General features: G+C 31.3%; 1 protein-coding gene across 1 annotated transcript; it reads right to left on the minus strand.

Annotated features, from left to right (window-relative positions):
• Window positions 1–6,744: 6,744 nt before the first annotated feature.
• LOC119605128 (GATA zinc finger domain-containing protein 14-like) lies at window positions 6,745–37,856 on the minus strand (the record flags this gene model as incomplete). Its single annotated transcript, XM_037958089.1, has 4 exons — window positions 37,675–37,856; window positions 19,712–20,031; window positions 8,284–9,173; window positions 6,745–8,052 (listed from the first exon to the last, which is right to left on the minus strand). Coding segments are annotated over exons 3-4 (2,173 nt in total), but the record flags the coding sequence as incomplete, so codon positions are not given.
• Between the last annotated feature and the right edge of the window lie 27,050 nt (window positions 37,857–64,906).

The following is a 64,906-nucleotide window of genomic DNA, read 5'->3' on the forward strand; positions in this document are numbered from 1 at the left end:
CGCCAAGATAGATATTCCGAAGACGACCACGTCGGCGAATTCAACCTCGAAGGTACGGGTATCTCAAAAGAAGCCCCGAAAAGCGAGGAAAGAGAGGCTAGACAGTGGAAAAGGATAAGAGCCGCCATCTTACGCCAAATTTGCCAGAAGAAGACACCGGGACGATCTCTGCTATGCAGTTTACGATGCCGGCAATCCGACAGGCAAAATTCCAATAGACCAAGGTAGAAGATCTGGTGAACAATAACATAGTGGACCAGCAATCGCTTCAAAGGGCACACAACCAATAGAGAGAAATTGAGAGCTGTGAGTTCAGCATGGGCGTGATGTTGATGAGGTTGGCATCTTACCAATGTGTTAGCACCCTAAAGAACTTGGTGGAAAGTATCCCTCCTCCCTGGGATGGCGCTAAGCTAGGACTGGCAAAGAAGAACGAGCTTCAGGTGCTCTTAAAGTCCACTGTCTACATAAAAGGATGGGGCAGAAAACTGGGTAAAGAAAGTATGTATACTGGAAATTCTTGGTGGAAGACCATTTAAATAGATGACAATGATTGAGGTTATCCAAATAAACCTCATCGGAGCGAGACGGCTACCAACGCTCTGATGGCTAAAATGAACACAGGTAAGATACATATAGCTTTAATCCAGGAACCTTGGACGATTCGCAACAAGGTTTTTGGATTAAATCACGTAAATTTCCAACTTGTCTACGCTGATACAGGGTCTCGACCGAGAACATGTATCTTATGTCACAAGAACTTATGTTTTCTCCTCTCAACGGTGCTGAAGTAAGGTCGTAGCAACATATACCTGTTTACTTGCCTTTCGATTCTCCGACACTACCACCAACGTCGGAGCTGATGAAACTGGTCCAAAAGGCACAAAGGAAAAATAAGAAAATTGTAATAGGTTGTGATGCCAACTCCCACCATGTAGTTTGGGGTAGTACAAACATCAATCGCAGAGGACAAGCCCTCATGGATTTCCTTAATACTAAAGACTTGATCACATCGAACTTAGGTAATAAAGCTACCCTCGTCAATAGAATCAGAGAAGAAGTATAAGATATAACTATATGTTCAGAAAAGCTTAGAAACGAAATTCAGGATTGGAGAGTTTCGGACGAGCACTCCTTTTCTGACCATCGGTACATAAGATTCAAAATACTACGGCCGCCACCAAAGCCAATAAAGTTTCGGAATAAGTCTAAAACTAATTGGACAATGTTCGGTTCCTTACTAAAGAACCGTTTATGTCAGCACACTTTTCAATGTCGAAATAAAGGGGACATAGACTCCAAAGTAGTAGGAGGCTCTGAAAACGGCCTTGAGCTGGGCTCAACCGAGAGGCCTCAATGTTAACCCGGCAAAAACGGAAATCTGTCTTTTCACAAGAAAGACAAAAATTTCTACGTATGCTGAACCTTGTTTACTGGGCAAGAAGATACCAGTGACAGACAAAGTTAAGTACTTAGGTGTAATCTTCGAGTGGAAGTTAAAATGGAAACACCACATAGCAGAAAAGATCAACAAGGCACATCGGTGCTGGGATATATGTAGGAGAACAATAGGCATGAAATGGGGTCTTAGTCCTACTATGACAAATTGGCTTTATAAAAGTGTAATTAGACCAATTCTAGCTTATGCTTCAATAATCTGGTGGACTGCTTTAGACAAAAAGTGCAATATCAAACTACAACAGGGAGTTCAGCGTACATGCTGCTTGAGTATAAGTGGTGCCATGTGTACTACTTTAACCAAGGTTCTGGAAACAATGCTAGATATTACACCCATTGAAACATATTTAAGATATGAGGCGGCGCTTACAGCCAAACGGCTCCTTACTGGACACATTGGAAGGTTATACACAATCATCCGACGTGTCTGATCGTATAACAGACACAGAATATGTCGCAAACTTTCAAAAGCTGATCCCAGATAGAATGTCTTGGCCAAGCGGAACATTAGAGCAAATACCAGTAGAATCCGTTGTTATACGGATAGCTCTAAATTGGGGGACAAAGTGGGGCTGGGGTTCTATATTGAAGACCCAGAAACAGAAATATACCACCGTTTACCAAATCATAACACAAGCTTCTAGGCAGTAGTACGAGCAATAACGGAATGCGTAAATTGGATTAGAATAAGTATGGCGCCCACAGCGCTTAATATATTTGCCGACAGCCAGAAGGCAATTAGGGCGATATCAGGTGAGAGAACTAAATCTAAGACCGTATTGGATTGTAAGAAAGCTTTAACTGAATACTCTCCGAGAGGCAAGGTTTACATCATATGGGTACCAGCCCACTCGGGAGTAGTCGGCAACGAAAGGGCGTTAACCTGACAAACGCGAAACCAGTCGACCCAACAAAAGCTGAACTAAAAATATGGGTGAGAGAATCCCATAAGGCCTCTTAGAATAATGAAACAGTGGGTATAACTATGAAGATCCTATGGCGTGACCCTGATGAGAGCAAGACGAAAAATATCCTCAAAATGAGCAAGTCTGAAGTTAGTATGATGGTACGTATTCTAAGTGGACACACAGGATTACGAGTACATCTATGCAAAATAGAACGTGCGGATTCAGACGAATGTAGAGCATGTGGAGAGGACAGTGAAACTCTGGAGCACTTTCCTTGCCACTGCCAGGCATTCGTCGAAGTTAGATCCAAGTATCTTGCATGTGATGTTATTCCGGAAATAACATTCCTGACTAACACTGATTGGAAGATTCTTAGGAATTACGTTCCTGAGTTTATGAAGACTGAAAAATAATTCATTCAGTTCATTCATTTAGCTCGAGGCAGTTAACCTGACAAACGCGAAACCATTCAACGCAACAAAAACTGAACTAAAAATATGGGTGAGAGAATCCCATAAGGCCTCTTGGAATAATGAAACAGTGGGTAGAACCACGAAGATCCTATGGGGTGACCCTGATGAGAGCAAGACGAAAAATCTCCTCAAAATGAGCAAGTCTGAAGTTAGTATGATGGTATGTATTCTGAGTGGACACACAGGACTACGAGCACATTCAGACGAATGTAGAGCATGTGGAGAGGACAGCGAAACTCTGGAGCACTTTCTTTGCCACTGCCAGACATTCGTCGAAGTTAGATCCAAATCTTTGAAGTTAGTATGATGGTACGTATTCTAAGTGGACACACAGGATTATGAGTACATCTATGCAAAATAGAACATGCGGGTTCAGACGAATGTAGAGCATGTGGAGAGGACAGAGAAACTCTGGAGCACTTTCTTTGCCACTGCCAGACATTCGACGAAGTTAGATCCAAATATCTTGGAAGTGCTGTTATTCCGGAAATATTGGATTGTAAGAAAGCTTTAACTGAATACTCTCCCAGAGGCAAGGTTTACATCATATGGGTACCAGCCTACTCGGGAGTAGTCGGCAACGAAAGGGCGAATATAATAGCTTTAAAGGGAAGGGAGCTCGTGGCAGTTAACCTGACAAACGCGAAACCATTCGACGTAACAAAAGCTGAACTAAAAATATGGGTGAGAGAATCCCATAAGTACATCTATGCAAAATTGAACGTGCGGATTCAGACGAATGTAGAGCATGTGGAGAGGACAGTGAAACTCTGGAGCACTTTCTTTGCCACTGCCAGGCATTCGTCGAAGTTAGATCCAAATATCTTAGAAGTGATGTTATTCCGGAAATAACATTCCTGACTAACACTGATTGAAAGATTCTTAGGAATTACGTTCAGGAAACTGAGTTTCTGAACACTGAAAAATAATTAGTTTAGTTCCTTTTTTTCTTATGATAAGGAGCGCACAACAGGCCCGATAGTGGCCTAGGTGTATTCCTTCGGATTTGATGTAGTATACATCCTCCTATCAACCTAACCTAACCTAGAGATATCTTTTTGAAAAATATTTGGATCAGCCCATAATTGACCAAAGCTCTTTCATTAAGCCACCATATATTTCATTAACATACAAGTATATATGAACAAAATACGAAAGTATTTAGATGCGTTTCAAAAAGCTTACAGGTGGAGGGTATTTAAGATTCGGCATAGCCGAATATAGCACTCTAACTTGTTTTATTTTTTTATACGTAAATCAATTTTTTCCCGAAATAAACGGAGCGGATTTAAAATACGCCTTTAACATAAACTGTATATACTACTGAAACTATATTTAATGGAGAAAGACTGCTTTTTTAATGTCTCATTTCGTGATCCTGAGTCCTTTTTAAATGACTTCAAGGTTTTAAAAAAGTACATTTTTATAAGTAAAAAATGCAAAATATTTGCCAACTCTTCTTGTTGTTTTGTGGCATAGTAGGGTAAGCAGAAGTATTTATAAAATTGGTGTCTAATTTTTACAGTGGTCATCTTATAATTCTCTATTAGTTAATTTCTCTAAGACTAAGGCAATACTTTTTGGCAGTTCTGGACCTTTGTTGAATATTTTAATTGGTGGCGAGAGAATAACCTTTGTCGATAATATTAAATGCTTAGGTGTATATATTGACTATCTATTGAACTTTGAGTGTCAGGTTAATAATGTATTTGGTAGAGTTTTGGGAATTATGCGACGAATATATTATAATAGAATATATTTACCTTGTCAGATAAGGTATAAATTGGCTTACGCTCTCTTGATGCCACATATATTTTATGGTCTTGAGGTGGTGACTGGTACTGTACCTTGTGTAACAGCTAAGCTTAATCGTCAAGTTAATATTATAGTGCGTTATGTTTATAAAGTTCGTAGGTGGGTTCACATTTCGGAGTTTGTGAGAACTTTCTTGGGATGTTATTTTACACACTTTATGGATATACGTAGGTTACTCTTTTTTTTATAGAGTTATTAAAACTGGCTTGCATTATCGTCTTTGTTCGGAGTTTTCCTTCTCACACTCTACTAGAAATCCCCAGATTATTATACCTAGAATTTGGAATTATTTACCTTTGGATCTTCGAATTTTTTCTTATTCTAATAATGCCTTTCGCTTGAAACTGTTAATGATTTTTTCTCAAACTGGCTGAAATTTAGTTTCTACAATAGTCAACCTGAAGAATTATTATGGGTAAACGTTTTATTTGGATTTTAATAGACTTTTGTAATACTCTAAGCTGATATAATCTGTTATTTGATACTCTATGCAAAAATTTTATTTTAGACTCATTACTTTTATCTATTTTATAATGTAGAGATAAGTATGTAAATATATATTTATTTGGGTAGTATATCTGTAATATATAATTATTGGCCTTGAAGGCTTTTTATATTACTTTGAATAAATAAAATAAATAAATTTTAAGTGTTGAACGGTGTTATATACATACATATAAAGAGTATAGCCTATTTTGTTAATTCTACAATTTGCTGTTGATGTATTTGCTGATGATGCTTTTTTGCTATTTAAATTCACTTTGGATTTCGAAGATGTTTTGGTGAATAACACTAACTTTGGCTTAGAGCGGGTCCTGGAGTGGACCTCTTTTAACTCATTGAATATAAATCCTTCCAAAACCATTATGTTTGGCCCTACTAATCGCTTTTCTGTTGACATTAATTTGTATTTAGGTGGTTTGATTTGAATTGATTTGGAATTTTTCGCCGGATTTATTCGTTGAATATGTACTTACCATATCGAGTAAAAATTCGATTTTCATTGGCTCATGGGTTTTGAAGTTTTTACTGGTACGTGGTCTATGCATTTGAGAAAAGTTAATCGTTTGATTAATATGGTGGTACGTTTTATTTATAATGTTCGACGTCGTGACCATATTTCTCAATATTTTATTCGCTTACTTGGCTGCACTTTTGATAAATTTGTTAAGCATCGAAATTTACTATTGTTTTACAAAGTAATTAAGGTACGTAGACCGTTGCTTTATATAGTTCCTTTATATTTTTGCGATCTATAAGAAACCCGCAGCTTTATATACCGAGAATATCTTCGAATTTTTTTTTTTTGAAAAATCGTTGCACGTTGATGAAATCACTTGCTTTTTTTGATTTTGTGAATATTTTCGCATTCAAATAATCCTTTTCGATTGAAACTTTTAAGATTGTTTTCAAATCACTGATACTAATCAATACCTTAAATCGGCTCATATACTCTTTTGTTGCTGAATTGGAAGTTTGTACCTTTTCATACAAGTTATAAATTTCTATTCTGGCTGGGGAGCCAATTTGATCATTTTATTTATTTATTTATTTTCATAATATGTAATTATAGTTAATGCTAAGTAATATTTTAATTTTGGCATATTTGTCAATGAAATTAACATATAAAAGGGGACGTTTTACTTTTTTCACTCTTTGAATTTTCTATAATATTGAACCTAGAAACACACAATTGAGCATGTAGGGTCCCAAATAATTAACATATAAAAGGGGACGTTTTACTTTTTTCACTCTTTGAATTTTCTATAATATTGAACCTAGAAACACACAATTGAGCATGTAGGGTCCCAAATAAGTGAGAACGTATAAAAAGGGACTTGTTGGTACTTTTTCGTTCTTCGAAAGTTATTTTTTGAATTTTCTATAATATTGAACCTAGAAACATGAAATTAAGCATGTAGAGTCCGGAGTAAGTGAGAACCGATAAAAGGGTACTTTTTGGTATTTTCGTTCTTCAAAAAATACTTTTTGAAATGTTTACTTTTAAAAATATTGAATCTAGAAACATAAAATTACACATTCAAATCTATAAAAGGGGAATAAAAAATTATAAATGTTTTAGTACTTACCTTTATTTGCTTGTTTATTTGGATCGTCTTTAGTGGGCGGATTGTTGTCGGATTCATCATTACTATTTATATTATTTGAATTGTTAAAAAACCAACGGCTAAAACGTGAAGTTCCACCAACATCATTATTAGCAGGTATCGACTGATCATTAGTACTTCCAATCAATGTATTTTCAAGAGCTTCTATATTGAGAAAATTATCAAAGAAAAGTTCCGTAACATTCGTTCGACTTTTATCTGAATTTTCAAGATCTTCTGTCTTTGACTCAATTGGCGATTCGTTAGTAACATTGTTATCATTGTTTGGCATTATTGTACTACTACCATTGTCAATGTCCTTGTCGAATGTGTTTGCTGAATTGTTTTGTGAATTGTTGCTTGATAGTTCGTTGGATATATCAACATTTTCTTTGGTAGACGAATTGACATTGGTATTGCTATTGTGTGACAACAGAGAACTTTCCGAAGTTTTTCTTTCAATTATTGAATATTGACCAGAAGAGTTTTGATCTCGTTGCTGTTGCGATTCATCTGATTCTTCAAAGCCACGCAGTTCAATAGTATCATGCTGGGACGTAGGACCCTCACTAAACCATTCAGGTTCCTCTTTATGATCTCGATGAAGATTATGATGATCTGATCCTCTTTGTTCTTTATGATCTCGATTTTCACGTGCATCTTTGGTGTCACGAAAATCTCTAAAATCTCTATGATGATCCTTGTGGTCAGCATATTCACGACGCCTAAATGACATAGACCGCTGGCCCGAAAAATGTTGCATGGGTGCGTGATAGTTGGCATCAAAATTGTTTCTTTCTTCTCCAACACTTGTCGTTGTATACCTCTTATTTGTGTTACTAGTACCGCCAGTATTAGTATCGTCGTGATTCATAATACGTCGGTCGAAACTACGTCTATCTTGAGGTCTTGTCTCTGAGTATCGTGTTATGGAGGATGAATTTCGATTATTTAGTTTGTCCACTTCTCCAACAATAATATTATCCTTTTCTTTTTCATTATTGTTATTACTAATATTTGAATTGTTACTATTTTCTTTTTCGTTTTGTTTATTACCAGTTCTCATATCCCAATTAACTTCTCGTGGCACCAGGCGTCCACTACCTATGCGACGTTCATAAATTACCTTCTTGTTTGCACTACCGGCATTATTTGATTTATTGTTCGACGGGGAATACTCAGTGTTAACTTTCTTAACTATATTCATCCATCCGTATTGACTATCTAATAACTGATCATTCTTGTCAAGACGGTTATTAGTAGCTGATGATTTATACATGTGGAAATCATCTAAATGGTAAGACAACAATGTATAAAGAAAATAAAGTTAAACTCTAAAAATAGTATTTTTACTTTAATTAATTTTTTATTAAATATAGCCTCTATGCCATAACCGTAACAAAGGTAATTTACATAAAAAAAAATAAATTCAATAAATACACGGAGCCATAAGATTTAATTGAATCCCTAATCTATTATTTTAAATAAAAAATATTCAGCAAATATGAAATTTTTACTTACTTTGACTATTGGCCGACTTGGTTGTTGTATCTTTTCGAGATTTTAATGATGTGTCGAAATGTGTTGAACATTCACTAGATTCATCGTCATTTGATAAATGCTCTGGATTGTGTCCACTATTATTATTAAAATTGGAACTGCCATCTGATTGAGCATGCAAAGTATTAGCGTGACTCATGCGACGTTTCGCAAATGCTGGCATAAGATGTGATGATGAAATACTACGGTGATCAATAAAAGCGGGCTTTACTTGATGATTTAAATGATGTTGAATTGAACCATCAGCACCACTTGGTGATGTAGCTCGGATTAATTCAGTGTTAATACAACGCTGATAATTTAAGGAACGTTCACGTGATCGGACAGCTCGTCTACTGCTTAATGTTGGAGAAGAATTTGTTTGTACTGGCTGTAGTTGCTGGGTTTGCTGAACATTTCCATAACACATTTGAGAATTAACGGCGTTTAGTTGAGAACTTGATGGAGGATAAGACTGGCCATCACCGCAAGAATATGATTGACAGCTTCCATTACAGTTGCAATTGCCGTATAGGTTTCCCGTGTTCGGAATTTTCCACAAACCTAAATATTGAAGCTCACAACGCAAGCGACAAGTCCATATAGATAGTGCCTGCAAATCAGGCCGGAGGGCACAATGTGGATAATGTATAGATAGTTGGCCATTTCGTAGAGATAACAAGTCATACCTTGAGTAACGTTTTATCATATTACAAAAATTATTCTGTTGTATTTCACCATCTTCTTCTCCATACTGTATTTGATTACAATCGTCAATATTGCTTTTAATTTCACTTTTTTCATTCTCTTTTTGGCATATTTCTGTAATTTCTATGTGTCCCGCCATCTCAACAATGACAAACTAGATGTCGCTATAAAATAAGAAAGAAAGCATAAACAACATTAATTGGGAGACAATTCAATGAAATTTGTTATATGAAAAAAGTAGTCTACCCTGATATTTGAAAGTGCGTATTAGAGAAGCTCAAAAAAGACGATGTGAACCCATGCCGGAAATGGATTAAAAGTTGTAAATTTTAAATGATACATTTTATTTCTTCAAAACCAATGTATAAAGATCTGTATAATCAAAAACTTCTGCGACTGTTAAGGCAAATCAAGAAGACCGTGATTCCTTTAAGGCCACTATGGCTCAACTTCTTGCAGATTTTAAAAAAGAAGTATCAACTTGTGTCAATGAAATGAAAGCTGATATCTTAGCATGTAGCAAACTGATTAACAGCGTTGATTCCTCCAAAATTGCCGAGCTGAAAACCGAAAATGATATTCTACATCGCCGACTTAATCGTGGTGACATTATATTGAGTGGTATGCCGGCCGGGTTAGATGACCTTATGTCGAATATTGTCTCGTTATGCCTGTTTTTTGGTATTACTATTAATTCTCAAGATTTCTATCAAGTTTGCTACATGAATAATCAGAAACTTATTTTGGTTAAATTTAATAATGTTTCTATCCGGGACCGTATCATGAAAGAGTATTTTAAGACAAGGTCGCTAAAACTTTGTGATATAATGGGTGGTGAAGTCAGTAGTAGAGTATATTTTAATGACCATTATTCCCCTGCTGCTTCAGAGCTACATGTTTTATGTCGCAAATTGAAGAAACAAAATATAATTTCCAAATATTCTTAATGTGGATCGAGTCAAAGCTAAAATTACATTAGTTGATGGCAAGGATGTCATCTATAATGTTAATGAATGTGCTGCCTTATACAACAACAATATTAGTTCCTGATTGTAGTTCCATAACTTTTATTTTTTCTTAAATTTGTTTTAACGACATTATTTTCTTGAATATTTCTGCTTTTTTTTTAATTTTTGGCATAGTTTTGTTGTCGTTAAAGCTTATTTTCTTTTACCCTTACTCATAAACATCATTTTGTTTTGTGTAAGGTTTAAAAACAAAATTTCCATACGAAGTTTGATTTATAAACCGTTTATAAAATTGAATTTTGTTTATGAATAAGGCATTTTGGAAGTATTATATTTGTTATACTTAAAATAATTTCTGTTTACATACTATTATTTATCATCAAATTTTTAAATTTATCAGGCGTTACGGGCATAGTTTTGCATGGAGTTATTTAATAGGCCTTTGATCTTTTATATTATTATTTTTAATAGTGCTTTTTAATTTACATTAATTGTTTGCTCTTGTCAATTTTTATATTTATTGATGTCTACTTAAATAACTTCCATGCGGGATTTGTTCGTGAGTTATAGGTAGATTTGAGATTTGATTATGAATAGGATCTTTTTAGTTTTATATGATCTCATTTTATTGCTTTTGATAGCTGTGAATATTATGTGAATTTTTAAATATAATTTTTAGATTTATTTTTATTAAATTGTATATGCATTGTATTATATATTTTTACTTTTGGTTCCCCAGCTATCTTTTGAATGTATTTGACTATGTCTATAAGTAATAACATTGGTCCCGTTGTGAGTAGTAGCTCGTCCATTAAAGCGTCGTTGCAAAAGTTTGTGGGTCTGTTAAGAATTGCACATATTAATTGCCAAAGCATTAGACCATCTTTTAACTCGTCTAAATTTGATGAATTCAAGAGCATTGTTAACAATAACTTTGACTTAATTGCAATCTCAGAGACGTGGTTGAAGCCGTATGTTTCGAACCGATCTCTTAGTATACCTGGTTATTCCTTGGTTAGGAATGATAGAATACACGCTCGCGGAGGTGGTGTTGCTATTTATGTATCTAATTTACTAAGATACAAGATTGTTTTTAAGGTTTCTGAGCCTAATATTTGTGAATCGGTGTTTATTGAATTTATTAACTGTGGTATTAGAACGCTATTTGGTGTTATCTATTTGCCTCATGGTGACCTAGCTTTTTTTGAGGAATCTCATTTAGATCTATTTCTTAAATATGCTAGTATTATGATTGTAGGTGACTTCAATTGTAACATTTTAAAGTTACGAAGACTAGTTTGATTAGTTCAATGTGTTTAAGGTGTAATCTGTCGGTTTTTCATAACTCTAGACCAACATATTTTGACATTGCCCATCTTTCTACTTCGATGTTGGACTTCTGGCTAGTGAGCGATAGGTCTATGATAAGTTTTTCGGATCAGTTCTACTGTCCTTCTACATCCCATCATGCTTTAATTTATGTTGTGTTTGATATTAATATTATTTCTTCATCTCTGTTTTTTGAGTATAGGAATTACAATAACATTGACTGGGATGGTATACTGGCGTCTTTATTTGAATTTGACACTCTTTCGTTTTTTGAGTCCAACGATGTAGATTTTCAATGGCTTCTTTTGAGTTCACTTATTAAAACTTTGTTTGATTTTGTTCCGATTGTTCGAAAGCGTATTCCTAGTGGAGCTGACAATTGGATGAAGTCTCGTAACGTAATTTTGGCGACTTCTCTTCGAGATATTCCCTATTCAGCTTTTCGTCAATCTAGGTCTGATAGTGATTGGAAAGTATATTGCCGGTCTCGTAATAAAGCTAAAAATATTATTCGTAGGGAAAGGAAAAAATACTTTGTGAGATTCTTCTCTGGTTTAGATTCGTGTGCACTATGGAAGATTTTGAAGAAGAGTGGTTATTCTAGTAACAATGAGTTCTCATGTGAATTTGATGTTAATGATATTAATAACCATTTTGTTAATGTTACTCATACTGATATTGATTTTAATGTTGACTTTGACAATATTAGTGGTTCGTTTTCATTTAGGTGTGTGACGGAAGATGATATTTTGCTTGTGTCTGTAAGGTAAAATCTAAGTCTATGGGTACTGATGATATACCGATTACGTTTATCAAAACTATTTTTCCTTATATACCTCATTTACTAGTTTTTCACGTAAATACCATCTTGACCACTTCAGTTTTTCCTGCAGGCTGGAAGACTGAACGTGTTGTTCCTATTCCTAAATCTGACATTGTTAGGAATTTAGATGATATAAGACCTATTTCCATTTTGCCAGCCATATCAAAGGTCGTGGAACATATTATCAAAGATCAGATTCTAGCTTTTTTCTCCCTCCCAGTATGCCTTCCGGCGTGGTCACAATACCACTTCATTGCTGCTGAGCCTTACTGATGCTGTACGCGATAACGTAAATAAGAATTACTTATCTTCATTAAATTCACTGGACTTGGCGAAAGCATTTAATTCGGTTAATTTTGTGGTTTTGATTAGGAAGTTAATTGACTATTTTAACTTTTCGAGGTCGGCGTGTTTATTAATATATTCATATTTAACAGGTAGATATCAATTCGTTGATATTGGTGGTGTATTTTCGGATACTCTGCCTTTGTTTTCTGGTGTTCCCCAAGGATCGGTACTGGGACCTCTTCTTTTTATTATGTACGTTAATGACCTTCCTAATTACATTGCAAATAACCTATGTAGACCGTTTGTTTTTGCCGATGATGTGTTTCTTTTGTTTAGCTCTCACAAGGACAACATTGATGTCTTAGAATCTAATATCAATCACAGCCTGGTGCGTTTCCTGCAGTGGTCTTCTGCTAACGCATTATTGGTTAATTTCTCTAAAACTAAGGCAATGCTTTTTGGTAACCCCGGACATACTTTGAATATTTTTATTGAGGGTGAGAGAATTACCTTTGCGGATAAGCTTAAATATTTAGGTATATATATTGATAGTCAGCTTAACTTTGAGTCTCATATAAATCATTTATGTGGTCGAGTTTACGGTGCTTTACGCAAAATTTATTCTAATAACATGTATTTGCCTTGTCATATTAGATATAAATTAGCTTATGCTATTTTGATGCCTCATATATTTTATGGTCTTGAAGTTATAACTGGTACGGTGTCTTGTATATTAGCTAAACTTAATCGTATTGTTAATGTAATAGTCCGTTATGTTTATAATGTTCGGAGATGGGTCCATATTTCTGAATACGTCAAAACCTTTTTGGGTTCTTATTTTAGAGATTTTGTTGATATTCGTAAATTACTTCTTTTCTACAGGATTATTAATACGGGTATTCCTTACTATATTTGCTCTGAATTTTGCTTTTCTCATTCTACTAGGAATACCCAGATTATTATACCTAGGTTAAGGTGTTAAGGTGGCTAGAATTTGGAACTTTCTGCCCCTGGATCTTCGTATTTTTTCTCACTCCAATAATGCCTTTCGTTTGAAACTTCTAGCGTACTATTCTGATAATGCTTAGGTAATTTTACATTTTCACTTTTTATACTCTCCACCACCATCAGTGGTGATAGAGGGTATATATAACTTTGTCATTCCGTGTGTAACACCAAGAAATATTCATCTGAGACCCAACAAAGTATATATATTCTTGGACCTTATGAAATTCTGAGTCGATTTAGCTATGTCCGTCTGTCCGTCCGTCCGTCTGTCTGTCTGTATAAAACATTCTCACGTTAACACGAAGCAACAAAAATTAACGAAATTCACCCAAAATATTTATTATTGTCCTAGGCAGTTTGGTATTGAAAATGAGCAAAATCGATTCAAACTGGGAAAAGTTATGAATCAAAATTTGAAACAACCTCGAAAAAAATAAGCATTTTTTACACATTCTGATGTAATTTTCTCAAAAACTATGAAAGATAATTCCATGAAAATCAGCATATATTCGTCTACACAAGAGCTTGACTCCTGCTGAAAATTACCAGAATCATATACCTCCCATACAAAAGTACATATTCCCGGAAAATGGTTGTTCACAAAATTTTACAAATTAAAATCGTATGTCAATAGAATTCATTCAGAGAAAAAATTTTCTGGATCGGTCCATAATTGGACATAGCTACCATACAAGGACCCTTCCCGAAAATCACTTAAACGCGCATAACTCATTACTAAATAAAGATATCCATATAAAATTTGTTACAAGTATTGCTCATATGCACAGAAATATTACCGTGAAATTTTTTCCGATCGGTCCATAATTGGTCATAGCTCCCATACAAGGTCCCCTCCCGAAATAACTTAAACGCAAATAATTCATTTCTAAATCAAGTTATCTATATAAAATTTGGTACAAGTATTGCCCTCACATACAGAAGTATTACTGTGAAATTTTTTTCCGATCGGACCATTATTGGTCATAGCTCCCATACAAGGTCCCATCCCCAAAATCACTTAAACGCGCATAACTCATTACTGAATTAAGATATAAAATTTGGCACAAATATTAGTTTGGTATACAAAAATTCTATTTCAAGATTTTTTCACGATCGGTCCATAACATGGGTGCGGTCGGTCCCATGCAAGTGTACCTTCAGAAAATCACTTGAACACACATTAGTTATTACTCAATTACGATATAGATACAAAATTTCACTGAAATATAGCTTTTATGTACAGAAATTTAGCTTAAAGAATTTTTTACGATAGGTCTATAATTGGTCATATCTCCCATACTAGGTCCTGCCCCTAAAAGCAATGTAACCGTTTTTAACTAGTTGTATTATCAATTTGTGTAGAACAAAATTATATATGTATTTTGAAAATCCTTAAATCTTTCACACATATGCACACATGGACATTAAATATCGTTAAAACATATCTTAGGGCGCTATAAAAATATAAAAGTAAATGGGGTTTGTAATGTTCAATAAATCTTGGAATTGTAACAGATTTAAGCTGTTTAAATCTTGGGGGTTTTCTATTTAAGACATGAGAATACTTATTTCTACAAATATTTGATCAATTAAAAAAGTATTAATATAAAAGTAGCTGGTGGAGGGTATTTAAGATTCGGCTCAGCCGAATATAGCACTCTAACTTGTTCATTTTACACTTGTGGCTACTACTTTGGGAAAAGATATTATTTTTTCAAAAAACAAAAAAGTGACACATTTATTTATTAAAAACAATTATGATAATTATTATTTACTACTTTTTTTATTCAAATTTTGGTTCTTTGAGTTCTCATTTAAAGTGAATTTAAAAAGGTGCAAAATTTACGTCACAAAAGTAAGTATACAGATCATTTCAGTATATATTTGGTTTAATGATATTAACAAAATTTATGAAAATTTTACTTGTATTAATATAATTACTTTTTAATAAAATATTTTTTACACAATAACTTGGAAAACATCTACTTTTAGTTCCGAAATCTTGAAATTTGGGCCGATTGGCTCCGGAATTAATTAGTAGAACAGTTTTTTCTCATTTCTACGATTTTTTTACACTTTAGACACCGGATTTTGGATCTGGTGGTCATTGAACCCTCCAAATGATGCATTGGAAATAGAATTTTTAACTTTTGAAAAGAGTTGTTATTTCGAAATTAATGTTATGTGCATGGATTTGGCTATTTTGAACACAGTTCGTTCTTAAAAAACCGAAACTTAACTCCGATTTCTTAAGACTTATAACATAAACTTTAAAATTTGGATAATTCTATATATTTCCTTTAATTTAAACAGGTTTTCGAAATACTCCGATTTCCAAAGCACACAACAATGCTACCAATCATATCTTGATATAGTCGATACAATAACCATGTTTTAAGGATCGGACATTTTTATTTAGCAACAAATTAAGATGTATCCGTGTTCAAAATTGTCCAATTCGTATTCATACCACCAATTGAGCCTGATTTAATGTAAAAATCTTACTATTTTGGACAATAATCAATTTCAGAACCGATATGTAGTGTAAGTTATTGACATGGTCACCATTTGACGATTATTGGTAGTATTTAGGGGTGTGTAATGGATGATTGGAACCAAAAAACTTGTTTTAATTAATGGATACTAGTACAAATATTATTAATATCGCATTTTAAGATATATATTTTAGGAAATCGCCATTAAATATCGAATATGAACGCTATACTATGTTAAAAACGGCAATGTTCCGCAATAGATTGCAATTATTGTAAAGAAACAATTAATTTAAAAGTTAAAATATCGTCTTCTAATGTATCATAATGAACAAACGAGGGATGTTATTGAATACCCGATCCAAAACTCCGGGGATTTAAATAGTCAGATGTTTTTAAATAGGAAAAAATGCTCCTATAAATAATATTCAGATCAATTACCAAAAACTTCAATTTTTCGGAACAAAAAGTGAATTTTTTCCATGTTATAGTGTACAGAATATTTTATTATAAAATAATTACATTCAAACAAGTAAAATTTTCATGAATTTTGTTAATATCATTAAGCCAAATACATATTGAAATTATCTGTATACTTACTTTTGTGACGTAAATTTTGCACCTATTTAACTACACCTTAAATGAGAACTCAAGTAACCAAAATAACCCGGAAAAAAGTAGTGAATAATAATTATCATAATTGTTTTTAATAAATAAATGTGTTACTTTTTTGATTTTTGAAAAAATAATATCCTTTTTTAAATAAAACCAATTGTCAGTATTTCTGTATACTTATTTTTGAGATTAACTGTATATTTTTTTATATTATTTACATATTATTATAATTTTTTTTATATTGAATTGAAGTTTACAATACATAACAAAAATTGTAGTATTGCTAATTGGGCCCTGCAGAATATTTTTGGAAACAAAATAAATAAATTAAACAAGTAAGAAATTATAGTCGGGCGAGGCCGACCATATAATACCCTACACCTTTGACAAAAATATAATGTGATTTAGTTGCCATAATAAAGCATTTAAGTTGAATTGTACCTTGCCTTAGATATACATACTTAAGCCGTTTATTGTTGAATAAAATTGTGGACATTTAAGTGAAATTTTGATGGGGGCTTTTCATAGGGGCTAGGGTCATATGAGAACCTATTATTATGGAATTCGTGGGGGTCATCAAGTCTAGTATACAACTTGGTTATTGCAGCTTTTTGTCGTGCCATTTGTGCCAAATTTCATTGAATTATCTCAAAAATTGCGACCTGTAGTTTGATTACAAGTTTTAAAAGCCCTATTCGGGGGTTCAGTTGTAGGGGGCTAGGTGAAATAATGGACCGATGGTAACCATTTTCAATAGGCTTCGTCTACGGTACCATAAAAGATCATGTGCCAAATTTCATTGAATTATCTCCAAAATTGCGACCTGTAGTTTGATTAAAAGTTTTAAAAGCCCTATTCGGGGGTTCAGTTGTATGGGGGCTAGGTGAAATAATGGACCGATGTTAACCATTTTCAATAAGCTTCGTCTACGATACCATAAAATATCATGTGCCAAATTTCATTGAATTATCTCCAAAATTGCGACCTGTAGTTTGATTACAAAGTTTAAAAGCCCTATTCGGGGGGTTCAGTCGTATGGAGGCTAGGTGAAATAATGTACCGATGTTAACTATTTTCAATAGACTTTGTCTACGGTACCATAAACGAGCATGTGTCAAATTTCATTGAATTATCTCCAAAATTTCGACCTGTAGTGTGATTACAAAGTTTAAAAGCCCTATTCGAGGGGTTCAGTTGTATGGGGGCTAGGTGAAATAATGGACCGATGTAAACCATTTTCAACAGGCTTCATCTACGGTACCATAAAAGATCATGTGCCAAATTTCATTGAATTATCTCCAAAATTGCGACCTGTAGATTGATTACAAGTTTTAAAAGCCCTATTCGAGGGGTTCAGCTGTATGGGGGCTAGGTGAAATAATGGACCGATGTTAACCATTTTCAATAGGCTTCGTTCCTGGGACAATAAAAGATCATGTACCAAATTTCATTGAATTATCTTCAAAATTGCGACCTATAGTTTGATTACAAGGATTACAAGCCCTATTGGGGGGTTCAGTTGTATGGGGGCTAGGTGAAATAATGGACCGATCTTAACCATTTTCAATAGGCTTCGTCACTGGGACAATAGAAGATCATGTACCAAATTTCATTGAATTATCTTCAAAATTGCGACCTGTAGTTTGATTACAAGGTTTACATGGACGGACGGACGGACAGACGGACGGACAGACGGACGGACATAGCTAAATCGACTCAGAAAATGATTCTGAGCCGATTGGTATACTTTAAGGTGGGTATAGGACCAATATTATTGTGCGTTACAAACATCAGCACAAACCCAATATACCCTCCCCACTAAAGTGGTGTAGGGTATAATAAATAATTTATAAATCGTAAATTTTAAAGAAAATTTACTTTTTTAATTATCAAAATAAAATGCCAGAATTTGTTCGAAAATTCCAAAATCAAAAAACGAGTAAGCTCAGTGGAAACACCTTGAAGTGGCTTACGCAAATCTAGTACATTTAAAGGCAGTAGAAACATATCATTATTTCAAAAGTGATATGTGCGCTTGTTGAAAATAAATTCTGGCTTAAATGAAGTCAGAATGAATGCAAATGATTGATTAAAATTGTTTTCATTATCAATGTGGATCAAATTGAATGTTTTCATCGAAAAAGTGACATTTCTCTTCGAATTAAAAAAGAACAAATTATAAATTTCTAATTAGTGGCATTTAATAAATTCAAGTTCACATTTACAGCTTTAATTGATAAATCGTCATGTGTAATTTTAAAGAAAATTTTCATTTATAAAAATAAAATTACAGAATTTGTTCGAAAATTCTAACATCAAAAATAAGTAAGCTCAGTGGAAACACCTTGAAGTGGCTTACGCAAATCTTGTAGATTTAAAGGCAGTAGAAATACAGCATTATTTCTAAGTGATATGTGCGCTTCCTGAAAATAAATTCTTAATGAAGTCAGAAGTACAACGTCCCATAATCAAAAAGCTCATCTTCCTCATACTGTAAATACCGACGAATTGTTGAATATTTCCAATTGGCATTCTATCAAGAAATTTTATGACTAACAAACAAAAGCAAACAAACAAGACAAAAGCTATAATTTTTAGCCCTTTTGATAGATTTAATGTTAATTTGGACATTTTTATTGGAGGTGTGCGTATAGAAATAGTTGATCAAATTAAATTCTTGGGAATAATTTTGGATAGAAAACTTAATTTTGCTGCGCATATTGGTCAAACTGTCTATAGGGTTTTGCATACTTTACGTAGAATTCTATCTACTAATATACATTATCCTCACCATATTAGGTATAAGTTAGCATATTCCCTTCTAATGTCCCAAATTCTCTATGGACTCGAGGTTATTTCAGGTGTTAGTTCCATCGATTTATCTAAAATCAATCGTATTGTTAATACTATTGTTCGTTTTGTATACGATGTTGGTCGAAGGGATCACATTTCTCTATATGTAAATAACTTTTTAAAATGTAACTTTTCTGATTTCATTAAACTACGGTGTATGATTACTTTTCATAAGATAATGAAATCTGGTAGTCCATTACCGTTGTTTAATAAGTTTACTTTTAGTAGATCGACTAGGAGCCCGCAGATTTTGGTACCCAAAATTAATAATTCCTTCTATGAAAGATCTTTCTTAGTTCGTATTGCTCGTTGTTGGAACTACTTACCTATAGAGTTACGTATTTTCTCACATTCAAATAATGTCTTTCGCATCAAACTTTTGGATTTGTTTTCAAGTAATGGAGCCGCTTAATTCAGCTTTGTTCTCCTTTTTATTTGCAAACTACCTTGGTTGTTATATCTTTTACTTGTGAACATTGCTATTTTTTTTTTTTTTTTTTTTGTTTATATATTGGTATAACACGTTTTGTTGGTCAGTGTTGCTATTAATTTGGACCTCTTTTGAAATTTTCTATATTTATTTTTTTCTCTTTTAATGTTCTTCTGTTTTACATTGCGGTTGGGGAACCGTTATAGTTAGGATAAACTATGTTTAAAGTTAGTTATGTATTTGTTAAGAAAATTTAAGTTTCTTTAAGCTTAGGTTTTTATTGCTAAGTAATATATAATTTGGCCTTGAAGGCTTTGTATTACTTGAATAAATAAATAAATAAAAATAAATAAATAAAAATAATATCTGATATGCAGTCTCTAAAATCAACTTAACAGCTTTGAAAGAGTATAACTTAATACAAGAGAATCGACACAATACTGATCTCAACAAATTGAGTGATATAGACTAAAATGTAGATATGAACATACATATAAGCTTTGGTCTTGCGATTTATTAAACAATTGATATTTTGCTAGTCTTGTTACATAAGCTTTCACAATGTCTAATGGCAGCATGGGTGATGTATTTTGACATTTTCTGGAAATTGACATCAAAGATTGTTGTAGGCAAATAAACAATAAACGATTCCGACCCTTAGATCTAACATCGTAAAAAACACATTTAGCAGGGGTAGCAAAGTTTACCGACCGTTCTCATTCATGGTTGAGGCAAAACATCTTGTCCTTGATATCAAATACCGTAGTTATTTTAATTAATTTTATTTATTTTTTTTAAATCTTTAATTCTTATTGTTGATTTGTTGCTTTTATCAAGTATTTTTTGACATATGTCACCTGAGAGCTTAATCGAATGTCACAGATTATTACAGAATATACTTTTTAAAAAGTACAAAGGAGACTCTTTTCAAAACGGTTAAAAAATATTAAATCGATTAAGAATATTTTGAGATATAATTTTTTTAGTCTGTCTAGTCAAAAATAAAAAAGTTTTTTCCAATATCTTTCGATTTTTAGGGTATATTTAAGATTCTAAAAGTGGTACTGCAATCTACTCTACTAGACCTAAAACTTCACTAGATCTCGAAAGAAAAATTATTAATAGTGGCACAACCAAATTTTAAATCCTTCCAAATACAAGCAACAACAATACAATTTTCTCCAGCGGAGCAACATCTTCCGGCATTGCTGCTCCGCGTCCTTTTGGTCCGAGCCAGAATTGAATTAAATCCCGAGCCATGGTTCTGCACTGTTTGCCAGAACCGACTGCACCATATGTCCACCCAATTAAGGTGCAACTCTTGTTTGGGCTTTTGTCATCTCAGGAACTGCTCCGGACTGCAAAATTGTAAAGGATACAACATTCTCCGAAAAGACCGCACAAGAAGTAACGGTGGGGGCATTGCTTTCATCCTTCATAACACCGTGCAGTATAGAGCTCTTTCTCTCGATTCTAACTCCAGAGACCAATATCTCGAAGTTCAAGGTATTGCAGTTAGATCGGGAGGAACCTACTTAGAGCTCTATAATGTATATATTCCACCAGTAGCCAGCTGCCCAGCAGGCTACCGTCCCGATATCAGGACTTTGTTAGACGACGATATGAGTCTTGTCCTAGGGAACTTCAATGCCCACCATCAGCTCTGGCACTCTTGTTTAGGGAAAGACCATAGAGGTGCATTGCTGACGGAACAGATTGACAAGTCAACCTTCTACACCCTGAATTATGATGCCCCACACGGATTATGGGTACCTGAGCTAGCTCGACCGGCATCACCATAACGAGTGCTGGTCTGATCAACTACGCAACACGACGAGCCATAGTTTCTCTGGATCGACCTAACGATTTTATCATCACTGAATGCCGTCAATACGTAAACCAAAAGAAAGCAGACTGACACGGCTTCAGAGAATTCACAGAACGCATCTTCAGTGATCTAAATTTTTCCTCCAACGTCCACCATGCAGAGAGGAAGTTCCGTGAAACCATCCAACCATTTCAGCAGCTGCTCGCTTTATACCTGCTGCTCGTATATCCGTAGTCTCACTTCCAGGGTCGCGATTGAGTTTGCAGACATCCCTATTTCTGACCCTGAAGGGTGCTCGCGCGCATTTTGCCGGCAATTTATTGAGCACCCAGAGAGAGATAAGATAAACAGTCCAAACCCAGTATAACATCACACGAATTTCCAACTGCAACATCAAATGCATGAAGAACACAATAACCAGTCAAATGATACTAACATCAAATAAGGTAATAACCAACAAAGCCGATATTAATGTTAATATCAATAAAACATACAAGATTTCCATAAAGGAAAAACCACTCATATAGTGGAAAATATACATAAGGTATATAATCTCTAAGTCAGGTATAAAAAAAAATTTAGCTCATCCAAGAATGCAGCATGCAGAATGCATTCATAAGTTGTAGTATTACTAGACTACTACCAACTCACAGTGCACAATCCTTAAAGAACCAATAAATAGACAACAACTTCATAAATATTTAAAAACACACCTATTATGTAGAATAAATATAGAAGACAACAACCACCCACTTGGAAAATAATTATCAACCATTATTTAGCAATAACAAAAAAATTTCCTAAAGTTACAGAGTTAATGACATGCCAATTCAATATAAGTTAAACCATTACAAAAACCAATATGCAAAAATACAAAGAAGACCAAAAAAAGTTAATTCTTGATGTAGCTAAATATAATCTCAATCGCCTGAGTAAAATAAGATAAAGTGCAGAAAAAATCAAATGTCCTAGCAAAATCCTACACAACAAACCAGGCCTTCAAAATTATGGAAATAACAAAAAGCAATTAAAGATAACCCCTCAATAAAAACAACACAGCCTAGAATGAAATGTTTACCTAACACAAAGACAAGAGAATCCAAAGATTTACAATACATATACTTCCATATTACCCAAAATACGTTATAGAGAGGAAAAGCGATAATTTAACAGAGCTACAAGACTCCCAAACACACTCAGAAGTAAAGCGCAAACTTCAATTATACTAATAAACTTCCTTATGGAAATATATAAATAATGAAATTCATGCAATTAAACTAGCTAATATAAATGCTAAATTGCATAATATACAGTTAGCAAACCTCCCAAATACAATACAAAAAAAAAAACAGCTAACTATACCATATTGAAACAAGTAAGAAATTATAGTCGAGCGAGGCCGACCATATAATACCCTACACCTGTTACAAAAATAAAATGTGATTTAGTTTTCATAATAAAGCATTTAAGTTGAATTGTGCCTTGTCTCAGATATACTTAAGCCATTTATTGTTGAATAAAATTGTGGACATTTAGGTCAAATTTTGAAGGGGGCTTTGTATAGGGGCTAGGGCCAAATGAGACCCTATAATTATAAAATTCATGAGGGTCATCAAGGCTAGTATAGAACTTGATTTTGCAGCTTTTTGAGGAGATATGAGTATATTAATCATAATTATGAACTTAAAAGCCCTATTCGGCAGGTTCAGTTGTATGGGGGCTATATGAAATAACGGACCGATGTTAACTATTTTTAATAGGCTTAGTCTCCGGTACCATAGAAGATCATGTGCCAAATTTCATTGAATTATCTTTAAAATTGAGACCTGTAGCTTGATTACAATGTTTACATGGACGGAAGGACAGACGACGAACATAGCTAAATCGACTCAGAAAATGATTGTAAGCCGATTGGTATACTTTAAGGTGGGTATAGGACCAATATTATTGTGCGTTACAAACATCAGCACAAACCCAATATAGGGTACTATATTGGGTTTTGGTGTAGGGTATAAAAATAAAGAAATAAATCAATGTATGTAGGAAACATTATCAATCCTTTAAGAACATTCCACAGTTCTACTAAAACTTACAAAGAAAAACTATTTTCAGAAAGTTGACGAAAAAGATTTTTCTTATAAGTTTCAACAGAAACTCCAAAAACTCTCAAAGTGTTCGATAATTTATTGTATACACGTGCCACTCTTACACAATATGAACGTTCTAATATTGAAGTCAACTTTGGTATTTTCAATTGTCTATTTCTATTAGATTTGCAAAACTCAAACAATCTAACCAAATATTCCGGAACCCGCAATTTATATAACTTATAAAAGTGCAATAAATTTCTATAATTGATAAAATCCATAAATGATAATCCAAGAAACTTTAGAACATAGACTAAAACATACTGCCTCATTCTAATAGAGTACAGGTATCTTACAACTCTATTAAATGTCAATCTCAACCTCTTCATTACATATCCAAAGGTACCTGAATGTACCTATGAATCGTTTCTATTATTTTTCCAATGCCAAATTTTTTGAATACCAATAAAATACGATAGAGCAAGAAAAAATATCATATCATATGAAAGAAGAGTCAAATAAATACCTTTTATTTGAGATACTAATCATGAGAAAAATTAGTTTTTACCACATTACGTCGTTACAAATTTCTACTTCACAATAATTCCTCCAATACAAAATACATAATTATATATAAATAAAATTACACCTAATTTTTTTAAAAAGATAATATACTATATAAAATAACGATAGGACAATTAAAATGTACCGCATTGATCATAAATAAATTCCTACATAATTTGCAATCAAACAAATGTAATTCAAAGAAGCAAAACAGGTTAAAATAAAGAAAAGTATATGTAGAAATCATAAACAATCCAAAAAATGAACTCACAGAACCAATCAATATGTCATACAGGAACTATATGGCAAATAACACTCCAGACTGTAAAGGACATAGGTAATACAAATCAGACAGAAACATGAAGCTATAAAACACCTATCAGTTGAACCTTCTGTGAAGAAATATAAGTCAATTGTAAGAAAGTTTTAAACTACCCCAAAAAATATCGACTCATGTAAAAGAATTTAAATACCAAAATTACCAATCAATTACATAATAAAAATTTCAATACTAACTTTAAAAGAACAAAGTGAAAGACAATTCCTTAAGAGCAAAAATATATAATAGCAGAAAAAAATAGCAGTATTACAGCAAACTCATTTATACCGATTTTTGTATTGACCCTAGCCCCATGCAAATCCACCTTCAGCAGATGACTTTAATTTCATAATTCTCTTAATTACATTAATATAACGATGATAAAGCATCTTTCAGATAATCAGTTTTTGAACAATTTTGTATTAAGAACAAGTAAGAGTGCTATATTCGGCTGTGCCGAATCTTATATACCCTTCACCATAGTGTATTTAAAAATTCATTTTGCCGACTATATCATTATTATAGCAATAGCAAAACATGATGAACAACAACAACGCTAAACGAAATAAACACATCCAAAATAAAATACACAAGGCAGTAAAATCAACAGATATCCAAACATACAAAACGAAATACACAAAGAAAAACAAAAACAAAGTACATAACGCAATGAACCAACAGACATCCAAACATACGAAATTCAATACACCAAGAAAACAAAAACAATATACACAAGGCAATGAAACACACAGCCATCCAAACATACGAACATAAATACTCAAAAAAAAAAAAAAAAAAAACAAAAAGAAAATACACAACGCAATGGAACCAACAGACATCCAAACATACGAAACTAAATACACCAAGAAGTAAGTAAGTAAGTAAAGTATTTTATTTATTGAACTTTTCTTTTCTTTACATAGATTTTGATGTATAAAAACTTAAAACTATATATTTGTCTTGTTCTACTACACTTTAAAAGATGAAAGCAACTTGCCAAATAAATTAATGTTATTAACATTGAACTGTTAAAAAGATAAGCAAACAATGCTTGCTCCCGGCATTTACTGTAACAAACAGAGAAGACTGTTAAACAAAATAAATACATAAAACTAAATAACACTTAAAACTAAATAAACAAAATATGTAAAATCATTGGCAAACAGCGAAACCCGATATCACAGATAATCCTCATTATCGAAGAAAAACATACATTGTATGTATTCAACAAAAGTAATAGAATTCCAAAATTCAAAAATTACGTTACAGAAAACAGTTACATTAAAGAACTGTAGTATACAAATAATCCGAAAGTACCATCTAAGTACAAAAATGACAAATTTCACATATAAATAACATGGTGGTGAAATTAAATTATCCCCTATGGACTCAAGGGATAGTCCTACAATAAAAATCCGGCATCTTGAACGGATCTGTGTCAACCTCCGAAGCCTCCATAACAATACCAATCAGCGATAGGTATGAAAATCTCGACCAGTCCGTGTGCTTCCCCTCCTCATAAATATCGTTCATAAGAGAGTTGTCATGGTGAGCACGATTCCCAAAAATTTCATCATGAGGTCCAAGGCATACGCACATAACGGTCTGACACCAGACTGCTCATATATATATATGAGTTGGAGAAACCTTTTGTACAGCTCTGAAAAATTATTCCAATTCTTTTGCAACTATTGGTGAAATAGAAAACCAGATTGGAAATGCATAGATGAGAGCTGATCTGATAGCAACTTTGTACAGAAGAAGTTTTATGCTTTGGTGAAGGTGTGAACTGTTAAATAAACTGGAAAACATGCCAGTTATACTTTTAGCTTTGGTAAGTAAAATTCTGCCGTTATTATTAAATTTCATTAACTTATCAAAGTTTACACCAAGATACTTAATACTAGACTTAAATGGAATTTCAACGCCATTCAAGGAGAAGCTAGAAGCTTGCTTTCCGGAACCAAAAATCTAGCGCATTTACCAGACGCATTTCTTATACAAATTGCCTGAGATTTTGCGGCGTTTATCTTAATGCCCCAACTTTTATAAAAATCGTCGATCTGAATACACCAAGAAACAAAAACAATATACACAAGGCAATGCAACACACAGCCATCCAAACATACAAAACTGAATAAACTAAGAAACAAAAACAAAGTACACAAGGCTCAAAAAAAAAAAAAACAAAATACCCCAGCAAAAAATAATTTATGTCATACTTTACAAACGACATCTTAATCACATCTAAAAATGCGATTGCATACTTTTCGCTGTTATAAACCAAACTTATCCTTACAAATGAGAACACAGTTAAAAATGAGGAAAGAGATGTAGAAAAGTCACTACAAACAACTTATTCGAAGTACTTCAAATTTTAATGAAAACCCAATGAAATTTATATAAGCGTTTCATTAAAAGAATGTGGTTTATTTTTGACATACAAATATCCGATTTTTACAGCTTCTAAGGATAAGATTAGATGTAGTTCAAAGTTGTCAAAAATGAACAACATCCCTCCAATGACATGCTAATGTAAAATTCATAGGTTTTTCACCTGAATTTGAAGCACTTCGGGTTACTAGTTGTAATGAAAATTCTACATCTTTTTCCACACTTTTTTTGCTGGGACACAACGCAATGAATAAGCAGTGTTGTTGTTGCTTATTTTTTATGAAATTTTCCGAGATTGTCCCGTAGTTTATGGACGGATTTTGCTGATTTAAAATAGGAAACTTCTAGAAAGCATGTCTGATAGAATTATTGAAGATTTGGATCCCGAAGATATCTGGGGTGTTCAGAAAACTGATTTCAACAGACAGACAGACGGACATGGCTTAATCGACTCCGCCATTTATAAGGATTTAGAATACAAATATTATTTTGGACATTACAAACGGAATGACAAACTTATATATAACTTTCTCACGAAGGTGAAGGGTATAAAAATATCAATAACGTCGTCAATTACAAATGAATTTTTAAACAACATAGTTGCTTTTTACTCATGAATAGACATGTAGTTTTAAACTGTTAATAATATTGTATTCTTCAAAACTTCTTTATTACTCGTCTTAAAATTACATAGTTACTTCACACTTATACTAATACAGTAATAACTTAACTTTATTATATACATGTTGTTTTAGGAAATGTTCTGAAATATTAGAATTAAAGGTTACCATACAACACCTCCCCTTTTTAATAATTAGATGGTACTAAAACGGCTAACTGGACGTCGTTGTCGTTGAGAACTTCTGGGTGTCGTTGTGGCTTCTATTTCATTTACACTAGTTAATGTTGGATGAGGTACCACTTTAGTATTCTATTGCCATAAACTAATCTCTTTCAACACTTGTTTTGTCCTCTTCATTATATCTTCTTCTTAATTGGTTCACGTGTGACCGAATTAATTTACCATTATTCAATGAAATGTTGTACATAACATTACCAATGCGTTCAATAACTCTTCCGGGACTCCAACAAAAATTGTTATTACCTTTATATACTCTTGCATAAACAGCATCCTGCTCATCAAAATTCGTTTCTTTCGCATCATGTTTATTTTTAAACTGTTCAGCAACTTTATTGTGGGGTACCGATACATTTCTGTTATTATTCTTAGCCGGCTTTAAAAGATCTAAGGTAATACGCGTTTTCCCATGGCTGAAGAGTCGTTTTTGTTGGCATTTTAGCAGCATAGGCGCAATTGTGACAATTTTGAACCAAAACTTTTATGCCACCGTCCATATTCGGCCAATATTTGTATCTTCTCGCAATTGCCTTTCATCTCAATATTCCTGGATGGCCATGGTGAATTTGTTTAAGAACTCTTTTACGGTAAATTGAGGTTATAACTACTTTGTTTCCAAACATAATTACGCCATCTACAATAGTCACATATTTTATCTGGCCAATCTTTTTCAATTTATTTAAAAATTTGTTTTAAAATGACATCTATTTGTGTTTCATACTTTACCATTTTATGTGTTATTGGTAATTTGTCTAAATTTTCAAATAAGATTTGTTTAATTTCTTTTTCAAATTTAATTGCAGCAATGGCATATTCTTCGCTGTTGAACTGTTGTTTGTCTATAAGACGCGATAAGACATCAGCATAACCAAAACGATTTGTTGAAATAAAACTTATGTCAAAATCGTATGCTAAAAGTTGAACCGCCCATCGTTGCAATGTATCTGCTTGGTGTACTGCTATACCAGTCTTCTTTCCAAATATTGCAAGTAACAGCTTGTGGTCAGTTTGTAACTTGAACCTTCTTCCAAATGAAATTAAATTTCGTTACTGCAAAGACCAATGCCAATGCTTCTTTTCCTATTTGGCTATACGCTTTTTCGGCTGGGGTCAACGATCTTGAGTCGTATCTTATAGTTTTAATACTTTCGTCTGCATATTCGTGAAGAATACATGCAGATGCATCAAACCATAGTTTGATGCATCTGCCGCAACAATAATCCTCTTTCTTGGATCATAATAAGTTAAGAGTAATTTTGACGAAAGAATTTCTTTTAATTTTCATTTCATTTCATTTATTTATTTTCATAACATGTAAAAAACATTTGTTATGAACTTGAGTCCACTGCCATTTTACATTTGATTTTAAGAATTCATCTAAAGGACCCCTTAGTGCTCGCATTTGGCTAACAAATTTTCCGTAAAAATTTATAGCTCCGAAAAATGAACGAAGTTCTAAATATTTGTTGGTTCGGCATTCTTTGAATGGCTGATATACGATTTGGATCGGTTGTAAACCTTCTTGATTTATGACAATTTCTCATTAAAAACAAAAGGAGTTTCCTTCAACTGAGATTGGACATAGTCATTGTTGTCCATAGTCATTTCATTTCAATCCAAGCTCAATACATTTAAATCATTAAGGGCAAATCTTTAGGTGAAAGATTAGCGAATTAATCCTCGAAAGTTGTCTTTGACTACTAAATTAGTTAATTTTGCTGATGCAAAAAAAAATTAATACAATTTTTATAAATATAAAAAATATAATTGATTAGTATAAATTATGCACACCCAAAATACATTTTTTTGGTTTTAAATTTAAGTTTTCATTAATTTTCATATTAAATTTACAACTGTCTTCTTCTTTTTTATAAAAAATGCATTGTTTTGACAACAAACAGTGACATTTTCTGTTGTTTTGTATGGCAACACTGCGAAGTTTAATCTTGTACTCAAAAACATCAAAAGGGATTAACATCGGATTAAATTTATGATTAGATTAACTAATCAGATTATTAATTGGCATTTGATTGCCAACTCAAAAACCCGCTCTAAGAGGTGTAACAAGTTACCATCGCTTCTTTATCACGGAATTTTAAACTGCGTTCAAATTAATATGATAAAGGTAATTCGCCTGTTGCACTTCTGGCTGTGTCTTTTACCTATGTAGCATTATTTACACGAAGTTGTTTAAAAGTGTTTTCTGAAATTATGGATATATCCGAAGCAGTATCTAACTGAAGCTTGATCAACGTGTTATTGACTTCAACACAAATATATTTTCTTTGTGTGTCAATTTTCTTGACTGCAAAAATATTTTTGTTTCATAGCTGGTGGTTTTTGGTTTTTTATATATTTTTTTAGATACGCTGCAGTAGTCTTCTTTGTGACCTACTACGTTGCACTTCTCACATTTATGCTTTTTGTATGAACACTCGTTTGCAAAGTGCATACCACCGCAAAACCAACACGGATATTTTGGGACATGTTTTGTATCTTTTGTGTGGGTTTGTGTGAACTTGTTTTACAAGCGCTTTCGGCTTAGGTTATTCTATAAGAACTGTGTCCATTTTTAGATTGATTATTCGTTGACACTCTGTAGCAAGTAGATCAAGTTTTATTTTATCACCTTTAGTCTCTAATTTATTTAACATTTTTGTGCGAATGTCATATTCTGCTGTTGATTTTAATCCCATGATGAATATTAAACACTTAAATTGATCTCCTCCTCCGGAAGGTTAGTGGTTAGTGTTCTAGTCTGGTAGACCGGAGGTGGTGGGTTCGATTCCCACCTGAGCCAGTGATTAAAGAGCGCACAACAGGCCCGATAGAATAAATTTCTTCGGATTTGATTTATATACATCCTCCTTTCAAACTAGCGAATTAACTAAATAACTAACTAACTAAATTGATCTAGTGTCAGATGTTTTAATTTAAACAGTTCACTTTGCCGATTAACAACTTCAGCATATGTAATAAAGTCGGTGAATGTGTCTTTTGTAATTTACAGACAATTATATCTTATATTGAGACCAAATAGAGTTGTAAGTTTTTCAAGTTTGACAGCATCTACCGAGAACAAATCCTCGTACCTTGAGTAGTACCACATATCGAATGTGAGGTTATGTTTATCATGATGAAACTCGGTGATGTATAATGCCAGTGTTTCGATCAGAAATTCTGCACTCCCACCCTTATTGGTTGCTTCTGATCTATATGGTGCCAAATTCTTCATCAATTGTTGCATTGCCAAATGATCTTGGTGCTGTTGATCTTTTAATTGTTGTAACAGTGAAGTTATTGCAGCTTTAGTGAAGATTGTTTTTCTTGTCTGGTTTTAATGAACTTCCATTATTAATATTTTGATATTTTGAGTTAGGATTTAAATTTTGGCAGTACAATTTTTAATATATTTTTTTTTAAATTATTTTACAATTTAATTTTATTTTAATTTAATTTATTTCCAAAATAAACCTAGCCTACAATTGATTTTATTATTAATAATTTATTTTTTATTTTTTAATTCTTTGTTAAATGATTTTTTTTTTTAGAAGAATTTTTTTTTTTATTTCTTCATTTATTATAACCGAGCCTTTTAGGCCATATATAGTTATATATAGGCCATATATAGTTTTAAGTAGAAACCGATTATGGCCAATAGGCTAGGCTTATTTTGGAAATAAATTAAATTAAAAACTAAAAAAATAAGGAATTGATAAATCAATATTTATTTTAATTTAATGTTTTATCATTATTTTTCAATGATAAATTTATAGAAAATTTTGTATGTCTTTGCACTTTTTCTTTTTTCTCCTCGTCGCCAATGTTGTATTCTTCAAAACTTCTTTATTACTCGTCTTAAAATTACATAGTTGCTTCACACTTATACTAATACAGTAATAGCTTCATTTTTACTTTTTTATTTTTGTATACCCTCCACCACCATCAGTGTTGATAGAGGGTATATATAAGTTTGTCATTCCGTGTGGTAACACCAAGAAATATTCATCTGAGACCCAACAAAGTATATATTCTGGATCCTTATAAAATTCTGAGCCGTCTGTCTGTCTGCCTCAAACACTCTCATGTTAAAACTAAGCAAAAGAAAACATCCAAATTCACTGAACATATTCACTATTGTCCTAAGCAGTTTGGTATTGAAAACCAGCCAAATCGGCCCACAACGTAAAAAGTTATGAGTAAAAATTTCAGATACTTCGAAAAAAATTAAGTTCTTTTCCTAGTTCTTGAGTAGTTTTCTCAGAAACTACTAATGATAATGGAATTAATTTTGTCACACGTTACTTTCTTTACCTAGGGATCAAAAATGTTCAAACTCAAAACAATCGATTCAAAATTTCTCATAGCTCCCATACAAAGGGAGCTATGAGAAATTTTTAACGTTAATAACTTCGGCAAAAATATCGGTATCACCACGAAATTTCGCACATATGTATATAATATAAACAGAAGTCATATTACCAACGTAGATCTGTATAGGTCCATTATTGGTCACAGCTCCCATATAAGGTCCACTTTCGAAAAATACTTAAAACACAAATAATTAATTAAAAAAATAAAGATATTGGAATAATATTCAACATTAATATGTTTTGTGTATACATATATCACTTTCAAAATATTTTTCGGATTGATCCATAACTGGGCATAACTCCCATATAAAGCCCATTTCCGATAACCACGTAATCGCACATACTACATAACTGAATGAAGGTATCGGTATAAAATTCATCATGAATGTGTTTAAAGTAGAAATAAAACACCGTGCGAAATTTTTTCCGGATCGGCCCATAATTGGTCACAGCTTCCATGTAAGGTCAACTTCAGAAAATCACTTAAATGCACATAACTAATTTAGAAATAAAGATATTGAAATATTATTCAACATAAATATGTATTGTGTAACATAAATGTGTTTAAAGTAGATATGAAAGCATTTCGCAGGCTTTCCGGATCGGTCCATAATTAGTCACAGCTCTCATATAAGGACCACTTCCGAAAATCGCTTAAATGCAAATATCCAATTAAGAAATAAAGATATTTTAAAAATAGGCTATATAAATAAGTTTTTTCGGAACGGTCCATAATTGGTTTAAATTTCTTTTTTTCGCGTTTTCCCACCTAAGGGTGGGCTTTCGAAATAAACATATTTCTGAGACTACAAAACTCATCGTCTAAATTTTTTCTTTAGCACAAAAAAAAAATGTCTTAAAACACAGAAGTACTAATTTTTTCCCGTTCTTTGTCCTATTTTTTGTCTCCTTCTGGTTAAGCTTTAGAAACGGAACTTTGCTAATCCATACATATTTCAGGGGTGTTGACTGTGTTGGGATTGATTCTGGGCCAATCTTTAGGTGAAAGATTAGCGATTAAATTAAAATTAATCCACGAAAGATGTTTTTGAGTACTCAATTAGTTAATTTAGTTTGCAAGTTTAAGCGCCCAATGGAGGTGGTTTAATCTTAAGCACGAAATGTAAAAGTGTAAACAGCTGATGCAAAAAAAAAAAATAAAATTTTTATAAATATAAACATTAAAATGTTCTATTTATTGATTAGTATAAATTATGGACACTTCAAAATAAATTTTTTTGTTTTTAATTTAAGTTTTCATTTACATTTGTCTTCTTCTTTTTTATAAAATATGCATTATTTTGAAAACAAACAGTGGAGTTTTCTGTTGTTTTGTATGGCAACACTGCGAAGTTTAATCTTGTACTCAAAAACATCAAAGGGGATTGACATAAGATTAAATTTATTTTTAGATTAACTAATCTGATTATTAATTGGCATTTGATTACCATTGGGCGCTTAAACTTGCAAACAAAATTAACTAATTGAGTACTCAAAAACATCTTTCAAGGATTAATTTTAATTTAATCGCAAATCTTTCACCTAAAGATTGGCCCTAAGGTGTTCTAATTTCCCTAGATCTTTCTATCAATCATTGTCAACTCAGTTTGTTCAAATGAATGGGGTTAGTTCAGGGTTACGCCATCTGGTGTCCCTCAGGGGTCAGTCTTGGGGCCTCTTTTGTTTATTTTGTATGTTAACAGTCTTCCTTCCTGTGTCAATTCTACGATCTGTGATTCTTTTCTTTTTGCTGATGATGTTTTTTTGCTGTTCAGAAGTAGTTTGGATTTTAAGGATGTGTTAATACCTAACATAAACTTTTGCCTCAGAAGTATTCTTGAGTGGACATTGGATAATTCATTGTCTATTAACCCTAATAAGACGAAAGCCATTATGTTTGGATCTACAAATCGGTTTTTTTTGCTGATTTAAATATTTTCTTGGGTGATGATAGAATTGATTTTGTTGACCAACTTAAATGTCTTGGTGTCATGTTGGATTTCAAACTTTCATTTGCTCATCACATTGACTTTTGTTATCTTGCGTAAATTATACTCCACGAATTTGTATTTACCATCTAGGGTTAGATATAAATTAGCTTATGCCTTGTTGATGTCTCAGGTACTATATGGTTTTGAAGTTATCACTGGTACAAGTGTATTGAATAGAATTAGACGTTTGATTAATGCTGTTGTACGGTTTGTATACAATATACGAATTCGAGAACATAAATATATCATCACATGTTCTGCGTTTTCTTCATTTATGATTTTGTAAACTTCCGTAATATGATTTTTCTTTATAGGGTTATAAAAAACTGTAAACCACTTCCCTTGTATTGCTCTTTTATGTTTACTCGATCTATAAGAAACCTCAAATATTAATTACTAAAATATCTTCGTCTTTCTTGGAAAAATCTTTTTTAGTTCGCATTGCAAGGTGGTGGAATGTTTTACCCTATTATTTACGCACTTTCTCCCAATCTAATAATGTTTTTAAGCTAAAACTGTTTAATTTTTTTAATTCTGGAATTTAATTTTTTCCGTAATTACTATTTAAAGCACAATTTTTTATCTCAATGTTTCTAAAATTGATATGGCTGGGGAGCCAAGTGAAGGATAAATTGATATGAGAATCTGAATATTCTATAGAAGGGACTTAATATAAGTATTTCTATTTTGAATTTAAATTTGTATTTAAATATGTAGATTTGTATATTTTATTTATATATTATAGTATTTATATATGTATGTATATTTTTTATATGATCTCAGGCGTTATTTGCTGTATAATATCAATATTTTGGCCTTTGTAGGCTTTATATTACAAATAAATGAAATAAATAATAAATAAATAAAATAATAAATGTTTTGCTTAAGTATAGACATGATCAGTATTTTCGCCCATAATTACTAATTTTGCCCATTTTTCATCCAAATACCCCTTCTTGTCCCCTTCTAATCCAAGTTTTGAAAAACTATATAGCCATTATAGTACCAAAATAAGTTTAAAAGAATACATTATTTCCCGGTTTTACCTATTTATTTATTCATTGAAGTAGTTTGAATTGTCTGAAGATATGCATTTTTTGATTAATTTTACGTAGCAACAGATTTCCCTTTTTACCTTTTTCCCACTAAGGGTGGGCTTTCGAAATATACATATTTCTGAGATTATAAAAATCATACTCTATATTTTTTTGGCTTTATATTAGGAAAAAAACGGTCTTAAAGCAGTTTTTAATTTTGCCCTTTTGCGCCATTTGGACTTTTTTTGTCCCCTTCTAGTCAAACATTCTCAACGACACTTTGCTAGTACATATTTCTAACAAATTAAAAAGCTTAAGTATTTATTTATTAATTTATTTTCTAATATTAAGCCCAATTTCCCCACAAAATTCAGATGGATGTTAAAGTTCTTCGTTAAAAAATTGAATATTCTAGTTCTAATAGTTTCCCAGAAAAACGAATTTTGTATTTAATTCATAATTTATTACCCAAATATTCACATGGACGTTAATGTTCTTCGTTCAAAATTTGAAGATTCTCGCCATATTTTCCTAGATAAACAAATGTTTGTATTTCATACATTTATCTTATAATACCAACTACATATGTGTATATGGAAATAAAAGTTTTAACAGTTAAAAGCAGAGCAGCGTGTTTATCAAAAAGTTACTCCTCAATTATAACTTTGCTATACAGGGTGAACATATTTATATATTTATTTATAATTACAAATTATAAAATAAACTTGAAAAAGGAGCAATAGCAGCGTAGGCCTTGCGGTATAATTACATAAAAATTTAATGAAACAGCATTGAACCTTTAAATACCGCTTATATCCGACATCAGAGAAATACTTCCCAGAAAGACTAGATAGGTTCTTGTACATTGAGCAATAGGGTTGCTGTTTCCTCAATGTATACCAAGCTTGTGTTCAATGTCCCGATAATACCCAACACATATTAAGCTGACCTACCAAACTTAATTTCACTCAGTTACACGAAAACAAACAATGTCCGAAAGCAGAAATATCATATTTTATTGTCTTTCGAACTTAAGCCTACTGCAGATTTCCTGTATGCAGTTCATCCTGCATTCTGTATAGCACATATAAAATGAATAGTAACACATTGTTAGATGTTAAGACTATTCTAAAATTACCGACTATGGGGCGGTCGTGATTTATACAGTTTGATATATTAAAACCTTTAATTTGATATACAACGTCAAGCCCACACAAATGAAGTCTTAAGCAATAATATTATTCAAATTGACGAACATGGCTTAATATATTCAGAATGTGAATCTAAGTAGATTGGTTTACATTAACACAACCGTATAATAATACTTCAATGGAGTAGGGTATACATATCATTAAAAATCTTTCTCTAAATATTAACACTGTGTTCTAAAAATATTTCAAACGACATCAATTTCATTTTATTTCTTATCCATTAATAGTAATTCATATTCCAAGACTTGCACCCTTATTCTATATAAAATCTTAGCCATATTTTTGATAACATGTTTTCTTGACTTTTTGGGTAAAAGGTTAAACTTAATAAATTGTTTATAATTGGCAGTATTGACTTAATATTACTATATTGAATAAATCAATACGTATGTATATAAAATAAATAAATATACCCTTTTGTGAATGTAATATGAGAAAAAACTTTTAATACCTATAATATAAACTTTTTGTAAAAATACTATGAAAATTAATTTGGGCCAGAAGTTCGGCATATAAACAATCTGACACAAACAGTAGAAAAGTCATGTTAAAAAAATAATAACAATTTTAGCTGGTAATACATTTTTTGTACAATTAAAACATATAACTTAACATTTTCATATATATTTTCCTTAAGTGCATTTAAGTGCAAAAATTATTTAAAACTGATACAAATCGCACAAGATTCAATGTCATTTCAACCATTATTTGTTTTCATTGTATTAATACAATATTTGAATATAAGTAAAAAAAATCATTGCAAATGTTATATTGGAATTATTATACAAATTATTTAACTGTATCATATGGTTGGTTGTTGCAATTTAAAGACTATGTCAACACAAATTAAAAAAAAAAAACAACAATAAAATACACATCCCACAACAGACGATATACACTTTTTTCTTTTCTTTTAATTTTTTCTTTTTTGTGTTTAATTTTATAAACCATTGTGAGTAACAAATATGTTTATTTCAAAAACAGTTTTTAGTTCATTCAAAATTCTTGTATAATCTTTAGAAAAACTGAACCGAATGACGTTTGCAAATTTAAGCAAAAAACAAAAAAAAATATTTGTGTATTCTTTTGTTTTAATGTATACTTTCCCCGTACATATGTATATCATGTTTCTTTTCATAACTATTTTGTTGCAAAATATTCATCACTATTTTTGAAATGTTGTATTTAGTTTTTACCTTATTTAATTAATTAGCCCGTACTTTTGATTATATTTTAATTTATTGTTTCAACTATTTTTGTTTACGGCTTTTAAATTTTCTTAATAAACACGGGAAATCTCGCTACAACCAAAGAAATTTAGCTGACGACAAAAGTTCGAAGCAGAGATCTGCGTCAACTATTTCAGTCAGCAACGGCGGAAAGCTGTAAAAAAAGCAACTGAATGCCGGCTCTGAACGAAAATTTGAAATGCCTGACAAAAGTATATGTATAAAGTATAAAGTGAAGACAGAACCACAAAATATACAGAGGTGTCAAATTTGACAGCTCAAATTTTTGGGTTTAATACAGACGGTGCGTTAAAACAAACAACATTATATAAGGCTATTTTGTAAACAAAACAACAAAGCAAAAGAAAATAAACAACGTAAAATAAATTTTGTATAAAATTTTAAAAAGTTTTAATTGTATATAAATTATGTGTTTTATTAATATAATACATATTATGATGTTTTATATTTTTTACAGCAATTTACCAATAATTTACTTACCTCCAATAAGAAAATTGAAAAGAAACCCAAAAAATAAGACCAAACCAAAAATATAATTCATTCGGATGTGCTTGTGCAACAAAATGTTAAAATTAAAACAGATTAGCGGCTTGATCGTCCCAATTAAAGTAAACAAATTCGACATCAACGGCTTCAAAAATAATGCGACGGCTCTCCGTAGATGTATTAATGTGGCTGTTTCAAAGCCATTGAAAAAAATAGAGCCGTCAAAACTCCACCAAACGGCTTGTCAAAAGGGAAATAAAACCAAGTTGGTGGGTTGCCAGACTAAATAATTGAACCCAATTATTTCCTAATATTATTTAAAAGTGCAAAATCGCTACAAAGTAAGTATTAGACTTTTATATAATTTTTCTTTAAAAACTTGATTCTAAATATATTTTCTTTTGTGTATACTTTATCAAGGTCAAAAATTAACGAAAACTGAAGTAGGACCGAAAATAGTAATTATTTTGAATTTTTAGTAAAAACTAAGTTTAAGAAATTTGTGTCCTTAAAGAGTATATATAGTTCTATAGTAGACGAGAGAGTCGACTTTTTGACTTTTTGCAACTTATGAAAGGTCGACTTTTTGGAATTTATTAAAAACCAATTTTTAAATTATCGACCAATGTATTTTTTCAATAATTTCCGACTTTTATCTACAAAATCGATTGTTCGAAAGTCGATATATAAAACCTTATTGCAGTCGTAAATCAGTACGCCGTTTGCTCGCATCTGGAAAATACGTCGAAAAATTATTATTATTATTATGCTATAATATGATTAGGATTTTTGATAGTGTAGCCACTGAAAATGAAGCGATTGGAAACAGAAAATAATATTTCTCAAAGGCGTTTAAAGAGATCAGACATATTCTAAAAGGTTTGCCAAGAACATTAAACAATTTTCGGAAACCTATAGTTTAAATACCATTATTATGTAATGTTTAACTATAGATACATATGGGGAATTTCGTGGCAAGTGACCCAACTTCCGTTTTGGATGAAATTTGCACCGAGGTTAGTACTATGGGATAGTAGACCAAACACAAACTTTCAGCTCTATCGGTCAAGAACTGCCGGAGTCAGAGGGGATCAAAATTGCATATTTTGAACCTTATTCAAATAAGTGTAATTTTTCACCTATTGGTTCTAGCAAAGGAGTTCAGATAACTATTTCTTCATTCTTTCTATTTCTTTCCAAAATTTTTTTTCAAAATGGGCATTTTTTTTTGTTTAACAGAAAGCTTATACAATTTTCTTGAAGGTTTTTATTCTTAAGTTTAAAATTTTTTTTTGATAGATATCCCACTTGCATCCCATTATGGGACTATAAACCATTTAAAAAAAATTAAAAAAAATTTAATTTAAATTTTTTTTTTTTTTTGAAGAATGAAGCAATAGCTATCTCAACTCCTATGGACAATTTTTGCTAGGACCAATATGTGAAAAATTGCACCCATTTGAATAAAACCCTGCATGAGCAAAATGTCCAACTATCTTGACCGATAGAGATGAAAATTTGTGTCTGACCTACTATCAATAGTACTACCTTAGTGCAAAGTTCGTCTAAATCGATTTTTGTGTTGGGTCACTTGACATTCCCCATATGAATGATAATGACTAATCATGGAAGAAATAGAAATACATTTTTACAAGATGTAAACTACAACTAACGTTTTTTTAAATGATCATTTAACGCCAGCAGCTAAAGAACTGATTGCTGTTTGTAAAAAATTAAAGGTGGTATAGAAAATGACCTTTGTAGGAGAGTGTTTTATTATGTGTAACATAATCTTCTGTGGAATAAAATTAGGGTGGATACGACATTACGAGTTTATTAGTTTATTTTTTTTTTGGTCTGTTTTCTATGTCAAGTAAGAAAATTAGCTACAACCAAGGTATATTCATTTTATAAGGTAGTGTCATCAGCGAATTCAGAATACCGAACGAATTGGTTATTTTTTTATATGTAGTTTGACATTGTGCCTGCACTTGAAAGCGATTTGGCTGTCAGGGAAAAATGTCAAGATCGGCTCAAGGTATATTAATTTTATAATTAATATATATAATATATAAATTTTATAATTAATATATCTTGGCTGCACCTTTTGACTTTTCGCGTTTTTTGGTGAGTGTTCCAAATGAAAAAACGCACCCTTATTTCATTTGGTACAGTGAACCAGTACCAACAGAAAAACTTTTAACAGCCGCACATATGGGTTTTAGTTCAAAATTTTTTTAAAGACACTAGTATCTCTACAAAAATCTGTACAACAAAATTATATGTAAGCCTAAATAATATTGTCCATTTCCATAATGATCGGATCACATTTGACACTACCCCCCATACAAAGTCCCTTCATAAAATTACTTAAATAACCATAATTCCCATATAAATACTAGTGTGTCGATGATATTTGTCCTAATTTATGGAGATCGGTTAGACCCTACTCCACACATTAAACATAAAAAGTATTTTTTTTTGTATTTTAAATATTAAAATACAAAAATAAAATAAACAATAAGCTAGACCAAACGCCATTTTATTTAATATTTTTATAGCGCCCTAAGATATGCTTTAGCAATATTTAATAATTTGCATGTATGCAAATGTATGTATGTGTGAAAGATTTAAGGAAATTCAAAATATATATAATATTGTTCTACGCAAATTGATACGTGCCGGTTCACACAGGGTTAAAGTGATTTTCGGGGCAGGAACTAGTATTATCACAATACAAAGCCTATAAGGTCAAAATATAAACATGTATTGCTTAGCAATAAAAATCCTGAGTATCTAACAATTGGTAAATAACAATGTACAGTGAATCAACTAAGTTTTTTGCCTACCCTTTTTTAAGAGAATTTTGTTTTTTGTTGATAAATAAAATTAAAAAAACAGGTAAAAAGTAAATTTATGTTATATTATAGAGATTGTGTAGAATGGGAAAACCAAGAAAAACATATTAAAATAAAAATGTTAGTGCAATTGCTGTTGCATTTTATTATTTTTCATCAGATTTTGCACGTCAATAAAGTATTTTGCATATTGAAATTTCCAGTTAATTTCGTTGGGTTTTTCAAATTATTTTTTAATTGCTTTTTGGAATTTATTGTTTTATTGTTAAAAGGACACGTTAGTATTTCTCAATTGTAATTTTCAAAAATCATATCCACTTTGTGTGAAACTGTGTAGTTATTTGCGTTCAAAATGTTTAAAGGGAAATAATGAGGCAATTCCAATATAAAAAATTAGTTTAGATTTTTAGAAAAAGTATGAAATTATATTATGAGATGTTTAATCAATCATTTAAAAACATTAAATATAGAAATTGATGAAATAACACAAATAATTATTAAAAAAACGCACTGATTTGTCTATCAAAATCTTTAACTGCCAAAGGAGAGCAGAAACCATTGAAGTCCCCATTTATCTTCTCCAAAGTCCATATACGAACTTAAAAGAACACTATGTTTAAATTTAGACCTCTAAACAGACCTTAGGTTGCTTGGAAACAATATAAACTGAACTATCGTGTGGTACGGGAAAAATACTTAATTTAGATATTTACAAATAGAGGCGGTTCTTATCACGTAAGATCCACAAAAGCAATATTTTTCAGCTAATACATACACTTATATATAGTTAGAACCCAAACCAAGAATAACTATCCAAATCTAACTACGCCTACTGTATTTTATTTATAAATAAAGCATTCAAAATATGAGGTAGAAAATAAAGATTTTAGCATGTAATAGTTCTATAGTGGTATACGGTGATATCCCCATACTTAGAGTGGCTAGGATGGTACTTAGTGTTACCTTTACTAAACAGGAATCAATATTATACAATTCTAAATAAAATTCACACAGTACTCCCCAAATGGATGGGGTTTCCGTAATGTAGTTTTTGTTTATCAATATATATTTGTTATAATATATAGATTTATACCCCACTAAAAATTTTTTCTAGGTTCAAATCCATTGATTATCTTATATATCATGTATCCAATTCAAAATTACTTATTATTTTTTTAGAAATTTAATCAAAGAAACGATTTCATGTTAAGTCAAATATTGATAAATTCTTATAGGTATATAGGATAATAAATCGGTTAAGAAATGTCCAAATTTAGTCGTTCCACTACTAAAATATCTAAAAAATGTTATTCAAATACATAGGGGTAATAAAAATATTAAATTTTATAAAATAATGCAGCAATATTACAAAAATGAACAAAAAACCTAAAAAAGCAAAATACTTTATTGACCTAAAAAATTAACAATACGTTCACATTTTATCAAAAATCTCGTTAATTAATATCACGATTTTACTTTTTATGGTAGAAAATTAAAATATAAGATAATCTTTAAAAAATACAACAAACAAATTGCTTTATTTTGCTAAAAATAATTGTTCAGATAAAGTTTTTTCTTAAAATTTATAAAATTTTATAATCTTACAAACTGACAAACATAAGTCGATATATGATTTCTAACATTATACACAAACCTTACAATCATATTAACTATACGCATAGACTACTCATAGACTGGAATCAGCTGATTTTAGCAATATGGCGGAGGCAAACAAAAAAAATTTTACGAAAAATCAACAAAAGAAAATGTAAAATGAACCACGGGAGATTTAAAAGAGGGACAAATATATAAAGATATATGTATTTCCATCTCTCTTCACCTTACACTTAATTTTTTTCAAATATAAAAAACAAATTGCATTACAGTCAAACCCATTTATAACTTTTTCTTGCTCTTTACGAACTCATCTTAATTACCGGAATTTTGATAACTATTTTGATACAAAAACATATTTTATAAAGAATTCTTGGTTAAAACGAATTACTATTTAGTCCCATGAATAATATTTTATACATTTATCCTTTTTTATATCGAACTTCAAAAAATATGCGTTAAAATCAAATAAACGGGTTTTACTGTACATGCAAGTCAAAAAATTTGTTTGTGGTGTTGATAGTGTATTGAAAAGTGTTTTATAATGAAAGAACATTAAGGAATAATTAAAAAACAATTCCAGTACACTTTTAATTAGAATCTAAGCAAATATTTAATAAAAGAATTGTTTTCTTTTTAATCTTATTTTTTTGCAATTCTTCTTCACATACAATTTCTTCGATGTTTACATTTTTTGCTATTTTTTTTTTCAAACGAGCGATGAAAACAATCATACAGCTCATCTCACACACTCATCGATTTTTTAATACATTTTATTTTTTCTTTGGCTCTAAAATTTTACCTAATGACGGAACTCAAAAATGGTAAAAAAAATGTAAACAAAACCATACGGTTCGAATTTACTTTTTTGACAGCTGTCAATGGTTTCTTATCTGGTTATCTGTGCTATACGTCTTAACCACAGGGTATACAGAGGCGTCACGAGCAAAAAACTATTTCCCTCTCTTTCGTACAAAACGAATTCAGTAATTTTTTTTAGCTGTATTTTATATACCTCTTCTCACCAAACAATTTCAAAATCAAACAAAAGCTGATTTTAGACTTTTTTAAATGTCAAAAGTGACACCTCTGTATACTTTGTGTCTTAACTTAGCAAGTGTAGTCACAGACGACCCCGATACAACATCAAAGCAATAAATGACCTGAGGCATCATAAGAGCATGAGCCAGTTTTAATTTAATGTCCAGAGAAAAATATACATTAGTTAAAAAAAATTTACGAAGGATACCACAGATTTTACCAGACATTAAATCAACATGATAACAAAAAGAAAGATTATTATCCAGAGTAACACCCAAACACTTATGCCGAACAACATTCTCAATTAAAACATTACCAAGATAAAAGTTCATATCAGGCAGTACCAAATAAAATAGCCTTAGTTTTTGTAGGATTAATGGCAAGTGAATTATTAAGACAACAATTAACATTATTAACAAACGATTCAGAAGTACATTCACGAACACAATTGAACAAAAGAAAAACATCATCAGCATACAAAAATGTTTCACAGGACACTGAATTGGTACACAAATTCATATCATTTACATATAAAATAAATAACAAAGGTCCTAGCACAGAGCCCTGCGGAACACCTGAATGCATATGACATAGACTAGAATGCACACCATTAACATCAACAAATTGCGACCGATCAGACATCTAAGTTTACTAATCAACGTGAAATGACACACAGAGTTAAAAGCTTTAGATAAATCCAAAGATACCAAAGCACTCAATTTATTGACATTCATATTATATATAATTGAGTCAGTAAGAGAAAGCAATAAAGTAGTCGTACTAAAACCACGACGAAAAGCAAATTTGGATTCATAAACACTTGATCTACCAGAACAAAGTATTTGATCATTTATCAAATATTCACTTTCGATAGAACAGGTAAAATAGAAATGGGTCTAAGATCATCAGGGTCATTAACAGTTTTTGATTTAGGAATGGGCACAACTCGCGCTGTCTTCCAAGAGACTGGAAACTCAGACGTAGTAAAAATATGAATAATAAGATTTAATAGGATATTAGAAATGTGAGGAAATATTAGTTTTAAAAATCTTATCGGAATGCAATCTGGACCAATAGAGCCAGACCTTGCCTAGAGCCTCAGAAACCTCAAATTCATCCACACATTGAAAAGAGAAATTATCAGCCAAATCACCAATATCATTAAAAACAAAATCATTCTGGTTAACAAATTTTTACTCATAACGTTTTACGTTGTGTACCGATTTGGCTGATTTACAAAACCAAACTGCTTAGAACAATAGTGAATATTTTCAGTGAATTTGGCTGATTTCGTTTGCTTAGTTTTAACGTGAGAGTGTTTGAGGCAGACAGACGGACACAGCTTAATCGACTCATTTGGATCCAGAATATATATACTTTGTTGGGACTCAGACTTATGTATACCCTCTATCACCACTGATGTTAATGGAATGTATAAAAATGAGTGATCAGTTGTTGAATTGACTACACCTTATGAGTGCATCCTGGGCAATATGTAAAAAGTAATGGAAACATGTTGCATCACCATCACTTATGAATTCTATCGACTTTTCTCCTGTCTATATTAGACAAATATTTATTACAACAATTTACAAAACGTCGTGGTAACAAAATACTGATTTTATCACCACAACTCACATATAATTTTACTGAAATAATGCTATATTTTATAAAAGCAGTTAAAGTTAAATGCAAATTTTGTGAATAAACGCAAATTTCACTAAAACTTATGTTAAAAATCAATTTTAAATGCACAGAAACAAAGTTCTGTACAAATTTCAGAATACAATGACGATTGGTATCAAGAAATGTTGTCTAAACATTTGTTTAGGCAAAACTGTCATAACGAACGTATAAAGCTTATAAATGCTGTCTGTAACTGCAAATTTTTTATCATTTAGCATTATAAATATTTGTCTAATATAAACACGGAGCTGAATCATATGTTTGAACTGCTAACTCTTTTGTTGCAAACTCTTTTGTTGCTAACTCTTTTGTTGTTTACTAATATTTATGATATAAATATTAGTCACAAGTAAGTGATAATGCTTGATATATCTAAAATAATTATGTATTAATCGGTCATTGTAGACTAATCACACTTGATGAATATATTCGTTAAATTTGACGTCTATATTTATAATATATATATATATATATATATATATATATATATATATATATATAATTTTATTAATATAATAATCATATACATAAATTTCCAATCATTTCAACTTTCTACATATCTCGTAGAATCTTAAGTCCTCCGATGCTCCTATTAATTTGCGGGAATATGTTACTTATCTGTAAAGAAATACATAGGTACAGTAAGTCCTTCATTATTCGTGATTTTTTTATATTTTTGAAACATGTAAGTATATAAAATACTTTAATTATTCCGTTTTTATTTAAATATGTACGTATTCATTTATTAATTTTTAAAAATATGTAGTAAATAACTAGCCAAAATTGGCACTCATTAACCGGGAAAATCGATTATACAGAATGCTTCCGGTCCCGGCCAATACGAAAATAAAGGTCCCACTGTATTCATAAATATCGAAATATTAAAATCAAAATTACATATTTATGTAACCATTGATTGATTAAACTCCGAATTGTTTATCATCTGCTCCACTTCCTACACTTTTTTCAAATTTTGTTTATAATAATTCTCTTTATTTTTAATAGTTTAAAGACTTTTTATTTTTTTTTAATTTTTCGCATTGATCTTTGGCTTTCGTAGAAACAATTAATTTGTAACGACGAAAAATACAACTCTGTAATATAGTGACAGTCATTTGACTGTCATTGTTTATGAAAATATAAATTTTAATATATATACATCAAAATGTAGTTCTTCTTTCATAATCAAATGCACCAACATAATCAATTTTGACGGCCATTTGAGTGTCATCATTGATGGAATTATCCATTAATTATTTTTTTTATCAATTCTATAAAAAAGTTGCAAGTGTGTCAGTAAAATCATTTTGTATGTGTTACTTTCGGTCAAAACTAAATACAAAACTAATAGGAGAGGAGATATGTCTCATGTGTCTGCCGATTTTTTTTTATTGAAATAACTGTATCTGGTCGTAAAATCCTTATTGGTGTTTTTATCTTCATTACAGTAATTTGACACTAATTGAGGATAGTATTGACTAAATACAATGATATTGTCATTATTGGCTTAAAAGTACCAATGGTTAAGGAATTTATTGAATATTTCGATATTAATGATGTTGATAACTCTTTTTTAGAATGTATTACTAATTCTTGCGATTTTGATAGAATTTTCTACACTGTCGATATTAATGAGCAAGCCAATTTGTTATTCTTATATTTGTGTCAAATGCACAGGCCTGTGCCAATTAAAAAAGCGTAAAGTTTGTAAATTGACGACTCGTGGTTTAATTCCCCTGAGATCAAAAATAGTTGATTAAAAATGCATAGTTAATACCAGGGTGCACTTATAAGTTGAAGTCAATTCTACAAAAACAACAAAAGTAGATACTTCTGTCAAAAAATTTACATGTTGCCACCGTGTTTTTTTAAATTTACCTTACAAAAAGACAATCCCACATGCCCAAAAATCTCTTCACGTAATGTAAATATGTATTATAAGATAAAATTTATTAAAAATTATACATGAATTGAAAAATAAAGGTAAGCCCCCTTATATTATTCGGATTGTGGCAACTCTAAATGGTGTAACTCAAATAAAAAAATGAGTGATCAGCTGTTGAATTGACTTCACCTTATGAGTGCACCCTGGTTAATACCAGCGAAACGCAACGACCCAGCGGTAAAAATATACATTATGTACTCGCTTATCTAAGTGATATTTCGTGGCAGTCAGTGGTGATGCTTTCACTTATTCTTCTACTTTGATTTAACATAAAAGTGTCCTAGGCTGCCACATCGATGTGCTCTCGCTTAGAATGTAAGCCACAATATCATTAGGACAAATTAAAATTTCACTTACATAATGTGTGGAGTTCTAAGCGAAGTTAATGAGACGCCTATAAACGCTTGCAAACGCTTGTAATGTATGTAGATTACAATCCTATTTGCATTTGTCTTCCCTTTTTGTTATAGAAAAAATATATATTTTTTTATATTTATTTTAAAATTATGTAAGTTTATTTAAAAATGATTATCAAATAATAAACATGTATTATAGTTAATTCAATAAAAATATAATTAAACAATTTTAACGAAGATAAATGAAATTAATCTTAATTTTCTTTTGAAACTTTTGGCCATCTTCCTTTACAGAGCCTGTAAACAATCAGGAGGAAATTATCAGTATTAAAACTAGAATGTATGAAATAAATTTACACCAATTTTTAAATCCATTTCTGCCGTTTAGATCACCACAATTATTTTAAATTTTTACAATAAAATAACTTTTTTAACAAAATACAACTTCACTTACAAAAGATCAACTTTAAACTGATACAAAAAGATTCTTCTTTTCATGTAGTATACAAAAGAAAAATAAAACGGTACTTTAGGTTTTTTTTTAAGAAATAAAAACAAAAACCAAATGAAAAAGGCAGCTAACTCTCTGCTTAAATCGTAATCTATGTTATAATTAAAGTGCATGATATGTTGGATTACGCATACATTGCACTCTAAGTACTTAGATTGCTCGCTTAGAACGTCATACTGATGTCATCGAATATTATCTAAGTACTTTGTTTCATTTACCGCTGGGGAGCTCTCAAATGAGCTCTCTTGCTTTTGTTTTCAAACGCTTTTGTTTTCAAATATCGGAAATTTTTTCCCAAAAAATCGGCATTTATCGGCACTTACATTAAAAGAATCAGCAATGAATCGAAAAAAACACTATTTTGTATTAAAGAAACATATCACAAATTAATTCAAAAATCACAATATTGCTTTTGGATGCAGCGAGCGTCAAAAGAAAGTGTACAACTATTTTATTAGCATAAAAACTTGTGTTGCAGTATAATTACACTGTGTGACACTCAAAAACACTCATTACGCGATATAGACCTAGATGAGTAGATCATTTTATCGTTTACCACAAATATTCTCTATAGGTAAGGTTTTCGGATATCTGTTTCAAAAGTACGAGTATAGCGATGAAATTCGACATAAATAAGTTTCATATGATCTCCCTACCAAATTTTATGAGAATCGGTTCATAATTGACCCTATCCGCCATATAAGGCCCCCTTCAGAAAATTTGTTTAACGCACATTACTGGCTTAAAAATACTAGTATAACAATGAAATTTGACATAAGTAAGTCTCTTATGATCCAAAACTTATCTACCAAATTTTAATTACCCCCATATAAGGTCCCCTTTAGAAAATTACTTTAACGCTTATTACTGGCTTAAAAATACGAGTATAGTGATAAAATTTAACACACATAAGTTTCATATGATTCAAAATTTCCCTACCTAATTTTAATCGGTCCATAATTGACCCTACCCCCAAATTAGGTCCCCTTCAGAATATGACTTTAACGCTAACTACTGGCTTAAAAATACGAGTGTAGTGATGAAATTCGACACACATAAGTTTCAATTAAGCTAAAATCTCTCTCTGACCGTACTCCCAATATAGATTGCCCTTCAAAAAATTACTTAAACGATCATTACTGGCTTAAAAATACAGAATACAGAAAAGCGACGAAATTCGACACACATAATTTTTATACGAGATAAAACCTCTCTACCAAATGAATTGAGGATCAGTCCATAAGAAAATTACTTTAACGATCTTTGCTGATTTAAAAATACGTGAACAGTCATGAAATTTTATATAAGAAACATTTATAGGAACGTAAATCTTCCTACCGAATTTCATGCGGAAAGTGTCGGGAAGTGATATTCGATGTAAAGACGTTTTGTATGAACCAAAATCGATCTAAAAAATTTTTATGAAAAACGGTCAATTATTAACCATATCTCTTATATAAGGTCCTCTTCAGTTAATTTGATGAGTAATAACACCCTAATGTTTATAGGGGAGCATTCTTTTTAAGGCATACGGTTTGATGGTGGGTATATGAGATTCGGCACAGCCGAATATAATACTCTCACTTGTTAGAATCTTCAATATATCCTAAAAATCGGAAGATATTGAAATAAAACACTTTTTGTTGACTAGACAGACCAAAAAAATTATATCTCAAAATTTTCTTAACCGATTTAATATGTCCTTTTTAAAAAGTATACACACTTTTATATTTTTTACGGAAATGTGTAAAATATTTAGATCTAAATAAAAATTTTTATTATTTTTGACCCACACTTTATTTGAAAACATATTTTTTATTTTAGCCCATATCTTTATGAATAAAATAAGATATGAAACGTTGAAATCTGATAAAAAGTGACAAAAATAGAATTTATTTCGTAAAATCAAAAATTTACCAAATTTCTAAAGTAAATTATCAATTTGAATAATAAAGCTTATATTTGTGCATATCTTAAGTTGATATTTTACTTCAGCAAAGAGAGATTTGGTAAATTTTTGTTTTTACGAAAAAACATTATATTTCTGTCAGTTTTTATCTAATTTCAACGATTCATATCTTATTTTATTCATAAAAATATGGGCTAAAATAAAAAAGTATTTAAAAAATAGGTTTTCTAATAACGTGTGGGTCAAAAATTGTCGTGAATCGTAAGGAAATTGAAATAAAAAAAAATAAAAAAATTTGTATTTATTTTTAAGTACAAAGTACTCTTTACAAAACAGTTGAAAAATATTAAATCGGTTAAGAAAATTTTGAGACATAATTTTTTTTGGTCTGTCTAGTCAACAAAAAGCGTTTTTTCCAATATCTTCCGATTTTTAGGGTATATTGAAGGTTCTAGAAATGGTACTGCAATCTACTCTACTAGATCTACATTCTTCACTAGGTATCGCGATTAGTGTATTGATTTTTTGTAATTTTGTCACACCGTGTTATTGATAAAACAATAAATAGTCCAAAATTTTTTTTTATTGCTTTACTAGTTAATAAAATATATTTCCAGAAGTAATGATCAGAATTGAATTTTGAATTGTATAATCTTCCTTTATTTACATCTTTACTTACTAAATATTTACAAATGAGATCTTATCTTTATATAGATATTACAACAAATAATGAATTGACTAGTGATATTTACAATATTTTTTTTTACATTATAATCTTTTCTAAGGTAAAATGGGAAAAACCTTTATATGATTTTAAATGAATTCAAATATGAAGAAAAATTATATAGGTTTAAAGTTGTGCTATTAGTTGTAATAGCACCGTATAAACATATCATTTTCGATTTGGTGATTTGCATTTAACTTTGTATAATTTCTACACATTCTCTTATCATGGGATAAGAAGAACTTTCAATTTTTTCATAAAATTTGTTTTTAATTCTTTTTATATAATCAGTAATTCTTTCGTAACCAGTTTCTTCATGGATAAGGTATGTTGGGTATCTCCAGTGTTTGTTATATATCATTTTGAGACATTTGTTTTGAATAACTTGCAAACGATTCAAGTGACAGTTAGCTGCAGTACTCCATACAGGACATGCATATGTTAATATGGGTCTTATAACACGTTTAAATAGAAGATTCTTATTTTTCATGTTCAGACATGAACGTTTATTTAGCAATGGCCATAGGGCTCTAAAAGCTTTAATTGCTTTTTTGCAGATTTCGTTGATATGCCGTTTGAATATAAGTTTTTTGTCCAACGTAACCCCCAAATATTTTACATCGTTTTGTATATTTATAACATTATTTCCTATTAACAAGGGACGCCGGGCCAATCTTTTAGGGGATTTGTTGAATGGGAAAATTATAGCCTGAGTCTTAATTGGATTTATTTTGATTTTCCATTTGTGAAAATATTTGTTGCAACTTACAAGTCCTTTTTCCATTTTCTTTAAGAGAGCACCGGTACTCTTGCTTGAAGTAATTAAAGCGGTATCATCTGCGTAATATGCAGTTTGCATGTACTTCGGAACTTTAAAGTCGGATGTATATATTGAATACAGGAGTGGTGACAAAACAGATCCTTGTGGCAGCCCAGTGGAAATATGTTTGTCAGATGAGGTCGTATTTTTAATTGCAACTTTGAAAATTCTATCGTCCATAAAATCAGCAATAAGTTTACTAAGATATTTCGGGATATTAGCAAGTAAAAGTTTATATAAAAGGCCGTTATGCCAAACAGTATCAAACGCCTTTTCTATATCTAGCAGGATAAGGCCCGTTGATATTTTGTTGTTCTTATTAGCAATTATTTTATTTTTTATCCTTTTTATTTGGTGAGTAGTGCTATGATCTTTTTTGAACCCAAATTGTTCTTTAGCAACAATGGAATTTGAATTTACAAATTCAATTAGGCGATGATGTAAAATTTTTTCCAATATTTTACCTAGATTGCTTAGCAAGCTAATAGGTCTGTAGCTGTTAGGGCTGTTTTTAGGCTTATTTGGTTTATTTATAGCTATAACCTTAGCGTTTTTAAAATTTTTTGGAAAATAATTAAGTTTAATGCAACTGTTAAAGAGAATGACTAACAATTTCAACGCTTTAATTGGCAGGTTCTTTAAAAGTATATTAGTGATATTGTCAAACCCAGGTGATTTGGAGGCTTTTAAAGATGACACAACACTTGTTATTTCTCCAAGATTTGTAAAAATGGCGGAATCAGAAGATGGGTTCTCCTTCCTAAAATCATTAACTCTTGCGTTAATGAATTTATCCATTGAATGTTTGTAGCTTGAGGTAAGATTATTTGCTTGGACAAATGTATTTGCTAAAATTTCAGCTTTCTCCTTATCATCTGTTATTTTGGTATTTCCATAGTTGATATATGGAATTTGGTGTTTACCTTTTTCTCGCAGACTTCTGCTAATTCTCCAAAAAGTTGTATCTCCTGGTTTTAAATTAGATAGTAATTGACACCATTTATTATTGCGTTCTGCTTTGATGTTTTTATCTATCATTTTAGTAAGAAGGTTTGCATATTGATTGTAAAATTGTTTCTCAACTGCATTTGAAGTTCTTTGACTTTTTCTTTTGTAGCTTCTTCTTAGTTTTATATATTTACAGATATTCTCAGGCAATTCAAAATAGTTTCGTTGAGTAACTTTGGGAGTTGATGCATTTCTTGCTTCTAAAATAATGTTGGTTAATTTGTTAATTTCATTATCAATTGTTTGCTTTGAATTGTAATCATCTATATTGAATACTATATGATTGTCAACAAAATTCTTAAAAATGTTCCAGTTCGTTAATCTATGATCATAGTAACTGATATCAGCAATTGAAGCCTTCGATCGTTTTATGGTGCAAATAATGGGACGATGATCTGAAGGAATTTCGTAACCCAACGTTCTTACTTCTATATTTAGTGCGGAATTACTAATTACCACATCGACCGTAGACGGTTGTCTATTACGTTGATGTGGGTATAATGTAGGACTATTTGGGTAGTATACGAAAAAGTTACAAGTTTGTTGTATGTTGTTGAGTATGACACCTGCTGTGTTACTTGTAGCACAATTCCAGGCGGAATGTTTAGCATTTAGGTCTCCTAAAACTATGTATTCATTGGCTGAAGGTGTAAGTTTATGAATATCATTAGAGAAATTATTGTTATAACGGGGCGAGTATGCAGAAGTTATTACAATCGGTCTATTATTTATTGTTATTTCTATAGATATATTTTCAATAGATCTAGTGTTAAATGTGAAGCAGTTTTTATGTTTTATAGATTTATGAACCAGTAAAGCGACGCCTCCTCCTCTTCCATCTGACCTGTCGTTTCTGTAGAAAAAGTAATTTTTTAAAAAGGGTTTGATGCCTTCCGTTAAAAATGTTTCGTTTAATGAAGCAATTTTTATATTTTCCCTTTCGAGCAATATTTCTAGTTGTTTTAATTTTGAAAAGTATGAAATTCCATTAACATTCAAATGAAGCATTTTAAATTCGTTTGAATTAGTGTAAGCCATGAGCATACTTTACCATAGACATAACAACTTTAATTTGTTGCACTTTTGATGTACATCTTTGTAAATCTTCCATAGCAGTTGTAAAGATATCGAAAAGTTCATCGACACTAAACAGATCGGAATTATTTTTCAGCTGGTTTGCGTATGAAACGTTGGCATTCATTATATTATTATTGTTGCGGCTTGTTGTATTGCCTAAGTTGGGAAATTCCACACCGTTGAATTGGAATGTATTTAGATTTTGCTGTACTCTGTTATTATTATGAGATTTAGTTGTTACTCTTGCCCTCGTCTCCAGATAAAGAGAACGTAGTGGACAATTTATGTCGTTTGCTGCATGATCAGTTCTTTCTTTTCCATGTTTTTTACAATTAAAACAAGTAAAAACAGCTGGTCGCTTTTCATTTGTATTAAATGGACAAACATTTGTATGATGGTTTTCTGCGCATATCATGCAAGCGGCACCTCGATGACAATGCTCTCCACCATGACCATACATTAGACAGTTCCAACATTGTGTTGGTCTATCATTTTTCTTCGGTCTGTATTTTTTCCATGTAATAATTACGTTAGCTATAGTTCTCACATTTTTTAAAGAACTTGGATTAAAGTTTTTTCGAATAAATTGTACCTTAGACACTGCATTATTATCCGAGCTAAATTTGGTAATAATTTCAGTTACAGCAGATGGTGACAAGTTGTAGCTCTCCAATTCGGATTTGATATCGTCTGCTTTGATACGAGGTAAGCCATGCAAGAAGGTGGTGTATAACCTATTATCTTTCGAATTATACGAATGGAACTCAATTTGATTTTCCTTTAGTGTTTGCATACAGCTTTTATATACTGCCTGGTTTGGAGTGAATACTTTGGTACCAATGGAAGTACGCTTAAAAAAGCATTCCTTACCTAATAAATTTTGGATTTCGGAAAATGATACATTGATTTCCACTACAATAGGTGGTGGCTTACGTTCCTTTACTTCATTTATATTTGTTGCTGGAGCTACATCCATATCATTTTGACCCCCCAGGATACTAAATCTATTTCCCAACGAAGATGGAATATTTGGATAAACATGCCCTGGTTGTTTAGTTGACTTTATCTTAGCATTACGCTTTTTGTTCCTAGATTTTTTGGCCCCTGGGGCCATTTTAGGTGGTGTGTTATTAGTTTCTATTTAAAAAATTGACTATCACGTGTGAGTTCAATAAGAACGTGTGTAGGCAATTACAAAAACAATAGTGTTATCTTTATTTTTAATATGTATAAAGATTTGCTGTGCGCTTATGTTGCTGAGACTACCGTTCGTTATGAATATCAGATGTGAACTGAAGTAATGATCAGAGTTTTGACCCACTTTTGTAAAATTAATCCAGTTTTGTTGATTAATTTTTGATATGAAAGTAAGGTTTCTTAAGAGGCTTTTTCGTATGTAGAGTGTTTATTAAAGTGGTCTTTGAATTGATCCCGTATCCACTAGTGTCCCTAGCGTAACTGTTATATTTTTCGATAATTCCACAACAATTTTCAGGGAATTGGGCTTTGGTTCTCACGATTTTTTCCGTTCTTTAGCGTTAGTAAGTTATTTTAGTAGTCCTGGTTAACGAAAATTCTCAACCGTATGATGTCATACACAAAGAGCAATGCTTCCATTGTACACTTTTTTATAACGCGTAAAATCATCATTATTTTTAGAAAAAATTTATAATCTAAGAATGTGTTTCACTTTGGACAGCTGTTTGTTCACAGTTATATTCGTATTATATAAGCTTTCTCAACTTCAATAAAACATTTAAATTTTTATCAATATCTGTACTCTAACAAAGACTTTTGTAGAACTGAAATTGGTGTACACTTTCTTTAGACGCTCACAATACATAACTCAGGCAATTTTTATTCAGAATATGTCTGATAAAAGAACTCTTTGTAAGGGTACCCCGAAACATTGGTTTACTGGAATAAAATCTATTGGAACTTTTATCACTTTTGCAGAAAAATGTAAATATATAATTATTTGTAGAATACTATTATATATTATATATATGTACTAGCTATACCCAGTGTGCTTTGCTACCCTAAAAGCAAAAAAAAAAAAATCCACTTACACATGGGAAATGCCACGCGAATTATTACAAGTTCGCCAACTTTTCCGAACGCTAATAAGGATTTTAATGTAAGCTATGAAAAATATAAATAATATTGTATTTAATTTATATAGGAGGGGCCAATCCCTTCATTGAAAGTCCACCCATTTTTCTCTAAATGTTCACTTGAATGTCAAAGTTCTTCATGTAAAATTTGAAGATTTTAGATTCTAGAGTATCTCAGACATACAAATTCTTCTATATAATTCACATGGAGTTTCCAAGCCACCTCCTGAATATGAAAGTCCTTTGTGAAAAATTTTAGGAATCTAGTTCTATTAGTTTCTTAGATAAAAGATTTTTTATATTTAATTAATATGGGAGGTGTCAAAATATTTACATGGATGCTTAAGTTCTTCGTGCAAAATTTGAAGCATTTAACTCTAATAGTTTCCAAAATAAACGAATTTTTGTATTTAATTAATATGGGAGGTACCACGCGCCCTGCCCCACTTTTTATCCTAACTAATCATATTGAGACTTATGTGGCTCCGACAAAATTTGAGGACTCTAACTGTTATATTTTCTGAGATACTGATTTAATATTTTCCTAATATGGAAGGTGCCATGTCCACTATAGTCATTCCGCCCATTTTATCCAAAAATATGAGAATAGCACTATAATGGCCTATAAACCAGGGTTTGTATTTGCTTCACTATGTTCTGCTTTTGCCTTTTTGCTACACTATAACTATGAGAATAGCAAAGTCAAAAAACAAAAATAACCTCGTTTGCTGTAGTAGTGAAGTGAAATATTTTCTGCCTACGCTGTAAGTCGCAGCGATCAATTTAAAACAATCACTTCTGCTTGCAGCGATTCAGCACTTTTGGTTTTCTTAGTGCTTTTGCTGTATTTCTTCGCAATACATACATATATACAGTGATGTTCCGAAAAATCTCTTTTTACTTAAAATCCCTCCAATGAAGAATTGAGTTGGGAAAACTAACTGAAATTTTGTATTGATCAGTTATGAATATAATACCATTATTTTTGCAATAATTTACGCGTCACTTTTCGTAATTTTAATGAAATTTTAAATTAAGCTATATAAAATGGTGTGACAAAAAATAGAGCCAGTTTGCAAAAATATAAAAAATTAACAATTTGTAGACAATTTTCAAATTGAAATCGATACAAATTGTAAGTTTAAGGCTTATTATTACAATCCTAATATAATCTCATTATAAACAATAATTTTGAGTCCAAAAAGAAGCAGAAGCAAACTTTGCAGGCGAGACCGCAGAAAAATTATAAAACTACGCCATGTTCAAGACAAATTGTTGAAATAATTCTTTGGTCCAAAAAAATAGTATAAACTGTAAAAATACATAAGTTTAAACCAGAAAATATCAAGAAAGAATAAGAAATAACATTTCTTTTTGGAGCAAGAAATATGGAGTCATGTAAAAAAATTGCGCTTTCGAGGACAAAAAAAGTGCTATTTCTCATTCAGCATAGCATCATTAATTATAATTATGGGATATTTACAGTCCTATCTTTTCTCAATCCGAAATAGAGACCATGTTCCAAACAAGAAAAAATAACCCCATACCATTACGTATCCGCCACCATGTTCAATGATCTTCATAGCACATTGGGGACAAAATCCAGTGTTGGAACGTCTACGTATAGCTATCAGAATAAAATAAATATACTTTTTTACATCTGACCACAAAATATTTCGATTCCTGCTCAAGGGGAGATTTCAAATGTTTCATTAATTATAATTATGGGATATTTACAGTCCTATCTTCCCTCAATCCGAAATAGAGACCATGTTCCAAACAAGAAAAAATAACCCCATACCATTACGTATCCGCCACCATGTTCAATGATCTTCATAGCACATTGGGGACAAAATCCAGTGTTGGAACGTCTACGTATAGCTATCGGAATAAAATAAATATACTTTTTTACATCTGACCACAAAATATTTCAATTCCTGCTCCAGGGGAGATTTCAAATGTTTTTGAAAAATTTCATTTTTTCTTTCAGGATCATTAAAGTACCATATAATACTTTTCTACTAATTTTATCCTTTTAATTATTTTATACATGAGAGGTCTTACTATTAACATGGCAACATCTAAATTATATTCCCTTTTAAGGTTATAGGGAGCACACAAAAGTGTCATCCTCTGCATGAGTCTGATTTTTTCGCTTAAAAAAAGATGTAATTTTTTATTTCTTCTCCATATTTTTTGGCTTAAACTTATAGTTTACAGCATCTTCTATTACTTTCTTGGAGCACCTAATTATTTCAACAGTTTGTCTATAGCCCTTTCCTAGATCAAGGAGTGTTTTTATCGTTTTTCTGCTGTATCGCCTTCAATGTTTGCTTCTGCCCCTTTTGTACTCAAAATTATACTTTTTTAATGAGATTCTTTTAAAATAATAATAAAAAGCATTAAACTTACTATTTGGATCTATTTCAATTTGGAAATTGTCTACAAATTGTTAAATTTTTATATTTTTGCAAACTGGCTCTATTTTTTGTTACACCATTTTATATAGCTTAATTTAAAATTTCATTAAAATTACGAATAGCGACGCGTAATTAGTGCAAAATAATGCTATTTCATTCATAACAGATCAATACAACATTCAGTTAGTTTGTCAACTCTATTCTTTGTAGGAGAGATTTTAAGTGGAGAGAAACTTGGAACGTAAGCAGACAGACAGACAGACAGACAGACAGACAGACAGACAGACAGACAGACAGAAAGACAGAAAGACAGAACAGACAGACAGAACAGACAGACAGACAGGACAAAGACAGACAGGACAGACAGACAGACAGACAGACAGACCAGACAGACAGACATACAGACAGACAGACAGACAGACAGACAGACAGACAGACAGACAGACAGACAGACAGACAGAAGAAGACAGACAGACAGACAGAACAGACAGACAGACAGACAGACAGACAGACAGACAGACAGACAACAGACAGACAGACAGACAGACAGACAGACAGACAGACAGACAGACAGACAGACAGACAGACAGACAGACAGACAGACAGACAGACAGGACAGACAGACATAAAAGACAGACAGACAGAGACAGAAGACAGACAGACAGACAGACAGACAGACAGACAGACAGAAAAGACAGACAGACAGACAGACAGAAGACGACAGACAGACAGACAGACAGACAGAACATACATACGACATACATACATAACATACATACATACATACATACATACATACATACATACATACAGACATACATACATACATAATACATACATACATACATACATACATACATACATACATACATACATACATACATACATACATACATACATACATACATCCTACTACATACTACATACATACATACATACATACATACATACATACATACATACATACATACATACATACATACATACATACATACATACATACATACATACATACATACATACATACATACATACATACATACATACATCATACATACATACATACATACATACATACATACATACATACATACATACTACTACATACATACATACATACATACTAGTTTTGAAATAAGAGCAATATTTGTGCCAAATGTATGGATATCAATATTTTGTAATGACTTATGTGCGTTTAAGTGATTTTCGGGAGAGAACCTTGTATAAGAGCTATGACCAAACATTAAATAACATTTCTGTGTACAAAAATAGTATGTATGCCAAATTTTGTATGGGTATCACTATGAGTTATGTGCCTTTAAGTGTTTTTCTGAAAGGGACCTTGCATGGGAGCTATGATCAATTATGGACCGATCCAGAAAATTTGTTGAAGATATCAACATTCTGACGGAAGTTATTAACATAAAACTCATTTGCAGGGAATATGTACTTTTGTATAGGAGGTATATGAAATTATTTACCGATTCTGGCAATTTTCCGCAGGAATCAAGATCTTGTGTAGAAACGAATGTATGATGACTTTTATGAAATTATCTTGCATAGTTTTCGAGAAAATTACATCAGAATGTGTAAAAAATGCTTATTTTTTCGGAGTTGTGAACCGATGTGAACCGATTTTGCTAATTTTCAATACCAAACTGTACTGGATAATAATGAATATTTTGGCTGAATTTCGGACATATAAATATATAATATATAATTATTTGAAGAATACTATTATATATTATATATATGTACTAGCTATACCCAGTGTGCTTTGCTACCCTAAAAGCAAAAAAAAAAAAAAATCCACTTACACATGGGAAATGCCACGCGAATTATTACAAGTTCGCCAACTTTTCCGAACGCTAATAAGGATTTTAATGTAAGCTATGAAAAATATAAATAATATTGTACATCTCTCATATGTAACATATTATAAATCTGGAAAACTATTGTAGTTAGAATCTTCAAAATCGTTAAATGGGGTTTTTATTTATACATATTCCTTTTAGGGTAGCAAAGCAGACTGGGTATAGCTAGTATATCTATGTACATATATATATGTATATAAAAACGTATGTGTTTATTTGCTTGTGGGTTTGTTTGTTTGATTGAAGTATATAGACGGTTAAACGTCTGACCGATTTAGATTGTAACAAAAAAATCTCCGAAAACAAAAACAAAATTAAAACACCTTACTCTATTGGTCATACCATTCAATAGGAAGGGAGGTGTTCACCTTCAATCGCCCTTAGTCCCAACCATAGCTGCGGCAGATCCCTGAACCTTTTTCCCGTCTTTCGTCGCCCTATCTACTTCAACAATCCCCAAAATACATATTACTCAATATTACTCATCATTTTACATATACAAATAACATTTATTAATAATTTTCAAACTTAATTCTATCTAACATAATCTTAAATCTTATCATATATCTATTTCTAAGAATTATTATCTTAATTTTTATAAAATATCAAAATGAATTTGTTTTTTTTATGTTTTATTGGGCCGTTACGTTTTTTTCTGTTTTTTTTTTTTTAATTCTTTTCTGTACCGCAATTCAGTAACTTTTTAACTACAAAATTTTGTCGTTAAATAGTATAAATTCGTAAGTTAACAATAATTGTCGTTATGTGGTATTCTGAATTTTATTTCACCGATTTTTTTCGTTAAATAAAATCATTAGTTAACGAAAAGTATCGGCAATGTAACGACAAATAAAAAGTTCACGTTAATAATTTTATATTTTAAAAATATTTCAATACAAAACTTTTGACATTCTCATATTTTTCCGACGTTTGTCGTTAAAATATTCTAAGTTCGTTAAAATGTTGCAGAATTGAAAATTCGTTAATGCAACCGATATTTGTCGTTACTTTACGATATCGGTAGTTAAAATTAAAAAATTACAGAATTGCGGTACTGATATTGCATATCTTAAAGAACAAATATAATTTTCTTTTCGCAAATCTTTTTTTTATATTTAATTTTTTTCTATTCTGTTTTTTTTTTCAGTTGATTTAAATAATCAAATTATCTAAATCCTCACTACAGGATATACGATTATGGTTTCCTACGCCTGAAGGAGCTCCCTAATGACGTTGATATATATTTGACAATGTAAGTATATTATATTTTCCGCGCCTAATTTAAGCACTTAGTATGACTTTCTTTAATCTATATTTATTGTTTTTTTTTTGTTTTCTTTCTTTTAAGATATGTAATATTTCTCTTTTGTTTTTTTCTTTTTTTATAAATCTTTTGCTCTAAAATGTATTGTTTAAGACTAAACACACAACATATACCACAACACTGTCGAAGGACACAATATTTTGTTGACAGTAACACAACTTATAATAACTTAAAAATAATTATTTTTAAAATATTCTAGTATTTCTTCTCTTATATTCACTAGGTTATTTATATGTTATTTTTTTTATATCGCCTGATGGCTTAGACCTCAATAAATTTTCTTGTATTTTTTTCTTTTTTTGGATACTTTAATTTACTTTTCTGTATGTGCCTGACTTTGTTTTTGGATTGAAAATCCCTTCTACCTCAATTTCAAAAGGATGTCAATAATATTGAAATAATAATCAAGTTTATACATACATGACTTACCTGGCTATTTCTCCTGTGATATCTTGCACGTTCATCACCAGTTTTGAGAATAACCAGCTATACGGAAAACACATAAATTAGAATACGTATAAATTGAGTTTCTGTTTTTTTCTTTTTTTTTTATAAAAAAACTTACGTTTTAATGGGTTTCTTTATTCTTGTTTTATAGTTTTTATAGTTTTCACACTTCACTAGCCCTTTATTACTAGCCTTATTGCTGGTGTTAATTTAAATCTTTGCTTTATTTATTTTAAAAATTTCTTAAAGTTTTTTTTATGTCAGACTAATAATCTACTGGTTTGTATGGTTGTGGTCCCTTAACTACCTTTCCCGCGAATAATAACGTATTCTATTTAAATTAACAAAATATAATATAAAAAAAAATTTTAAGTGCAACAACAACTCGATTCCACCCAATTTTATAAATTCTTTCCCTAGATCCTCCCCCTATAATACCAGGCGTTCAGCAAATTTAGAATCATCCACGGTTTCATTCATTATTAACTATTTTTAAAATTTAATTTTTAAAATTAGTTATATAGAATGAAAATAGCGACCGTGTCTTTGCTTTTTACTATAATGCGTTGCCACTACTTTGTTTACTAAACACACCTTTTATACAAATTCTACTCAAACAGCTGTTATTTTCCTTCACATGTCGTAAATCTCAATGGATGAAGGTAAGTACATTAAAAATTTTTTATAACATTTCTATTTTTTTGTTATTTTCAGGGATCAAGGAAACATCTTGGAGTATTATGGGTAAATATGTATCGTTCCAGTTCTTTTGTGCCTATTTATTAATATATTTTTCTATTTTTTTCAGGATACAATGTCAACAAAAAAATTGAAAAAAAAAAAAAATAAATAAATCCACAGGGATTGGGCTGGAGTTGTGGCTCCATTCGCAAACAGTAGCCCATCCCATTAAACGTAAATCCACCGGGATTGGGAAGGAGTGGTGGCTCCAACTGCAAGTAGTTTTCCCATCCCTATAAAAATATATAAAAAAAATCCACCGGGATTTGGCTGGAGTAGTGGCTCCAACTACAATTAGTAGCCAATCCCTAATGTAAAGAAATTTTGGGAAAAATAATGTGAGGCATTAGTTGGCCTCGTCCTAAATCAACATTTCCTGTTACCCCCCTGCAAAATTTGGGGTTGCATAGGTCCCTTCCTATGTTTCTACAACTGGCACGCAACAAAACTCCGATCTCTAATACCAAGGAAGAAGAGAGCGGTGTGCGGGTTAGTTTCAATTCAAGAAGCCCAACGTGGGGAACTCCCATGCCCTGCAGATTGTCCAGCCGGGCACTACTAATTTAGCCTATATTTGGTGAGTGCATTATCTAACAAGTTTTATCTTTATATTACTATTGCACAATGGGGCAGAATCGACGTGAGCGTAGCCAAGGAGTATTCGAGTTTAAGTTTTGAAGATGAACCCCGCAGATGCCCCAGGGACGGCGCTGTGGCGGCTCAAAGTAGGGTACCTACGACATGTAAAATTTTTAAACTCGTGCCATTTTTTTGTTTTTCATCCAAATACAAAGATTTTTATATTTTCTGAAAGCGCTCGACGAGATCTTGAAAGAACATGCTACTTATCTCTTATAATATCCGAGTTATAGGCATTTAAAAATTTAGTGATACAAAATTTACCATACCTTGGTCCGCCTTTTTTTGAATGCCGGTCGTAATTTTGGACCAAATGGACTCAATTTTTTCTTGTTAGTTAGACAACAAAATTTCCAATAATATACAAAAAATTTCAGATCAATATCATTTACAGATCCAAAAATATACGTTTTTTAATTTAAGAATTCAAAAAATTTTAGATTTTTGCCGTTTTTTTTGCCAAAAATGTGTCTTAACTCTTTTATTAATAAAATAAAATTTTCTTTAAGAACATATAACAATTTTATAGTTTTCTAAGAGGTATCTTTACGCAGAACGCTTTGGCGTAAAAAACTTGTCCTATTTTTTTGAAAATTTTGCCACTGCGTCCTTCCGAATATGACCTATTTTTTATCAAAACTTCAACTTTGGGCGACATGTTCTAAAATCCCAAAGCTGGGATCAGAAAACTGAAAGCAGTTTTGGAAACCTCAATATGTTTTCTATTTACTCCAAAAGTATTTTCCCAGCCCTGAAAGAAATGTGGACCCTATGGGAATTGCGGGATGCCCTTTGACTTTTTCAATTTTTTTTTGCATTTTCTTAATTGACAAATGACAAATTTAACAAGCGTTGAAAATTTCATTGAGTTTTGTTCATAAATAAAGATTTTGTCTTATATTACATATTTGTTAAATTTCTAAAACTATGATTTATATCAAAATTTTAATAGGGTCGCAGATAGCTACAACAATTTAGTCCATATTTATCCCTTAATATCATTTTTTAGTTAGATATGGAAATTCTCGACCCTTTACAAAAAATTTCAAGCCAATATCTCAATTACATTCAAAAATATGTTCATTTAAACCTGTGTCCTTTAATTTCATCTTTTTCATATTTTAGTATTAAGTATGACAGAACATACATTTGGTGTTGAATAAAATATATGGACAATTTTTAAAAATTATTTAGTTAATTATTTTATTAAAGACTATAACACTGTATATACAATAAAAAATTATAATTTTATTATGAGCCACGCACAACAACACCTAAATCACCCCACACAAACCACCTTTCCCGCCCACCGAAATATAAAACACAATTTAATACAATATCATCAGTTAGTATAATAGCCTTTTTATTTGAACTGTTTATCTGTTTATTAAACATAATACAATTAATTCTTACAACCTACTTATATAGTTAATTCCTAATACTACTTATTTTCTATAAAATAATCTGTCATATCGGTATACATATCCAGAAGGTAATATAAGTCCTTTAAATCTTCCTTGTTTTGAGATGATAGAGTTTCATAACAAATCCATCTTTTTCGCATAGTTGAAAGAACAGGATCAG

This window comes from Lucilia sericata, unplaced genomic scaffold (genome assembly GCF_015586225.1).
Source record: "Lucilia sericata isolate MDLA Ls3-8-SP2 unplaced genomic scaffold, ASM1558622v1 Contig000458F_arrow, whole genome shotgun sequence".
Taxonomy (NCBI): domain Eukaryota; kingdom Metazoa; phylum Arthropoda; class Insecta; order Diptera; family Calliphoridae; genus Lucilia; species Lucilia sericata.